General features: G+C 35.6%; 4 protein-coding genes across 10 annotated transcripts; 3 read left to right on the top strand and 1 right to left on the bottom strand.

The window, feature by feature from the left end:
• Positions 1 to 13,941: 13,941 nt before the first annotated feature.
• Positions 13,942 to 16,685, top strand: LOC132627153 (ATP synthase small subunit 6, mitochondrial). Its single transcript, XM_060342315.1, has 3 exons — positions 13,942 to 14,143; positions 14,235 to 14,281; positions 16,392 to 16,685. The coding sequence occupies exons 1-2, from the start codon at positions 14,023 to 14,025 to the stop codon at positions 14,279 to 14,281; spliced, it is 168 nt and encodes a 55-aa protein (XP_060198298.1). The 5' UTR covers positions 13,942 to 14,022; the 3' UTR covers positions 16,392 to 16,685.
• A 1,082-nt stretch (positions 16,686 to 17,767) lies between these two features.
• On the top strand, positions 17,768 to 66,564 carry LOC132627149 (protein translocase subunit SECA2, chloroplastic). Of its 6 annotated transcripts, XM_060342310.1 has the most exons (37): positions 17,768 to 19,888; positions 20,168 to 20,223; positions 21,220 to 21,494; positions 21,576 to 21,810; positions 21,989 to 22,108; positions 22,311 to 22,439; positions 24,590 to 24,724; positions 24,825 to 24,894; positions 25,001 to 25,065; positions 25,319 to 25,439; positions 25,780 to 25,871; positions 26,062 to 26,127; positions 26,348 to 26,412; positions 26,503 to 26,590; positions 27,118 to 27,183; positions 27,271 to 27,386; positions 27,492 to 27,582; positions 28,494 to 28,577; positions 28,680 to 28,772; positions 28,868 to 28,963; positions 29,071 to 29,156; positions 30,344 to 30,422; positions 30,552 to 30,665; positions 30,757 to 30,852; positions 30,926 to 30,989; positions 31,179 to 31,468; positions 33,616 to 33,671; positions 37,180 to 37,297; positions 37,501 to 37,581; positions 37,775 to 37,854; positions 40,274 to 40,328; positions 40,435 to 40,504; positions 40,584 to 40,773; positions 40,860 to 40,983; positions 41,564 to 41,638; positions 41,726 to 41,931; positions 42,114 to 43,095. In XM_060342310.1, the coding sequence occupies exons 1-36, from the start codon at positions 18,106 to 18,108 to the stop codon at positions 41,885 to 41,887; spliced, it is 5,586 nt and encodes a 1,861-aa protein (XP_060198293.1). In that variant the 5' UTR covers positions 17,768 to 18,105; the 3' UTR covers positions 41,888 to 41,931; positions 42,114 to 43,095. The 6 variants fall into 6 exon arrangements, 3 of the variants coding, with proteins under 3 accessions (XP_060198293.1, XP_060198292.1, XP_060198291.1); XR_009577794.1 differs by lacking the exons at positions 17,768 to 19,888; positions 20,168 to 20,223; positions 21,220 to 21,494; ... (1 more) ...; positions 21,989 to 22,108; positions 22,311 to 22,439 and adding an exon at positions 23,985 to 24,238 and having other exon boundaries at positions 42,114 to 42,240; positions 42,321 to 42,445; positions 42,513 to 43,095; XR_009577793.1 differs by lacking the exons at positions 17,768 to 19,888; positions 20,168 to 20,223; positions 21,220 to 21,494; ... (1 more) ...; positions 21,989 to 22,108; positions 22,311 to 22,439 and adding an exon at positions 23,985 to 24,238 and having other exon boundaries at positions 42,114 to 42,240; positions 42,321 to 43,095.
• On the top strand, positions 51,355 to 55,291 carry LOC132627148 (uncharacterized). Of its 2 annotated transcripts, none has more exons than XM_060342307.1 (5): positions 51,355 to 51,473; positions 52,398 to 52,555; positions 53,175 to 53,226; positions 53,604 to 53,670; positions 54,976 to 55,291. In XM_060342307.1, exons 2-5 carry the CDS (start codon positions 52,400 to 52,402, stop codon positions 55,064 to 55,066), a joined length of 366 nt encoding a protein of 121 aa, XP_060198290.1. In that variant the 5' UTR covers positions 51,355 to 51,473; positions 52,398 to 52,399; the 3' UTR covers positions 55,067 to 55,291. The 2 variants fall into 2 exon arrangements, with proteins under 2 accessions (XP_060198290.1, XP_060198289.1); XM_060342306.1 differs by having other exon boundaries at positions 51,417 to 51,576.
• LOC132627151 (probable receptor-like protein kinase At1g11050) lies at positions 61,199 to 65,730 on the bottom strand. Its single transcript, XM_060342311.1, has 2 exons — positions 65,596 to 65,730; positions 61,199 to 64,494 (listed from the first exon to the last, which is right to left on the bottom strand). The coding sequence occupies exon 2, from the start codon at positions 63,555 to 63,557 to the stop codon at positions 61,713 to 61,715; it is 1,845 nt and encodes a 614-aa protein (XP_060198294.1). The 5' UTR covers positions 63,558 to 64,494; positions 65,596 to 65,730; the 3' UTR covers positions 61,199 to 61,712.
• Positions 66,565 to 72,089: the final 5,525 nt, after the last annotated feature.

Genomic DNA, 72,089 nt, shown 5'->3' with positions numbered 1-72,089 from the left:
TCGATCGTCAATAAAATTAATCATTTATAATTCATGTTATATAAAAAGAAGCACCAACTATCTGTGCACACTCCTTTATTTTTGCTAAGTGTCAAAAGTTTGGATGAATTAATTATGTTGTTCATGCATTTAATTCTCATCCTATATCTCTCTATTGAACAACTATAAATAGAAGCCAAAACTTGTTAATTCCTCAACAAGAACAAAAAATCCCTCTATCTTCGACTCAGTTTCCTCAATCCCTTTTGTGCTCTCTTGGGTTTCTATCTCATTATCAGCGCAACCGCCGCTCACCATATTCTCTTCTCTTTGTTCCATTTTTGGACAAGATTTAAACCTCACCAAGCCTTATACAGACAATAGCTATGCTTTGTTCATCCTTCTGAAAGTATGCATATATACGGGCAGGATGGTTGCCTTGACTAGCGTGAAAGAAAAGATAAAACATGAGGGATGCCCTCTTATTCATGAGGATTGGTGTTTTGCAAGTCTATTCTGAATGAGTATGTTGTTAAAATGAACATAGAGAAACCTACTTATCATACAGTGCAATCTGTATGGGTTGCTTCCTGTTCTCAAGTTTAACATCGATCTTCATTTCTCGATTTCTCCCATCTAATGAATACCAGTGAAGACTGACGTAGACTTGAAAACTGGATGCAACCTCGCAGATTGAAGTGTCTGATAAGTTGGTTTTCTATGTCAATTTTAAGCAAACTCATTCAGGATAGACTGAAAAAACAGCACCGTATCCTCACGAATAAGAGGGCATTCCACATCTTTCATCTTTTCTTACGATCTAAAGAGGGGTGCACATGTTGAGAGCCCTGATTGACAATGTGATAAATATGATTATTACTTTATTACTCTTATAGGCGATTCTTGTGCATGAATTCCTCATGAATATTTGACATTCTCCTTATTCAGCTTCATTTTCAGAAATCCTTGACAGTCTGTTTTGATTTGTTTTATAGCTTCAACCATTTTGTTAGGTTGTTCAAGAACTTTGAGCAAGGGCGGACTGGTGGGACGGGGTTCAAATGAACCCCTTTGTCCGATTTTTTTTCGATTTCGTGTGTAATTGTTTTACAAAATAACAATGATATTAGAATTTATTTTGAATCCCCTTGATTTGAGAAGGATGCGTAGCTCAACGGTCAAGGGGGTTCAAAATTTGTAGAAGGGTGCGTGTTCTATTCATGGTGTTCCTCCGATCACTATTTCTTATATTTTATTTATCTCATCGTTCACCAGTCACCATGGTCCCACAGAACTCCATCTACTTTTGTTCTAGTACTTCAACTAGGAGATCGAAACATTAGTTATGACAATCAAGGGTTGCTCAGTTGATAAAGCACCTCCACCCACGATCGGTAGGTCTAGGGTTTAAGTCATGCAAGAGCGAAAGTGTCGAAACACTGTGGATTCTCCATAATGGGAAGTAAACAAAAAACATTAGTTGTATGCCATTTGGATGAATACGACAAGCTTAGTAAACATGTATCCTCTAACAAATATCCCCAACATAAACATGTACCCTCATACGAGAAGCTTAGTAAAGTTAAGTTTTTCTTTAGTGGTTTCCTAGTTATTTTGACTTCTTCAAACATAAAGATCGCAATATCTTCATTCATAGACAAGCTCCCCTTTAACCATATATTTTGAAAGTAGTTTTTTAAAATATTTTTCAAATCTGTTTGGCCATAAAATTTTGGGAGATTTTGAAAATCAAATCTTATCCCAGAATCTGCTCCAAATTTATTTTTGGCCCAAGATATAACCGTTGACTTCTTTTAAAATTTTAAAACTCACCCCGATCTTTTGTGTTTTATTAAAAAAAAAAAGGCTCATTTATAACCCCAACTAATCCATATCTAACCTTTTTTCTTGCATTGATGGGTCTTTGTAAATAATTGTAAATTTGATGAACTATAGTAGCTAGTAACTGTGTTATTAGTTGTTATTAAAATATCATGTTATGATTTTAGGATAATGTATTATCTAGTTTATTATAAAAATTTTGATTTTGTGTCAAACTTGTCTGTATATAGAATTATGTTTTGTGATAATGATAATGACATCATCAATAAAGGGTCTACATAATTTGAGATTAACAAGTATGTTTATTTGGTACGATTGGGTATAGTTAATAGTTTTTAGAACTTACGGGTATAAATCATGTTTCACGTTTTTCAAAGAAAAAGGGAAATATATTTTTGTGGCCAAACACATTTCCAAAAAATGAAAATTTTCACCCAAATTAGATTTTTTTTTTTTTGGAAATCTATGGCGAAAAGCTAGCTAAGAAACTTGATCATTGGACCATGATAAGTTATTTCGTGATAAGATTGTCAAGTCAAAACCAAAAAGAAAAATGAACAACGTTTGTAATATGTTTGAGCATGATTTCATATTTTGATTTCAAATCAGCGTTTGTGTATGTAATTTGCATAAAATTTCAACTTCAACTTTATATCATGATTTCAAATCTCAAATTCTCCATAAGTTTATATTTTGTAAAATAAGATTCATAAGTTGGTAGATATATTTACTAACCATGATTACTAACAATTTATATCAAATATTAAAAGATCTGCATGTTGGTAGTGTATTCATAACAAATTTACTTTTATCAACCATTTATCAACTGTCCATATCATGTGGGGGGATTATATTAAAGAACAGCTAAACTATAACTCATATTCGATTTTCTTTTTTATTGAACTAAAGTTCGATCAATTGATGTTGTATTTTTTAGAAAGGTCTTCTAGTAGCGTTGCTCATTTGGTAAGATTGTATAAGAATTGAGAAAGTTTTAATGGTTTTCACAACTTGTGGGATTTATATATGTATGAAAAAAAATACAACTTAAAAAATTCAAATTGCATGTCCAACTAAAACTTCAACTTCAAATCATCATGATTTCAAATCATGTCTAAGTGACTCCTACTTGTGTAAGCGTCTAGTCTTGATAGTACCATTTTGTATTTATATCTGTGGACTCAAACTGCTGCCTATGAAGTGATGTTGATGACTACAACATCTCAACAACACATTTGAAGAACTTGAATCTAACATTAAAGGCAATGCAACTTATATCTTTTTGAGATATTATTGAATAACTTTGATACCCTATAAATTAAATGATTAATTTATGAACTTATCACTCCCTTTGTTTACTATTACTTGTGCACAATTAACTTTAAATTTTTCTTAAGAAATAATAATGAAGTGCATATTTTACGATAATATCCATGATCGTTAGTATTTCAAAAAGTTTTTTAGGAAATGATATGGGGAATGAGTAGTTAAATCTGAAGGATAAAGCACGAAAAAAAATATTATTTTTCTCTTGATATGTTAAAGTGGACAAGTAGTAGTGGAAATTTAATTTTAGTATAGTCGACAAGTAAAAGTGAACGGAGGGAGTTGTCACGACCCAACCCGCCATGACCGACACCCACACTACTCCTAGTGGGCGAACTAATTCGTAAGCCATCTACTCATTCAAGTCCATTTTTATATTAACCATTTCACTCGGTTATTAACCATTCATGCACAAGATAGATCAAAATTAAGTCATGCCATAAAATAATGAAGTAAATGCGGAAGTCCTAACTATTACATCCCCAAAATCCGAAAGTTACCATACAAGGACTCTAATCCAAAACATGTCTAAGGAATGTAAGTTGTCTAAATAAATAACCAATAATGTCTGGAATAGAAATAGACATCAGAAAAAAAGATCTTCGGGCGGCCTGGCATGGATAGAAGCTCACCCTAAATCTGTCAGCAAACAGCATCAACGCTAGATATAAGTTCGGGTAGCAGTCTCTGGATCACAATCTGCACTCAAAAGAATGCAGCAAGGTAGTATCAGTACAAATACTATGTACCGGTAGATATCATAGGACGACTAAGATTAGTATCATGCATACATCATTAAAACAATAAAATAGACAAGCTAGCCAACAACACATAATCAATTAACCCAATCAACAAGACAACCAAGGATATTAACTGTCACGACCCAGCTAGGGGCCGCGACGGGTACCCGGGGCTAGCCACCGAGCACCACTCACTCTACCACTCATCTTACTCACTTAAGGCCATTTTTATCAACTTCATACACGAATTATAGGGAAAACATATTTTAGATAAAAATATAAATGCTTTATATACATTTGCCTCTCGGCCATCAAAATAATATACACATATAATAACATCTTGTGAGACCATCTAACCCATACTGCGTATCTACGAGCCTCTACTGACAGACTGTATATATATAGACGGAACAAGACTCCGTCGTGCCCAAAATATGCATATATACCCAAAAGAGGAATCATAAGCACCTCCGAACAATGGAGTGCTCTCAATTAGCTGGCAGCTACTAAGGATCTGGATCAAGCTTACCTCCCTGTCTACCTGTGGGCATGAACACAGCGTCCAAGAAAAACGGACGTCAGTACGAATATTGTACTTAGTATGAGAGGCATAAACAATAAAGAAAGGCAACAATAATATAATGAGAACATCAATATGGAACATCTGGATCTGAATGACAATCATAAGAGAAGTAATGCATGCTGTCTTACTCATACTCATCATCATATCATATATGCATAATATGCAAGCTTCCCGTCCATATCGGAACGGTGTGATAATCAATAACATTAGCCCGCGTCCAGGCCTCCCGCGTCCGGGGTACCATCTCATGCCGCCCACTAGTGGTGTCTGCCCATGCCAACTGGCCATGGTGTATCGTATAGCTGCCCGCTTTCGCGGTGACTGCCCGGCCAACTAGGCCCGGTGTGATGCAATCATGACATGCTCATCATAAAATACTTATAATAATATGCTTATCAAAATATACTTGTCATCGTACATGCATAAAGACTCTAGAACAACTGCATTCTATCGAGGTGACGTAAGGTCGTGAACCCTCGATTCCATTATGAATATATATAAACATTCTGCCTCACCTTGAAAGGATTAGTATATAAGGTGAGTGTATACAAGGAACAACATCATTTACTTCATAAGAACGTCATATCATATCTCTTGACTCATATAGTTGTTCATGATCTTAGGCTCTTGGCTTTCCGGGATATAGGAGAATCATGGAAAGGGAGAAGAATCATATTATGGGATTCATGCCATAGAAAGAAAAGGAATAGCCTCACATACCTTTGTCGCTTAGTTAAGCTATCGTTCACTTGATCCCCTTCAATATCACGTTGCTACCTTCACGAGAGAATGCACATTACGTTAGTTAACCGACTATAGGAACGCATCGTTATTTCTAGGAAAAATTGAGCAGCATTTCCTTTGTTTGTACTACTTTTCCCGTGTCCAATCTCAATTCCCAAACTCTCACAACAACACTCACAATATTGTAATCAACAATCGTCATTCATATACATTGAGCAAAATCCACCATTTTTCTCCAAATTTCCACATTCATGGGTTCTAGCTTATTATCATGTTTTCTCATACCACACACCCATTTCATGGTCTACACGTCATTTATAACATCTTTATACTCACAACACATCAACATTCATGATTCAATCCCACTATCATTCAATTATAACACTATTCACATTTTATGACACATTTATTACACCCTCTCATAATCCAAGTGTTTCATCATATAAATACTTTAGTCATCATGGAAAAGTCATCAAACTTACCTTAGAGGTTGGTGGAACAAGCCTGGAGTGAAGCCTCTCCTCTTTCACCAAAACCCTACTTCACCTCCTTTGGGATCTCTTGGTTTGGATGAACTTCACTTGAGTTTCATAGACTTTGATTCATGAATTTGATGTTGTTGATCTTAATTTCCCTTGGTCCTTCTTGTAGATGAAGTGTTTGGAGAATTCTCTAGAAAGCTCTTGAGTTGTGTAGATGAGAAAATGAAATAAAATAAGGCTTGGGTCCCTTTTAATAACTCAAAGTCTGATTTTTAATGATCAACAATCGGGGTGTACAGTGGTCGTGAACCACAGTTTACAGGCCGTATACTGGTTTACGGTCCGTCCTTCATGGCCGTATTTAAGCATATAAAAAACAGAAGGGTTGGCTGTCATCATGGTGATTTACGATCGAGGTTTACGGGCCGTATTTCGATTTACGGTCCGTATTCTGGGTCGTGTTTTACCATTTCAACATTTAACAGAAAGTTGAATTCCTTGGAGTGTTGGAGGACGATCGCACTTTACGGTCCGTAAATCACTTTACGGGTCGTATTGTGCTTTACGACCACTGGACTGAAATGAATTTCTGCAACTTTCTTATTTCCAAAAATTCATGAATCGTCATTCCCTACTTAGTGAAACACCGCACACTCATACCCTTCGTTGATCTATTCATTGTAGGCTCACGGAAAATTTCCGAGGTGTAACATTAACAATCAAGTCACCCAATGATATCAAGAGTCAAATCAACGGAAGCAAGCAACGGAAATAAGTCTACCAACAATAACCATATACACGCTGTACACACATGCTAACTGATGTCATTGCTCAGTAGTCATGACCTGCAGGGGACCCATGGTGTCCATGTACCACTCATTCCAGATTCACTCCTCGGACTCGAGCTCACAACTAGGCCACATCCTCACCCCCAGTCAAATGTGTCTGTTCATTTCTAGGGCTCGTCCTCACCCTCGGTCAAATGAGCCTTATATATATATATATATATATATATATATATATATATATATATATATATATATATATATATATATATCCGTATCTAGTGTCACATTATTTTCAATAATCAAATTATCATTTGTATCTCAATTCCACCAAGAAGATCATATTAACTTCTCATTACAACACCATCAACCTGTAAGTCCCAACACAATGAATAGTGGCACGAAGCCCACATAATCACTCAATCAACAACATATAGGAATCTCAACCACATATATCATGTTTGAAGACTAGACATGCTTTCTCCTACCAATTTCACAACACATACAATCAACTAATCGAAGTCTAACTCAAGTAGACTGTAACCTACCTCGAATGTAGAGTTGGAACAGTAGATTACTCCGCTACAACCTTTCCCTTCCGTAAAGCCTCGGAACGCTCAAAGTCTAGCAATTAGAATGCTCAATGAGTCATAATTACTCTAGTCACAAAATCAATTCAAGAACACCCTTCCCTTTAGCCACATTCCAATGGGTGAATGATTTCTAGATGTAAATCAACCTAACATTTGCCTAGCAACCACCAATTATCAATTTATAAGGCTATTTAATCAAAACATCTATCACAAGCAGTTTCCATGGTCAAGCTACCATTTTTATGAAACTCTAAGTCTCAATTCACTTAGTTCATGACTCTAATGGTTCAATTATTAATTAAAAGGTGATAACCCAAGACATTAGATGATAAACACATGATAACAATCATAACCCATCAACTATAGAAGGTCTATTAGGTTCTAGGGTTACTATTTCTAATTCACCATTGTAGACCCATAAAAGGGATGATAATCATGAAGATGATAACGTAATGATGGAAGGAATGGTTGGGACTTACCTCTTAAGGATATTCTTGCCCTAGCTTGGAATTTCTCCCTAGGTGCTTGTGGGGGACTGTTTTAGAGTTTTATGAAGAGAAAATACATCATTTAACCCCTGAACTTGACACGAAAACTCACTTTAGCAAATAAACTTAGGTTGTATTTATATACCCCCCTTAACAACTTTCATTTCAATTATTTTCCACCCCAAATGCTGACGTGGCAAAAATAAAAAAATAAAAAAATTAAGAGAGTAAACAACACAAAAGTGAACCCGCTGATATATATATATATACAATTAAAAAATAAAATAAAAATAATACACAATTAAAAAATAAAATTAAAAAAAAAAAGATGGGCCCCATAATTTCAACCTCCTTCTTCATCCTCTCCTTCTTCCCCATTCTTCACAACCCTTGCCCCTCCACCCTCGTTGCCACGCCCCACAGTCCCGTCGCCCCCTCCCCCGTTGCCACGCCCCACAGCCCCGCCCCACCACCTTATTCTTCACCCCACAACCCCGCTCCCACCACCTTCTTCTTCTTTTTCACCCCACAGCCCCGCCCCACAAATTCCTCTTTTTCTCTATATTCTCATCAATCTTTTCTTTTCATTTTCACCATTTTTTGGTTTCTTGATTTTGATTTTTGTTTTCTTTCAAAAATAAAGTTATGGAATAATGGTTATGGAAGAAATGAGTTTGTTAATAATAATCATAATGGCTAAGAATAACAACCAAGACAACCAATTTGGACGAATTTGAGTGTAAGTGGGACTAATTTGAGAAGGAGTTGGATGAAATTTGTTGGGGGAGATGATGGCGGTGGTTGTGGGTGTGGGTTAAAGATGGTGGTGGTGATTTTTTTTCTTTTAAGGGCAGTTCGTCCAAACTAATAATGGCCAACAATAACAACCAAAACAATCAATTTGGACGAATTTGAGTGTAAGTGGGACTAATTTGAGAAGGAATTGGATGAAATTTGGTGGGGAGATGATGGTGGTGGTGGTGGTGGTGGGTGTGTTAAAGATGATGGTGATGATTTTTTTTTTTTGAAGGGCAGTTTGTCCAATTTGGACTGATAATAATAATAATTGTTTTTTTTTGCGGTGGCGGCGGCAGCAGCGGCGTAGTGATTGCTAAAGTAGGGTGAGGATGAGGAGAAAGAAGAAGAAAGAGAAAAGAGAGAAGAAGAAGAAAGAGAAAGAGAAAGAGAAAAAATAGTAAAAGAAAAACAAAAAATGAAGTGTTGGTAATTTTTGACATGGCAATGGCGTGGCAACGATGTGGCAATGACGTGGCGCGAGTGTAATACACCTCACCTGGTGAGAGTGGTATTATTTTTTTAGGGTGGAAAATAATTGAAATGAAAGTTGTTAAGGGGGGTATATAAATACAACTTAAGTTTAGTTGCAAAAGTGAGTTTTCATGCCAAGTTCAGGGGTTAAATGATGTCTTTTCTCTTTTATGAATAAAGAATTCGGAACTAAGTATTTAAAAGCCGATATTTTGTTCCCGTCGACCGCTGCGGCTGTCAAATCGTCGCTGCAGCGGTCTTGCTATAGCAGGCAAGTGCCCGCTACAACGCACCTCCCTAGCTACTTCCCTTCGCCATGGCACGCCTGATTCATCTATAGCGGTCCGGTGCCCGCTATAGCAGACACAACACAAATCCGACTCACCGCAGCGGCGAGAGGCTTGCTACAACGGTCCCACCGCAGCGGCACTTCTTCCGCTGTAGAGGTGATGTTGAACCAGTATGCTCGCTCATTTTACAGTTTTTCAACTCTACCACCCAACATTTCATCCGAGGCCTCACAATCACAAATAAAACATGCACATAGATATAAAAATACCATACGGGCTCACCCGTGGCCTCGAAAATCCCAACCGAGTTCTAATTTCCTACGCCACCCCCCGATGGACTCAACACAATCAAACAATCATAAACAAGTCAAGTTTTTAGTTCTTAGACTTATACAATCGAGTTTCTATTAGCTTGTGCTACCCTTGGGAAGATTCTATTTGGTAGGGTGATTCTATGTTTTCCATAACGACTGGGAGGGTCGTTACAGGAGTACTTCCTAAAACTGTTTTCTTGTTAGTCTATTTTAAAAAGAATGTTACCCCTCTCTATTTGAAAACAATTTAATTTTGGACTTTCCATTTTACCCTTAATGATATGTTTTTATAGCTACAAAAGATCTTTGGTGTATTTAAAATCACAAATTTCAAAAGTTTTTTTTTTTAGTTTTTTTTCTTTCTAAAACTCCTTATTCAATTAAATCATACCACATAAATTAAAACGGAGAGAGTAATATGTATGAACATTTGTATTCCTATGTTTATATTGTTTAGAGATGTTTTCCCTAATATGGCTAGTTGTAAAAAGATGGAAAAATTACCTAATGTAACTGATCATGTACACATTGTACTTTATAGCGGTATTTTTAAGTAATTAAAAAAAATAACTATATTTTTATTTTATAACATATATACATTGATATAAGTATCCCTCAATTGTAGGTACAACTCTTGTATGCGCGCGCATATCGTGTATATGTTATCAGTGTATACATATTGATACCGTATGGTATTATTTTGAAAAAAAAATATAATATCGCTATGTTTTTTGTAAAAAAAAGATATTATTCTCGCTACTTATGAATTTTTTTCTAAAAATTTGCACGATTGCCCTTATTCGGGGGTGGTCTTTAATTTTTGCCCCTTAAATTGTTGGTCTTTAATTTTTTCCCTTAGCCTAAAATACCCTGAGGTTCTAGGTTCTAACCCCAGCTCAATCAAAAAAACAAATGGCAAGGCAGAGTTTCGTAGCAAAATTAGGCCTTAACTTTTATAGAATTCGAACAGTGCACAAAAAAAAAAAAAAAAAATTGCCTTACAAAATTTCGCAAGGAAAACTTTTGCCTTAAGGCAGAATTTTAAGGTAAACTCTGTCTTAAGGCAAATTCTGCCTTGTAAGGCAGAATTTTCGCGAAGCTTCGCCTCGCAAAACTTTTTTTTTTTTTTTACTGAGCGGGAGTTTAAACTCAGAACCTCGGGATATTTTCGGTCACTTTTTGAATCGAAAGGCAAAATTAAAGACCAGCAATTTGAGGGTCAAAAAATATAGACCATCCCCAATAAGGTCAATCCGTGCAAAAAAAATGAAAAGATTCCGGAAGTGTGTTCAAATGTTCAAGTGTCAAATGTACTAACGCATCCATCGTTAGGCCTGAACTGAGATTTCATCACTCAGATCCACACTTATCTTTGGCCCATCCTATAAATATACCTTTCCATCTTCTCATCTATAGCCTATGGCTGTCACATTTTCCCTTAACCAAGGAACGCAACACTCTCAAACACGGATAGTATCAGAAACCTAACTTAAAAATATCGTGTCTTGAAGTTATAAATGAAAAACTAAATTTTAGGCTACAAAACTAAACCAGGAAAGACTGCTGACAAAGGAGAGACTACTCAGATTGCATATACCAGTGGATGATGAAACATGCTGGTTGTGTGAGGAGGGAATACAAGAAACTCAGCAACACTTGTTTACTGAATGTTCAAAACTCAGCAACACTTGTTTGCTGAATGTTCATAGACAATGGAAGTTAGGAACAAGCTGGTAACATGGTTAGGTGTGTAAATGCAGCAAACTGGAGTTAAGCAGACAACAAAATGGATCAAGAGGAGACCATGGAAACAATTGCAGAAGAAGATGATCATTGGTATATGGGGAGCTATGGTCTATCATATATGGCAAGCTAGAAATAGGAAGCAGTTTAGAAATGAAAGTGTAAATACCAGTTTCATAGTAGCGCAGATACAAAAGGAGATTAGATATAGGATTTAGGGGATACTGAGTACAAAAAGAGCAATTAGGTGTTCTAGTTTACTTCAAAGATTATGTGATTAGTTGTGTTTATGTTTCTAAGGCCTAGGCAATCATAACACCCTTCTTGGAAGGTGGTTATGATACTAGGTGCTCTTTAGGTGTATGATTTTATTTGTCTATGGTAATAATTCACATTGATTACTAAAAAAAAAAAATCTTGAAGTTTTGAACTAAAAAATTGAACTTGCACTAGCAAACTAAACTTCGAGACATATTATCCTCAACTTTTGAATTGAAAAACTAAACTTCAGGAACGTCTCCCTAGAGTTTGAAGGGCAATTCTGCGAATTGCCCTTTCTTTTAGGGTGGTCTTTAAATTTTGCCCCTCATATTTGTAATCTTTAAATTTTGACCTTCGGCTAAAATCCGTGGGTTCCAGGTTCGAACCCCCACTCAGTCAAAAATTTAAAAAAAAATCGCAAGGCAGAGTTTAAATTTCGCTATGCCCCCACCGGTAGAATTTTAGTTATGTTTAACCAAAAGTCTGCCGATGAGGGCAAACTTTGCCTTGAGGCATATATATATATATATATATATATTTTCAAGGTAAACTTTTAGTTATGTCTTAATGTGCCCCATAAGACAAAACTAAAAGTATGCCCCATAAGGCGAGACTTTTCCTTAAGGAATAACTAAAGTTATGCCGGACCCGACATAACTATAAATTCCGCCTTATAAGGCAAAGTTTATGCCTTAAGGAAAAGTTCGGCCTTAGGGGCAGACTTTTAGTTATGCTTAACTAAAAGTCTGCCCCATAAGGCATAACTAAAAGTATGCCCCATAAGGCGGAACTTTTCCTCAAGGCATAACTAAAAGTTTGCCTTATAAGGCAAAGTCTATGCCTTAAGGAAAAGTTATGCTTTATGGGGCATACTTTTAGTTATGCCTTAATTAAAAGTTTGCCCCATAAGCCATAATTAGGAAAAGACTTTTAGTTAAGGCTTAACTAAAAGTCTGCCCATAAGTATGCTGGACCCGACATACAGTTGTTGAGGAATAACCAAAGTTATGTCGGCCCCGACATACTTATGCCAAGTTTGCCCATAAGGCATGAGTATGCCGGGTCCGGCATAAATTTGGTTATTCCTTAACAAGTGTATGCCGGGTCCGGCATACACGCGACCCAAACCTTGCCTTGGGATTTTTTTTTTTTAATTTATGCTTGAGCGGGGGTTCGAACCTAGAACCTCATGATTTCTGCGCGAAGGGCAAAAATTAAAGACCAGCAATATGAGGGGAAAAATTTAAAGACCACAAATATGAGGGGAAAAATTTAAAGACCACCCCAATAGAAGGGCAATCGGCGCAAAAAAATGGAGTTTGAAGAAGCGGAGAGAACAAGGGGCAATTCGCAAAATTGCCCTTCTTTTGGGGTGGTCTTTAAATTTTCCCCCTCATATTTGTAATCTTTAAATTTTTCCCTTTGGCTAAAACCCATGGGTTCCAGGTTCGAATCCCCACTCAGTTAAAAATTTTAAAAAAATTCGCAAGGCAGAGTTTAAATTTCGCTATGCCCCCACCGACAGAATTTTAGTTATGTTTAACCAAAAGTCTAGCGATAGGGGCAGACTTTGCCTTGAGGCATATATATATATATATATATATATATATTTACTTTTCAAGGTAAACTTTTAGTTATGCCTTAACTAAAACTGTGCCCCATAAGACATAACTAAAAGTATGTCCTATAAGGTGGAACTTTTCCTTAAGGAATAACTAAAGTTATGTCGGACCCGGCATAACTATAAGTTCCGCCTTATAAGGCAAAGTTTATGCCTTAAGAGGCAAAGTTCCGCCTTAGGGGCATATTTTTAGTTATGCCTTAACTAAAAGTCTGCTACATAAGGCATAACTAAAAGTTTGCCTTATAAGACAAAGTCTATGTCTTAAGGAAAAATTATGCCTTATGGGGTATACTTTTAGTTATGCCTTAACTAAAACTCTGCCCCATAAGGCATAACTAGAAAAAGACTTTTCGTTAAGGCTTAACTAAAAGTCTACCCATAAGGCATGAGTATGCCGGGTCCGGCATAACTTTGGTTATTCCTTAACAAGTGTATGCGGGGTCCGGCATACACGCGACCCAAACCTTGCCTTGCGATTTTTTTTTTTTTTAATTTATGCTTGAGCGGGAGTTCGAACCCAGAACCTCATGATTTCTGCGTGAAGCTCAGGGTTGCAACGCGAAGGGCAAAAATTAAAGACCAGCAATAGGGGGCAAAATTTAAAGATCACAAGTATGAGGGGCAAAATTTAAAGACCACCCAAAAGAAGGGCAATCCGCGCAAAAAAATGGAGAAGAAGAAGCAACTCCTAACCGCTCTTTAAGTTATGGTTAAGCATTACATTATTTGCAAGTGTTGGATAAAAATTTAAATAACGGTCCTAAAAGTGACTAAAATGGTGACATTTTCAGTTAAGTGTCAGCTCCACTAGCCCATCCATAATTGGGCCTGAGATTTACTTGGGTTTGGCCCATACTATAAAAACACTTTTCTACCTTCTCACCTATCCAGCTTGTCACATTTTGCATTAACCAAAGACCACAACAACACTCTCAAATCGGAAAACCTAAATCGGAAAAATGAGGCAATTCGATCCATGGCCAGTGTTCTTCCGCCGCGAATGGAGCCGTAACTGGCCGTTCCTCGTTGGTTTCGCCGTCACCGGCGCTATCATTACCAAGATGTCCCTCGGTTTCACTGGTGAGCACGTAGTTGTAATATAATATTAATTTATTTCCACATTATGTATTAATGATTACTATTTTGATTGATTTGGATCTGATTATTGTAGAGGAGGATGCGAAGAACTCCAAATTTGCGCAGAGGCACAAGAAGTAAGTAAGTTTACTCTCATAATTTGAAATTTGATTTTGTAGATCTAGTTGATATACTCCTGGATTGGGAATCGATGAATTGTATATTATGATTGACTTGTTTGCTGGGCTGACTTTTTTAATGAATGGTCAACGTACTTTGTTCTATGGGCTTCGTTAGGTATTGTAATAGCCCTAATATGCAGGACGGTAGTTTTGAGATCGATCCTTTGTTAGGGAACATTATAGTATACTGAGGATTTATGTGGGATGGGTGGGAGAAGAAAGGATGAAATGTTTTTGTTTTTGTTTGATGACATGGGAACCCGCAGCCGCTACCCTTTGGGTGCGCACAGGGTAAACCCAGCTCCTGTGCGATAGCTTGCAAACCACACAAGAGAGGTAACCCGCACCAGGCAAGCCCCGTGCGATGAGCTAGACTCAGAAGGCAAATCCCCTGCTGTTGTAGGCGGGGGGTTTCGAACCTGAGACCTCCATTTTGAAAGCGCCATGCTCAACCAACTGAGCCACCCTTGCGGGTAGAAAGGAGAAATGTTTCATTATCAAAAATAGGAAAAAAGGATGAAATGTTTAGTATCTTCGGTAATGAATGGTTACCGTACTTTGGTTTAGTATCTTTGAGATTATACTTTTTTCATGTCCTTCTAGTACATAGGGATTTATGTACAGTGGAGAAGGGACACGGATGAAATGTTTATCGAGCTAGAGTAGAGGAGTATTGCAATAGGTTATTTGTACATGGATATGGATAAATTTTTTAAGAAACTGTGCTTCTATAGGTTATTTATATGAAAAGACACGTGGCTTGTTAGGTTTTGCGACCTTCTGCAGTCGATATGACAAAGAAACAGAGAGAATACTAGAAAGTGGGAATACTAGAAAGTGACTTGAGTTTTAGCCTTTTAGGTGTAGGATTCTGGAGTGAATTCGGACCTAACGGTCATTAAGGATTTTCTTCCTTTCAGGATAGTAGAAAAGAATAAGTAGGATGCTGAGTAACCAGAAAATTTTCTGGTTAAAAAGAGGAGGAACCATGTATTCAACAATTTGACTGAAATTATTGCTGGGTCCAGTAATTTGCAGCAATAGACCTTTAGTGCAATGAGATGAAAAGTTAAGAATGAATGACTAACTCAATATATGAATATATTTAGCTGTTAATATCAATCATATAATGGCTTAAACCACTCTGAGAGGTGGGGTGGCTTGTGTATTTTCATGCTGCCTTTCTTTTCTTTAGTTTTTTTTTCGTTTGCATGTCATGCAAACTGTTACACTAACGTTTTTTGAACAAGAAGCTCTTAGCAATATCAGTTTAGGAATCTCAATATTATGCTCAATCATTAGCCTTGGGATAAAATAGGTAGTGGATGAACTCAGTACAACTGATCCAAATGCTCCACCAAAAAAAGTATCCACAGGCTCTATCAATATTGTAGTTGAACCTCATTAAAGATTTAATTTTTATTTTAACTTTGCTTTGGCCGTTTCGTTCGCCTTGAATTGTCTTGTTCAGAAAGAGAGGGAAATAAAGTGAATAATTTCAGACATCTTACTGTAATTGGAAATATGATTTTATGTTGTTGAATATCCCAAGTTATGGATATAATTGCTCTTCTTAAGGTTTGAACGAATTTGAATACATTAAAGAATGTTCTTCTTCTTTTTTTTCCCCCTTTTTTTTGGATGTGAAAACATTCTTCTGCTAACTGTAGCGGCGGATCAGGATTTCATAACTTGATGGGTTTAAGCTGGCATTGAAATATTGACATTTTGTTGTTTTTGCACACACACACACACAGAGATAGAGAGAGAGATGTTACATGCGTTCGGTTGAACCCGTAGCAGTAAGGCTACATCTGCCACTTGTTACAGATTGGCGGATAATTCCTACTGGATATTTTGTGGCATCACCAACTATTTTGTTCTCTTCCTAATTTGTTAATGAAATTAAGTTATGTACGAGATATGTCTCATTTGAGTTCTGTATAACTATAGTTGATAGGTGAGTCATTCTTATCTTGAGTCATTAGTTATTATTGAACTCTTTAGTCTACTCATCTTTGCATGTTAAGTCTATAAAAATCTAACTTGTGATTTCTTATTTCTTGCAGTTGAGTCTGTATATGCTCAGTCTTCTTGCTAAATGGAGGCTACTTAATCAGAGGCGGCCTTTCCTTTTTCTGTTTACTTCCTTTTCTAGACTGTCAAAGATTAATACATGTTGCATAAAATCCCTCATGTTGGGATAAATTTGGAAGCCGTCTATGAACAAAAAACATATTTGTTTGCTGGAACTGCTTATCTTGCGTTATTAGTTAGCTGGCCCCTCCTTTAAAATGTAAAATTTACCCTGAGTTTTGAAGCTTCCAGAATGTTTTGTCCTAATAAAGATTTTTTGCGTTCAATATTTCCCAGTATTATAACCACACATTAGGTTTTAGCAAACCCTTCGTGTTGGTCATTCATTTTACTATCAATCGAGTGCCTGGACAAGTTCGGTGGTTGACTTACCATCTGCTATTGCTACTGCTTTACATACCTTGTCAAGAATCAATACCATTAATTTTAACAATCTCAAAAGGCAACATTTCGTTACTGCTGACTCTTGTTATTAGGTTCATCTATGTTGTTACTGCTATATACTAACAAGAACAATATATTCCAGCTAAATCAACTTTTTCTCTTTTTGATAATGTGTGTCCCTGCTAACTCCGATTCCTAACGTGTTTTTGAAAAGATTGGAAAAAATATTTGATAAAAAGCTTGTTAGTTTAAAGTCTTCGGAAAATTATACGTCCACTTAAACTATAAGTTCGCACATGGATAAACATACAAAAGATTGTCTGTCCAGAATAAACAACATATGTAGATGAGTGCAAACAATTTCGACATACAGCGAAAGAATAGCATTTCATTCAATCACAATGTCAGGGTTTGGGGGTTCCTTCGATGCAATACTATGTCGGTTTTCGAAGTAGGAAACTAGCAATTCTTTCGTCAATTTAGTAAACTTATCATTTTATTGATTACTTATTAAGGGATATGTGAAGTTAAATATGAACAGAAGACTGTATGGCCTAAACAGATATTGCTTCATTCTTAAATCGGGTCCAATTTTTGACCAACTGAAAGGTAGCTCACATATGACATGGGTTTTTTCTTCAAATCGAAGAGAGACTGAGACCCATCTTCCACTCACCAAATTTTAAGGTTTAAGTTCTGTGATACAGAATATAACATTTTACTGAAAAAAACCCCCCTTTTTTACTAATCAATTTCATCTTTGTAAAGTCGCATTTGAGACCAACTTTTAACATCACGAATGGTAGCTATAAATAAAGAAAAATTAATTTGATAATCAACTACTCCAGTCTAATTTAATATTTACATATAAGAACAAAAAATTCGGCGAAAATGAAATTTCTTGCTCTTTTATAATTGTACTATTCACATTTTATGTGTAAAAGATGAAAATCACTGATCATAAAATTAATTTTTTTTAACGGATCAAAAAATCATTTCTCCTTTTCACAGAGATCATATATGGTGGCACTTTGCACTAACAAAGCAAGAAAAAGACGTCATCAGCAACTCTTGTAACGATTTTTTGTCCCCGCTTGAATCGGTTTTGGCTACTTCATCGTTATAATCAATTCGTTTGACAATCTTTCTTATTTTTAGTTTTATGTCGTATATTCTGATTCTTGTTTCTGTCTCCCTCTCAACTCCGTTACCACCCCCACGAAAATATTCATAGGATTACTGTTCAAATATATTACTAGCACCTTCCTCTGAAGGGCCAATAATAACCAGTTCTCCATTAAAATGGCGCAAGATGAAGCAGAGTCAACTCTAGAACTACCAGAGTGTCCCGTTTGTCTACAACAATACGGTGACGTTTCAACCATCCCACGAGTCCTTGCCTGTGGCCACTCCACCTGTGAAGACTGCTTGACACAGTTACAAAACCCCTTTCCTTGTACAATCCGCTGTCCAGCTTGTACTCAGCTTGTTAAACTTCCCAACCCCATTTCATCTCTCCCCAAGAACATTGATCTATTACGCTTCTCCAACACCTCAAAGAGTTCCAAGAACCATGTTTCAACTCAAAAATATGATAAAGATCATGTTTTTATCAAACCCCATACTCCCAAAAACCATGTTTCAACCCAAAAATATGATAAAGATCATGTTTTTATCAAACCCCTTTTGTGGTCTCATGAGTTTTACTCAATTTGGAAAACATGGGTCCTACCAGAGGATAGTTTAGTCATTGAATCAAATGGTTCCGTTTGTTATGGGAAGGTTTTGAAGGTTTCTAACAGTGTTTCTTCTATGGGGTGTGTTTTGAAAGAGAATGAAAAGGTTAGTCTTCTTGAAATTGGATATTTTGATGAGTTGAATAAGGGTTCGTGTTCTAAGTTTGAATATAGTTATGAAGTGAAAGTTATTAGTGTATTGTATGGATTGAGTGAAGGGGAGAGGAACGAGTTGGAGTCAATCATCAAAGCAAGTTTAGCACTTCATGTAATGTCTAAGGTTTATGGGTTTTGGTACAATATGGATAATCATTGTGTGTACATGGTCTCTGAGACATTTAGTGGGAGTTTGTTGGGGAAGATGGGTGTGTTAGGGAATGCGGTTTTTGAGAAAAATGCTGTGGAAAAGGTAAGTAATGCAGCTGAGATCGTGATAGTTAGTTTGGATATATGTCAAACGGTGAATGATTTACATTTGAGAGGATTGCTTCCGGGTTGCTTGGGACTTTCTTGTTTTGGTTTTGACAAGTTCGGTCGTGTTTATGTTGATATTAGTGAGGTTTTGGCAACAGGAAGGAGAGCTCGCAAGACGCTCACAGAGGTTTTTTTTGGGAAGAGCGGAACTGCTAGTGAAGATTTGTTGGTGAGATTAAGAAATAACATGGTGGAAGATTGTGTTTTTGTTAGTCCAGAGGTATTCTTTGAGTTGTCAAAACTGGATGGTATTGTGATAGAAGGCAGCTCAAGGCATCATGTTGGATATGGTTCTGATATTTGGTCATTAGCTTGTGCAATCATTTCACTTCTAGTTGGTAAACCGTTTATTGAAGAGATGCAGAATTATTTGAGTTATTTGGTTAATGCAGTAAGAGATGAAAAAGGTCTTGACTTTGTTAGATGGTACGTGGAGTGGAGGCAACAGATTATAACTCTAATTGAATGCAGATTGGGGTCAGACTTTATTGATATAAAGGAGATCCTCCTCAAATGCTTGGAATATAATCCAGCAAATCGGCCACTCATATCTGAACTGTGGAAAATATTAAGGGTCCTTGTGATCAAATCTGAACTTGATGAGGTAAAAGACTTAAAGCAGGAAACAAGAATGGAAAACATATGTAATTGCTTAATTCTTGGAGATTTTTGTCAGTCAATTAATAAGGTTAGTAAACAGTCACCAAGGTGCACTGATGATACTTCCGCTGTGGATAATGTAAACGGAGAGGAGGCTGATGGGGTTGGCAATTTCGGGGCTAATAAGGATGTTGTTGAGGGCCTCTCGTGCGGTCAAGTGAAATACACTGATCTAAAAGAACATCTTAATTGTATCACAGGGTTAGCAATTGGAGGTACAAGCACTGCTTGTTTCTCTTTGATACCTTAGTACTACATGATCTTTCTTAAGTTACTTGAATTACCAGATACTTGCAGTTTATTTGTTTTTGGTATTTGATGTGTGTATTGAAGATTATTTTCTATGTTTTTGCACTATTGCAATTATTCGCAACTTGACCATTTTAATGCTTATTTTATGTGCATTTTCTCTACATAAAGCTTAGAGAAAATATAGACAATTTCAATGCTTTTATAAATCTTGATTTTGGCTTTTGCTCTGCTGCTCGTTTCAGGTGGCTTTCTGTTCAGCTCGTCATTTGACAAAATGGTCAATGTATGGTCTTTGCAGGTAAACTTGTTAACGCTAGTATTTGTATGAATTGGTCCATCATTTTGGCTAATAGGAATTTGGACTATATCATTCCTGGATCCTCTTTGTGGAATTAGCCTATGACCTTAGGAATTGGAATTGAATAGATTGCAAAAGTTCTTTCAAAAATGGCACACTTAGATTAACACAAATGAATAAGAAAAGTTTTGGAGCTATTTTCGAGGAACTGTGTTAGGCTAGTTGACATATAAGTGCTAATCTGAGAATTTTCCTATTACTTTTACTTTCTTGATTCCACAACGCTGCTAACTTGGATGGCGGTTAGTTTTACTTTCTAGCTGCTTCTGGTTCTAGATCAACAGGTCTGTTTTACGTATTCCAGGAATGCATAAATTAAGATAAACTGCAAAAACATGGAAAATGATAGGAAGACTAAGAAACGATGTAATTATCTCTTTAGGTGCTCGCGATCTCCTTTCTTCAAAAAGTAGCATCATTTTGCCTTTCGGTTTTTTTTTATCCACCCCCCCCTCTCTCATACTTTGCAGTTTGTAGTTTGCCAACTATGGAGCTGTAGATAGTCCATGCAATTTTTGGCTCAAAATATTGACACTAGTATTTTGGTAAAACTTAAAATATGATTTACATGCCCCCAAGGTTTCTGTCTAGTGGTAAGAGCACATCACATAATGTGTGATTAAGGTTCACGTCATGGGTTCGAACACTGACACAAACCAAAGTCTGGTATTTAAATGGAGAAGAGTAGAGGGGTGGGACCATTATCTACAGAGTTCCGAACCGTGTGTCATGGCCTTGGGAATTTCTCGTTTATCAAAGAAAAGAAAAGATTTATCATGGTTTCTCTTTTTCTTTTATCTGAACTTAAATCCTATTACAGCACGGCTTTCACTAGAATAAGAGATATCATTCATATGGCATATACTTTTACTAGATAAACTTTTTTCCCTTTTGCTATCTCTTTGTGAGCTTCCTTGAGTTATCCAACTGTTACAGGACTATTCTCATGTACATTCATTCAAAGGTCATGAGCAAAGAGTTATGGCTGTAGCTTTTGTAGATTATGGAGGACCACTGTGCATTAGTGGTGATAATGGTGGTGCAATTTGCATTTGGCGAGCTAGCACTCCATTAAGTCCAGAACCACTGAAGAAACTACAGGAGCAACAGGACTGGCGCTATAGTGGTATACATGCCCTTGCTGTCTCTGGAAGCCAATATCTATATACTGGCAGTGGTGACAAGTCAATAAAAGCATGGTCATTGCAGGAAATTTTCTGTTGCTTTCTAGTTGTGATTTAGTTTATTCGAGGCAGAAACTGAAATACTGCTCCCTTCCTCACTCTCCAGGATTACAGTCTATCATGCACTATGAATGGCCATAAATCAGTTGTATCTTCATTAGCAATATGTGATGAGGTTCTTTACAGTGGTAGTTGGGATGGAACTGTAAGGTTATGGTGCCTTAGTGATCATACTCCATTGGCAGTTTTGGGGGAAGAAGCACCAGGAAGCATTTGCTCAGTTTTTTGTCTTGCTGCTGATGAGAATGCACTTATTGCAGCTCATGAGAACGGTTTGACAAAGGTACTGTTTTGAATCCAAAGCAGATAAAAGTTTGTTTTGATTAGATTAGGATATTGAACAACCTCAATATATGGGTATCTAGAAAGTATAGTGTTCAAGCTTGTAGTAGTTTTTTTTTTTAATAAAAAAAAATTCAGTTGTTTTATTAGATACACTCATCCTTTATTGATTCCATTAGATGTGGTTTGACGATATTCTGGTGAAATCTGCGAAAGAACATGATGGTGCCATATTCTCTGCATACAAGAAGGAGAAATGGATTTTTACAGGTGGCTGGGACAGGACAATAAAAGTAAAGGTATGTGCACAACATATGAAAATAGCAGTTTTTGTGCTGTAATCATGATAGCAGTTTTTGTGCTGTAATCATGTATCATCTAAAGGCTCTCAGATTGGAGTTGGTTGATGATTTAATTTGAGCTATGATTTAATTTGAGCTTTATACTGTAATTCATGGTGCTTGGTTGTACTGGCTGAAAACAATTGATTTTTGTTTATAGGAACTATCAAGAGATGGTGATCAGATAGATGCCGTCCCACTTGGATCTATTACATGTGATTCTGTGGTAACAGCTCTAATCTACTGGGAAGGAAAGCTTTTTGTTGGACAAGCTGACGGAGTTATCAAGGTATTGTCACACTAAGCTCCTTTTTGGACAAGCTATTTGTTAACACCATTGGATGCCTCTTTGACAAGCATGAAGTCCTGATGTAGCTTATCAAATGTTTTCAGGTGTACTATTCTGCAGTTAGATAAATCCCGAAGGCACTTTTTTTTCATCGTTTGATCAATTATTTCTTTCGAGAAGCATCTCGTCTCAGCGATTGCAATGGTTTCGAGTCACTAAGGAAGTAAAGAAGGAATCGGACAAGTATTGGCTCCTGGGCGATTTACATTATCAAGAATAAGACTTTGTCATTTCTGTTGTAAAAACATGATAGTCTACATAGTGATTGATGCAGCAATACTGTAAAAAGCACTCTGACTGAAGAAAGATGTATATGGTAAAGAGTATAGAGATTAGCATGAAATGTATAGTTTTCAACAGATGATCAATATGTATAGGTGATACTTGTCTCTGAATGAGTGAGATTCATGTTGAGATTGAACTGTCTTCTGACATCTAAAACTTTTGTAAGGCTGAAAGAATATGAAACTCCTTGAATTTGATTTTTTTGTTTTTCAAACTTCTTAATTACTGTATGCAATTATTTTGGCTAAAAATATTGAGTTCCAATCAATTCTTTTAAATTTTGCCTGAAAAAAAAGAAATATACAAGGACAAATAGTCATTGCATCTAAAGTATAATAATAATAATAAAAAAATACAGTTGGAACCCCATAATTTGGCTAAAACTTTTTTTGTTTGACTAAAAATAATGGAGCTTCAACCAAATTATTTTACATATTTAACCCGAAAAAAGAAAAGAAATACATAGTTGAAATAAAATGTCATTGCATCTAAGGAAAAATAAAAATAAATTTAGGATAAGATATGCAATATATATTAAGAAGAAGCAAGAAAAAAAATTACAAAATGGGAACAAGATATATATGATTACATTGTAATAAACGATAGGAAAATACTGCACTTAAAAGCTGTTTTTTTTCCAAAAGAGAGTCAATTCATATTCTTTATCACGTCGACGCTCGAGGGGCTAAGGCTATCAATCAGCCAAATCTAGTGGATAAATAAGTTAAAAATAATTTAGGTGTGCAAGGAATAAAACCTATCAAATTTGGAATAATGAGGTATTATGCAAAAAAAAAAAAAAAAACAGCCCTACCTTCAAAATCGAGTCTTCCTACTTTATAGCCAATATATTTAGCCGATTACTTTGTGTTCGACGTCAAATTCAGGATCAAATCTAAAATAAAATTAAAATATACTGATAAAACAATCAAAATAAGAGAAAATTACACTACATGTTAATTGAGGCAATAATATTACCAAAATTAGCCCTTTTTTTAATTCTTATAAAAAATGATTCAATTTTTTTTTTCTGTCTGTGCGTTCTTATATGTTTATATATGTTGATATAAGTGTTTGTATATGTTTGGACTATTTTTTATAATATAAGTTCTGGATTATTTTTTCGTAATATAAGTGACTAAATTGTATATTTCTGAAATTTTGTACAACAATAGTTACTACTACTAGAACTTGTGTAGTATCCGATTGTCCATTTAAGAGAAAAACGTTAGGTGCTAAGGCGAGGCAAAAACAGCAGTGCAGCAAGAATGGCTACAGCAGCAAGCACCAACACCGCACTATTGCCACCGCAATTTGGACAGCAACAACAACGCCGCCCTTTATTCACTCCTTTCTTGTTCAACAACAACAAGTCAGCTGCTACCTACCCTTTACTTGTTTTTCCTTCTCCTTCCAACACTCGCCGCCACGTCACTCTCTCTGCTTCTCTCTTGGTACTCTACAAACACTCTTACCTCCTGCTTATCCTGCTCTTTTATCTTTTAATTCTTTCCAACTTACCTTTTTTTAATATATTATCTTGTTGTAGTTAGCGTTTCTTCAGTATTTTGCCATGGCTTCTTGAGCGGAGGGTCTATTGGAAACAGCCTCTCTACCTCCCGAGGTAGGGGTAAGGTCTGCGCACACTTTACCCTCTCCAGACCCCACTGTGTGGGATTACATTGAGTATGTCGTTGTTGTTGTTGATGATTCGTGTTATTGTTTATGCACGCTTTTATTCATGTATCATTCAATTCGAATTCGGTTCGCTTCATTTTTTTTTTCTGTCTTGTTTGTTTTAAAAGGAAAGAGCTAATGAAGTAAGAAAATCCTGGAGTGGTATTAGCAGCTTGAACAATTGGGTTGTAAAAGATTATTACAGGCTTGTTAATTCTGTCAATTCCTTCGAGCCGCAAATTCACGATCTTTCTGATGAGCAGGTTGGTTTCTCTAAACAAAGAAAGTTTCTTTTTTTGTTAATCTTGTGTTAGTTTGTCTTCTTTTCTTTTGTTTAATCTTATTGGTATTTTGTTGCAATAGTTGAGTGCAAAAACAGTGGAGTTTCGTCGCCGTTTGAGAGAAGGAGAGACACTAGCTCATATTCAAGCTGGTCTGACAATATGCTTTATTTTTTGGCTAATGAAGATTGAATCTTTTAGTTGAAAGGAATTAAAGTTCCTGTTTTTGATCATGTTTGTTGCAATTTCTATCTCTAGAGGCGTTTGCGGTTGTCCGTGAAGCTGCAAAAAGGAAGCTGGGAATGCGCCATTTCGATGTTCAGGTATCTCCCGTGTAATTCTTGACCATGTTGATTATATAGCATATTCTTAAGGATGTTGATTTGTCCAATTCCACAGTTAATGCATATTGCAGTTTTCTTATTAGAGAGTGGTCACGCATAATCATATCATACATGGATTTTGGTATAATCAAGTAGATATAAAAATAAACTACTTCGTGAATAATTCAATAGTACATATGTGACGTTCTTACTTGTGCAAATTGATCAATTCTTCTGTAATTGGAATTCGTAGATTATTGGAGGAGCAGTGCTCCACGATGGGGCTATTGCAGAGATGAAGACTGGAGAAGGGAAGACCTTGGTGTCCACGTTGGCAGCATATCTTAATGCCTTAACCGGAGAGGGTGTTCATGGTATGTTTTGTTGAGTGTGTTTATGTGTATGTATATATCTACGAATCAATCAATCTATATATCTATATTACACACACATATACATGTAAATATTTCTCCATCCATTTCTACTCCCTTAGAAAGCACATTTGTCTGCTATAGCTTCAGGACTGTGAATGGTATTCGTGGATGCTTGTTGAGTAATCTTCAATATCAGCCATTCAGGACATGAGTCGTTTCTGCAGGGTTTTACCTCAAACATACATTAATTAATTAGAATTTGCAAATATTAGCATGGCTGTGAATATAGATAATAATTGTTGGTGTTTACTAATTTTTCTTTTGGCATCTCCTTTGACAGTGGTAACGGTGAATGATTACTTAGCTCAACGTGATGCTGAGTGGATGGGGCGTGTCCACCGTTTTCTAGGTCTTTCTGTTGGCCTTATCCAAGTAATTTTCTATAATCAATTGTTTGTAATTTTGATGTTATATATTTTGATCTAGCATATATGTTTTCTCAAATTTTAATTTGCAAGTAGTTTTTGCGAGAATTGTGTGTAATTCAAGGGTTTGGTCTTTTTATTTTTTATTTTAGAGACCAACTCTTAAAAATCAACATAGTAATTCTTTCTATGCACAGAGAGGGATGAAGAGCAAGGAGAGGAGATCTAATTACCGTTGTGATATTACGTACACAAATAATTCAGTAAGTTGTAGTGAGTTTCATGTATATTATTTCATATATCTTTTCTCGTTTAATTTTTTGAAACTGATATCTTTTCTGGTTTATACTTCATTTCTCTTAGTCGCTTAGCAAGTGAAGCTTTCTAACATCCTTTGATGGTCGATTTAGTTTCCTAACGACTACATCTCTCCTGTCTCCCTTGCTCTACCTTTTACCCCCCTTTTTTTTTCCAATGGTGCAGGAACTCGGTTTTGACTATCTTCGAGATAATCTTGCCACTAACCATGAGCAACTTGTGATGAGATGGTAAATTGATAGACCTTTCTCTCTCTCTCTCTCTCTCTCTCTCTCTCTCGATAATATGTGTGATGGTTCATATTTACCTTGTACAAACAGGCCAAAGCCCTTCCATTTTGCTATAGTTGATGAAGTTGATTCAGTCCTCATCGATGAAGGAAGAAATCCCTTGTTGATAAGTGGTGAGGTATGTCTCATTGTCTTCTTATACTGTCAAAGTACTGTTGATAGGATTATCCAAAATATATTACTCCCTCCGTCCATTTTTACTTGTCCCGTATACTGAAAATAGATGTTCACTTTTACTTGTCTAGTTTGGAAAACCAAGAGATAATTTACCATTTCATACCTATTTTACCCTTAATATTAATTATTGAGTTGGAAACTCCAATGAATTGTTAGTGGCTGCACAACTTTTAAGCATGTTTGCTTGATTTCAATCATTAGATGACTTAGCAATAATTAGGGGTGGTATAGTAAGATTGTCATTCTATTTATGACTCCTCAAGGGGTGTGTCAAGTCAATACATGACAAGTAAAAATGGACGGAGGGAGTAGTTTTTTCTTTATTTCATCGGAAAGTATTGATTGCATGAGTTTTTGGCTAGTTGGATATCATAATTTTCAGTGTACCTTGTTTATGTCTGCTTTCTTTATTTTTCGTTGTCTTTTACTTATTTATTTTTTAAAATTTCTTTTTGCCTTCTATCTCAGGATAATGAGGACGCTGCTCGTTACCCTGTTGCTTCTAGATTAGCTGAGTTGCTTATTAAGGGTCTTGTGAGTTTCAAGTTTCTGAGTTATCCCTTTAAAACTTGAGCTCTGTGGCAACATTACATATTAAATGATGTTTACTTGTAATATCAGCATTATAGCATAGAGCTTAAGGATAATTCGGTGGAGTTAACTGAGGAGGGAATTGCACTTGCTGAGTTGGCCCTAGAAACAAGTGACTTGTGGGATGAGAAAGATCCATGGGCTAGGTAAATATTTACCTTGTTGTTCTGTTTGCTTCCTTTGTTTTCCGTTTTATTTCTTTAGTCAGATTGCAGGTATTTTTGTTTTAACTGTTACATCGAACACTGCAGATTCGTCATGAATGCTTTAAAAGCCAAGGAGTTCTACAAGCGCGATGTCCAATACATTGTTAGAAATGGGAAGGCTCTTATAATTAATGAGGTACTTGCAGAAGAAGTCTCCCTCATTAAATATGATTGTGTTCTTGTTCTCTTTTATTGTCGATGATGATTTTAATTTCAATTTGTTTATTGACTTCCCCTCCTTACTCTATTCATTTTAACCCTTAAGGTAGAATTGTTAGGAGTTTTTCAACCATGAAGGGATAATGGTATGGTCAGTATTAAGATAATGTCATGATTATCTCTGTTTTTTTTCTTTTAAAGATTGTCATTCGACCTGTAGTTAATAATTTTATTACAACAACAACTACGTCTCATTCCAAGCAAGTTAGGGTTAAGAAACCTTCAACAACTGGGGTTTTTAGGGTTTCATTTTCTCATATATCTAATGACTTTAGGCAGACATTATTGAGTATTGGAATGAAATGAGTCCAAATGGAGAAAAATGGATAGTGATGATTTATATTCCTGACCCTGCCCAGAAGTTCTCCATATATTTTCTAGTGGGACGTACATACATATATATATATATATATATATATATATATGACGAGATTAAAAGACTCCTAGCAAATATTGGACCTAAAGTGAATGTACAAACATGACTAAAACTTAATCCCAAGCATATATTGATATTTTTCTTCCATTATGTCTTACTTTTTTGGTAGGTGTGCATGGATTCCAAGAGATCGTAGGTCTTTCTAGACAACTTCCGTCCATGCGATTTTAGATCTCGAAAACTACTCTAATAGTCTGACTAAATTCTAATCGTTGAGAATGGTTATCTAAGAATTATCTTCCGTCCATGCGATTTTAGATCTCGAAAACTACTCTAATAGTCTGACTAAATTCTAATCGTTGAGAATGGTTATCTAAAGAATTATCTAAAGAGCTCTGGTCATAGTTGTTGCATGACAGATGTTGATTTCCTTTCTTGGTATTAATTTACAGTTGACTGGAAGAGTGGAGGAGAAAAGGCGATGGTCCGAGGGAATCCATCAGGCCGTCGAGGCTAAAGAAGGCCTTAAAATCCAGGTACACTATCTCCCGCTGTTGACTGCTCCTTTCTAAAAATGGTTTCTTAAATATATGCTAATTCTTCCTTTATTAAAAGTCCACGATCTATTCATTTCGTAGGCTGATTCTGTTGTCGTGGCACAAATTACATATCAATCTCTATTTAAGCTTTATCCAAAGCTCTCAGGGATGACTGGGACTGCAAAAACTGAGGTGGGGCCACTCTAAAAGTCTCAAATATGGTTTATGCTTTAGTAATGAATTTCAATGTTTATGATACTTGTCATCTATGTACCTGTGCACTGCAGGAAAAAGAGTTCTTGAAGATGTTTCAAATTCCAGTAATTGAGGTGCCGACAAATTTGCCTAACATTCGTAATGATTTACCCATTCAAGCTTTTGCGGTAAGATGTTTATCATACTCAATAAGTTTAATGAGGTTTTGGGAAAAGGAATATGTAACAAGTCTCTGATTTCAATTTGCCTGCTTTCTATATTGTTATGCCTTCAGACTGCACGAGGAAAATGGGAGTATGCTCGTGAAGAAGTAGAGTTTATGTTTCGATTGGGTCGTCCAGTTTTAGTGGGGACAACAAGGTACTTCTGTGACGGATGTTTTTGGTTTGATTTACTGCTTTAAAGTTAAGAAACTGTTTAAGTATTGGCTTTTGCATATGCAACTATCATTGATTACAACACTGCTTTTGGATATATGTGAGTAGACAAATGTACACACATATATCTCTACGTACATATATATTATTTTGTGGAGTTAATCTGTGAAGCATTTGTAGGTCTGCAGGTCTTATATCTTTGACATCATAATTTTGTAAACACACCATCATGGTAAAATTTTCCCTATATGATGGATAGCGTAAATACTCATATATGAGCCTTTTGTCTCGCCCAGGTGACCAAACCTCGATCGTTTTATCCTATCTTACTCGTCTCTCTTTCCATATATTCCCCTTTCATTGTTATTAGATGAAAAAGACAGTCAGATGTCAATGTGAAAACTGGAATCAATAAAGTACTTGCTGGATGCTACTTGAGATATTGATTAGTTTGTCTTATTCCTGTGCACAAGCATAACAGAGGGAAAATAATCAGTGAGAATAATTAGACTATCAGCAAGAGCAAAAGCCAACAGAGAGGATATAATATGTAGTCGAGTGGCCAAAAAGAAAAAAAAAAAAAAGGGAAAGACCGACAAAGAAAAATGCAGATAGCAACTGTAGAAACTGAATTTCAATTTCTCTGTTTTCGTTTGTCCTGTCTTTTTTCCCCTTTCTCTATTTTATGATTTTTTTTAAGGAGGGGGACATAGAGATTTATATTAGTGAGAATTCTTCTGTTAAATTTTTCTACAAAGAAGCATACTTTCTTAGGTCTGCTTGTTTTTCTACCAGGTACTACTGATTTTACTTGACAAGTTCTGATTTAAACAATAATGGGGTTATTAACTTCACTCTGTTAGTTACTTTTGAGACATATGAGGTCATCCTTTCCACTACAGAGAAACTAATATCTGCTTAAATTTGACTTCATTATACGACTGTTTGATAAGAGTATTTGTTGCCATTTATTCCGTGTGGGTCTCTGTCTAGTAGCCTATAAAGTTTCTCTGAACTGCAATGCTGTTGGGCTGCTAGAAGTTTTGTTTTTGTTAGGTCTCAGTTAGTCATCTAATAGTTGAATTTTCTTTTTTGTTCATCACATTTGCACATTTGCTGGCAATTAATGTTACTATATGTATATTTTGACTAATGCTATTTCGAATGCAGTGTTGAAAATTCTGAATACTTGTCTGACTTGCTGAAGGAAAGAAAAATTCCACACAATGTCCTCAATGCTCGCCCCAAGGTTTTACAGAAATCTTGAGCTCTATTTTAACTCATAATTGCAGTTTGGTTTGGTATTTTCCTACTTGCACATCTATACATGTGATACTATTTTGTTGCCTTTTGAGTGATTTTATCTGGATTCTTGCAGTATGCTGCTAGGGAGGCTGACACTGTTGCACAAGCAGGGAGAAAATATGCAATCACCATATCTACTAACATGGCAGGAAGGGGCACTGACATAATCCTGGGAGGAAATCCAAAGGCAAGTTAACATCTATGTGCTTTGACATTTTACTATTTCATATTTAGGCCCTAGCACTTGGAGTGACATTCATAACTTTTCCATGATAAAGATGCTTGCGAAGGAAATTTTGGAGGAAAGTATACTTCCATTTCTGACACAACATGTTCCTGAAGTTGATGTTGATGGAGAACCAAATTCTCAAAAGGTTCTTTTGGCATTTCTTTCCTCGTCAAATAAAGAAGCAAGTACTCCTCCGCTGATAGTATTTTTGTATGTAGGTTCTGTCAAAGATAAAAGTTGGACCATCATCATTGGCTTTGCTTTCTAAGGCGGCTCTGATGGGTTAGTAGTTTTGATCAACTAGTACCTCAAAGTCTAAATCAGTTTAACTGATATGTTCGCTTGATCAATAGAAAGTTTAACTGATAGCTTCTGATAAATTATAGCTTAGCATCTTGATATTGATGTACTGACTTTTTTTATCTGATAACTTTCTCTTTGTGGTTTCTGTTTGTTATATTCATTATCTAGCTAAGCACGTTAGCAAAAATGAGAGCAAGAAATGGTCATATCAAGAGGCGAAGTCTATGATATCTGAATCCATTGAGCTGAGTCAGTCAGTGGAGATAAAAGAGTTACAGAAGCAGGCTGATGAGCAGTCAGAATTTTACCCTCTTGGTCCATCCATTGCTCTAACTTATGTATCAGTTCTTGAGGATTGCGTGTCTCACTGTTTGAATGAAGGGTTAGAAGTGAAAAGGCTGGGGGGGCTTCACGTCATTGGAACTTCTCTGCATGAGTCCAGGAGAATTGATAACCAGGTGAGTTTTACTTTGGTGTAGGACTTTCAAAGAGGAAAACTAACTTAATGCTTTTTGTCAAGAAAATAAAATATGTAAACCTTTGTCCTCTTGAAATGCTTGTTCATGTTGGAGAAAAATGAAAGAATGCTTTGAAAACTTTGTATTCGTATGAGTATAGCAGTTGTTTTTCTTGACTCGCCTAGTCTTATTGTTTTTATTAACTAGTTTATGTGTGGGCAATTTTAATAAATTTTGGACGAAGTTACATACTTTCCCCTCGATTGAGCGAGAAGAGAGAGAGAGAGAGAGAGAGAGAGAGAGAGAGAGTTACCCAGTATTTGTGCTGGTGAGAGGTAGCAGGTACCTTGTGGAATTAGTCGAAGTGCGTGCAAGCTTGCCCCGACACCATGGTTATCCAAAAAAATAAGAAGTGTGTGAGAGAGAGAGAGAGAAAGAGAGATATATGCATCTACAGATGGCTGAAAATGTTTCTCGACTCTTCTTTTCCTTCTAAGTATATGAGAGACACGATGTAGGTTTTATTACCTTTGTAGCATGGCATTTATCTCTTCACGAACCTTGCATGTGTGGAAGTTCTCTTATTACTGTATACCTCTATCCTTTTAGTTTACTTGAAAATCTTTTACTGCATAACATGCTCGACGGTCAAACAATTCCTAGGAAATACAAATTCTCTTCTAAAATAGGTTAAGCGCTTGTACAATAAATTGTTTTGGGTAAGCCTGTCATTTACCAAGGCCAGTGGTGCTTAATATTTGATGCTATGTCTGTAGTTGGCCTATAGGATGAAAGCTCCCTATTTTGTTCCTTGCTTCATTGAGTCTTCTTTGCCTCATTTACTGTTTGCAATTTGTTTTGGTGAGTTTTGAGCATGGATAGATGAGGGTAACTTTATAAATGATCCACCTTGCTGTTCTGTGATATTTTGAGAGCAGACTAAGATTCCTAAAAAGCAACAAGAAAGAATGTTAATTTAGCAGTTGTTAATCATGACAAATTGTGTTTATGGAGGTGAAATGCTCATTTGATCTTTGCCAAAAAGAAACTAGAACAGATCATTAGTTTACTGGAAGTTCATCTTAATGACAAGGATTTTTATTTGGCTTATAAAGTTTTTCATTTGCAGATCACTTTTCTTTGTGGATTAGCTTTGCTACTTATTTGTCAGTTAGTTGAAGTTTCATTTTGTAGTTTGACTTGATCTTTTAAGCTGTAAGATTTTTTCACCTTTGACCCATCAGATACCTGTTTTTTTGGCTTTACTAAAGTTGTTTTGAGACAATAACTACAGGAACAGTGATTTTAATCAATATCAGTAGATGGATTCATTGATGAGTGTCAGAGAAAAATGATGATTGCTTATTAACTTTAAGCCTTCTCTCTGTGCTAGCAAAATCATGAGCTTGCCCATATCCGAAACGTGGTTTTCTTCATATAAGCAACAGGCAAATACAGACACAAGATGACCGTCAATTTTTTTGACTAGGAGTTTAGGGTCAACAAATAGATGCTTACCATAGTGTTGATGTGGAGTCTCTACAGGACGGGTGTGGATATAACTTTGTACCTGATACCAATGTGAAATGAAGACACAAAACTGTTGAAAATAGAAGGATAATGCATGATTGCAAAGTGGACATATACTTTGTTCTAAGTATATAATCTTCTGTTTGGTCTAAATTGATAATTATGTGTTACCACTACACTATGATATGCACCTTAGAATTTTGTACTGGTGCTTCCTAGTTTAAAGTTGGCTTAATGAGCATGGATGCACTATCAAACAATTTGTATCTTGTCTGGCAAGGACTATTACATTTTATTTAGCTGTTGAATATTTTTTCTTTGTATGTGTGTGTGGTTGTTTCATCTCTCTTCTTTTTGTTAGTCTTGTATCATGGTGACTTCTGTTACAAGCTTGAACTTTCATAATGGCTAATTTTTACTGAAGAATGCCAGGAACCTAGCTCTGCCTTTTTCGATCATACCTGTTGACCTAGTGTAATGTCAGTTTAAATGGGTGATGCAACTCATAATGGCATGTTCTTCAAATTCTTTTTTATGATGTAACTTTTTGGTATTGCTTTTCCTGTGACGTGTTTATTTGTTAACCATGTATATTGATCTATAAGTTGTGCTTGTAGCTTCGTGGTAGATCAGGCAGGCAGGGTGATCCTGGATCAACACGGTTTATGGTGAGGTAAGAAGCCATATTTAACTATAATCCTTCCTCTTGAATACTTTGATCATGAGGTACATTAGAAGTACTTAACTGTATCTTTGTTTTAAGAAGATAATTACACACACACATACATACATGAGTCGGCTTAGACAAGAGGGGGTTGCTCAGATGGTAAGCACCCTCCACCTCTAACCCGATGGTTGTGGTTTCGAGTCACCAAGGGAGCAAAAAGGGGGAGTTCCTGGGGAGGGGTTTAAAAAAAAAAATTACGGCTTTACTTGGAGGCGAAGGAGAAAATTACAAGAGGCGACATTTTGCTAAAATGATATTAATCTTATTTTAATCAAGCGTATATTACGTAACTCGGCATACACGTGCAACACACGTCCCGAGAAACTATATATACACACACACTCTCCCTACATCCCAATTTATGTGGCACTATTTGACTAGGCACAGAGTTTGAGAAAGAATGAAGACTTTTGAAATTTGTCGTCCAAAACAAATCTTAGATATTCGTGTGGTTGTAAATCATCTCATTAAGGGTAAAAGGGGAGTTTTAAAGTTAAATTGTTTCTAGATATAGAAAGGTGACATTCTTTTTTGGGACAGATTAAAAGGAAAGTGTGCCACATAAATTGGGACAGAGGGAATATTATTTTCATCAAACGCATATTACATAACTTGGCATACACGTGCAACGCACGTGCCGAGAAACTAGTATATATATATATATATATATATATAAATACATGTGTGTGCGCGCGCGCTCGCTTAAGCACCCATTCTCTTACCTAAACACTTACAATCTATACTGGAAACTAGTAAAATATTGCAAATATAGAGTTACTAAGCACGCAATCCGCAGAAATAGCAATGGGTGCACGAGTCAAAGAAGTGGACAAAACAAAATATTACTCCTTTTCTTTACGTGATTATTAGTCTCACGCCCCGAACCATGGCCTAGACGTAACACGACACTCGGTGCCTTGCTGCATGTGACTGAGCGAACTACATGGCTTGCTGAGTCAACATGGGACATGAACTGATGCGGAATACACTTTAAAACATGAATAGTCTGAATAACACGAGTCATCATAATACTAATGAAAATACTGTTTAAACATGATGCGAAAATAGTCTGAAGATATAATAAGTACTGAGCCAATATTGGCTATACGACTCTGAACATTTGACATAACATAACTGAACTAGTCTATGAAACCTCTTACATGCGTTTGACTACTAAACTATTTACCGGGACAAGGCCCCCGGCATACTTTAACTGCATAACTGACATGAAGTAAATAAAGACAAAATCCCGAATGAGATGGGGCTCACCATTAGCTGATACGAGCAATAGTCCTAACGAGTAGATCCGTCATCCTGTAAATCAATCCTTGCGTTGTGAAATGCAGGCCCCCAGATAATAAAAAGGGGACGTCAGTACATTTGAATTGCACTGATACGTAGAGCAACTGAATGAAATAAACATGACACGTGAAATAATGGAACTGAAACTGTAAGCTAAACATGAACATGAGTATCATCTGACATGAATATATATATATATATATATATATATATATATATATATATATATATATATATATATATAACATGAGTAAAACATTTTAAGTGGGAGAGCCCTAGTATAACCGACATGTAACCACCACGTGAGCATGTGGCGTCTGATCTCTGCCCGATCAGCTAAGCCATCTCATACCTTGTCGGGGTACGAGACATGAACATGACATGAAGTAATCGTCCTAACTGGGCGGAACGATCCTTATCCTACGCTGACATACGTAGTTTAAGGCTGTCTGAGTCTTCTCAGTAATCTATGCAACTCCTAAAGCATGAACATGGATATAAATGGCTTATAAGCCCATGAATTACATAAACACGGTTGTAAACATGATTCGTGAGTGTATATAACATGAATATAGGTATATAGTATAACTTGTATGAAAACATGGAAGCATGTAGAATTTCATAAAAATAGACATAATAATTCATATCTTGCATTTAAGAACCCATGGAATTCAAGACATGGGTATTCATGGATTACAGACGGATTCTCAACAACCAAAATGGAATGTCAAGAATACAATAGCGAATTAGTAATACAAACATGGTATAGCATGATACTTGTACCTTAGGTTTATTATGAATTATAATAGAAACCCTAGGTTTATGGAACTTCGTGTTTTCATGGATGAACGTGGCGTGGGGAAGAACAATGATGTTCCCACATGTGCATAGAAACCCTACATGCCTTAATCGCTCCAAAAACTTGAGAAAAGTCTGAATCTTTGAAGAAGAATTCCAAAAGCTTGAATCTTGAAATGGGTTTTCTTGAAAACCCTAGGTTGTTAATGTACGATTTCGCTTAGAATTCATGTATAATCATTAAAATTCACTTGGGAATACATGGGAGGGACTTACCTTGATGTATGAGGATGAGGAGAAGAGAGAATGTTCATTCTAGGGCTTGGGGATATGAAGAATGAAGTGAAAAAGCTTTAAAACGAAGTTTTAAAGTTGCTGTCGGACCTGTTTTACATCCACTTTAGGCCCATTTTACGGCCCGTAAATCAGATTTATGGCCGTAAAGTCTACCGTAAATCAGTAAGTGTGTGATTTTTGGGCAAAAATTTACGGCCAGATTTATGGCCCGTAAATTCTGCCATAAGTTGGCAGAACACTGTTTTAGTAAAACGGTCATAACTTTTGAACATAAGTCCGTTTGACCTCCATAATATACCGTTGGAAAGGTATTTCAAAGATCAACAACTTTCATGAAGGAAGTTTTCCCAAATTCCTTATAGATTTTTCCGTATACTCACTTTAAGTGAGACCTGCTGCAAACTCACTTGAAAACTTCTCCGTAGGGTAGCTTCCGACTATACTTTACCCAAGGACTCTTCTTATGACTTGATTAGGTTTCAAACACCCTTTCTACACTACTCATATTGGGTTCATTATACCCCCTATCTTACGAGTCAAACCTTAGCCCGAATGCATGAGGTGTTACAATTAGCAATTGTACGATTAAAATTAGCTTAGCACCCATGATTTCTTTATCCTGGGTCCGGCTGTTCGCCACTCCATGTCTATATGTATGTTTCTGAAGTAAACAGTTGTTGGTTGTTCAACTACACGAGTAGTAAGCACTATTGCATAAAAAGAACAAACAAGACAACATAGTTCTCTATTCTTGTATTAAAAGACAAAGCTCCTTCACACTTGTTCTTGATTCCTAGTTCAGGTTAAAGTTTCTGCATATTCCACAAGGTGTATCTGCATTAGATTTTCTGCTGTTATTTAAGCTCTAAATTGTACTCTTTGGCTTCTACTTGCCTCCAGTCTGATGAAAATATTCTTGGTTTAGCTGAAATATCAAAATTCTTGCATAAATTCACATAATGTAGTTCTGCTTTTCATGAAAAGAATAGTGCATTTTGTGACTGACCCGTTACCCTTAAGTGCTATTACTGATTCTAGCTACTTCTATTTATTACAGCTTGCAGGATGAGATGTTTCAAAAATTTAACTTTGACACTGAGTGGGCAGTGAAGCTTATATCCAGGATTACAAATAATGAAGATATCCCAATAGAAGGTCATGGAATCGTTAAACAGGTGCTAAATAATCTCTGTTCGCTCTGTTTCTATCTCTGTTATTTAGTATGCTGTGGTTTTTCCCATTCTGTTTTTTCTGGATAACTATGGCTTGGCTACGTTTGGTTTCAGTGTTATTTCTGCTTTTCAAAGATACCCTTGTTTTTTTTTTCTTTCTGTGACATGCTTCTAACGATGATTTTGAAACTTTGGTTACCTGTCAGCTTTTAGGTTTACAAATCAATGCTGAGAAATATTTTTTTGGAATACGAAAGAGCCTAGTAGAATTCGATGAAGTTCTTGAGGTATCTACTTCATGTACTGATACAGTTTCTGCTGTTTTGATGTTTTTGTTTCTCATTTCAGGATATTATCTCCTATTTTTGACTCATGAATGTGTGCATTTTACTATTTAATCTACTGGTTGATTTTTATATAGATGATTCTGCATGAACATATTCTTGCTATATTATATGCTTTACTTTTTCTACTTCGCAGGTTCAAAGAAAGCATGTTTACGATCTTCGGCAATTAATTTTAACTGGAGATTTTGAAAGTTGTTCAGAGCACATTTTCAAGTGAGCCTCTTGATTCTTATAGCATGATTGGCCAAGCTTGTAAAATTAGCGTATTTTGAGAAGTGCTTTTCAAAAAAGTACTTTTGGTGAGAAGCAGTTTGTGTTTGGCTAATCAATTTGAAAAACACTTTTGAGCAGCAATTAATGTTTGGCCAAACTTTTAAAAAGTGCTTCTAAGTCTATTTCCTTAAAGGTACTTACTTTTGCAGAAAGGCTACTTTTTTTTTTTAGCTTATGAAAAAACAGCTTCTGCTACTCCCAAAAGCTTGGCCAAACAGTCTATTAGTCATTTGAATGCTGGAACCAGCGTCTCTAAACTGATCTATCTGCACTCGTGAATAGTATCTGAGTTTTCATATGAAGAATACCACCCTATTATTTGTCAGTTTCTTTTTAAATTGTGTTGATTCTTTTACTCCACATTATGTTGTATTTGGAAAATAATAAGACTCGGATAATATATTCCCTTCATCCAAATGAGGTTTTGTGTTATCTTTTTTTCTCCGCTCTAAAATGGTATCCTCTTTCCAAAAGAAATTATTTAACAAATTTTCATGTTACGCAGGAGTACTTTTCCACTCTACACTACAACTTTCATCTATTTCCTCCTAAAACTACGAAAGTCAACATATGGCCTCACATGTTTTTTCATTGTTGAGATTTTAAACTCTTGCTTTGATTTTCTTCTTGGATCCTGGGTCTATCAAATTAGAAGGGAGAGAGTAATACTTTTATCTATTTTATTACTTTGTCATTTTGTTACGAGATAACTTTGACCAAGTCAAGAAACTATGTCACATAGGGAGTATACTTCTGCAAAATGCTGATAAGCAAATAACACTATGAGATCTTTTTTATCAATGACAACCAGCATAAGTATAGCTGATATTGTGAAGATATCCCTTGTCTTATAAGTTAGATAGTATTTCCGGGAAATCAAGGATCAATACTTTATGCTAGATTTTGAAGTGAAATAAAATAATGACCTGTTTGGATGCTGATAAGAGACTTGTGTTGCATAATGACCTATGCCCCTTAACGAAGGTATGAAACGGGGTACAAGTAGTGACCTCTTTTTCTTTTATATATTTGTAGCCCGAATTTCTCAGCCGTATCTCTTGCGGACTTGGTGATTTGATGATCCTATAGCAACCTCATTTTTTTTTATGAAACGGGTACTGTTAATCCTGTAGCAACCTCTTTTGCTTTTATATATTTGTACCCCACCTTTCTCAGCCATCTCTCTTGCGGGCTTGGTGGATTGATGATCCTAAAGCTTAGTATGGGTTAGATTCGTGGACGCAATTCTATTCAGCACAAAATGTTGTTAAAAATTCTGTCTCAAGGAAAATTGAAGAGTTGAGCCAGACTTTGCATGAAGTTTGAGGAAATAGCCAACTTTTGTGTCATCGTATAATAATACTCTGTGATATTGCTCAGGGATTTTAATCAGTTGTGCTTTCAGAGTTGGCTATCCAAGACTAATTTAGTTATAGTTCTTTTACGAAGTGAAAAGCCACGCCATAAAACAAAATGATCCAAGTTCTCTTAATAATTCTTTACCCTTAATACCACGTTTAACTTGGTGCATGCAGTATACTATCCACATGTGCTATGCTATTTTGAGGTGTAATTGCCCAGTATCTTGAAACACTATTTATGTGAAAATTGATGCATCTTCTTTCATTGGTTCGAAACAACAACAACTACCTTTATGCCTGAGTCCCAAACAAGCTGGGTCAGTTATATGAAACCACACTGACCATGTTCTCCATTTAAATTCATCATAGGCCAACATTTTACAAGATAAAAAAATGAAAAGTACAGAGGTTCTCTATATTTCCTACTGGCATAAGAATCTCTAATACGGCTAAAAGACTTTTAGAAAGCATAGGACCTAAAGGAGATGTATTAACATTAATAGAATAAATTCCCAACTAATTGATGTTGTCATATATTGTTTTTCTTCCATCGTATCCTATCTTTCTACATCGAAACCAAGAGACTGTTGGTCTTTTGAGACAACTTCCACCTATGTGATTTTAGATATACCTCGACCCCTTTTGACACCTTCACTCACCATGGTTTCACACCTATAGACCAGACAACCAGTGCATCTGGAGGTCAAAAGGCCCCAGTAAAATCAGTCTTAGGTTTTCTGGCAGTTTGTCTTTATTCACTCTAGGTGTACTGTGGGGTTAGAGTCTTGTATTTCTTGAACAGTGTTTTCTGGGATCTGTACCTGGTGAAACAGTTGGAAGACATTATATATTCTAGCCTATTTCCCTCTGCTAGACCACTGTGATCAGGGTACTTGACTTTTAATGTGAGAGCACTGTTCATTGTGCAAACTCATTTCTTTGTATGTGCACATCGTATTGGATTAAGATTTTCTCACCACCATTACAATTCTATGTAGATACATGCAAGCAGTGGTGGATGATGTTATCTTTAAGAGCGTTAATCCGCAAAAGGTAGCTAAACTTCTTCTCTGAAGTAGACGAGTTTTTTATGATGCATTGCATTGTTCTGATCTTCTATTTTCTTTTCTCTCTGATGTTATTTTGCTAAATGTCATAGCACCCAAGTAATTGGTGCTTGGACAAAATCTTAAAGGAGTTCAAAGATCTTGCAGGCGAGATATTGGATGGTAAGAGTGGATTCTGCAATAACCAGTTATGAATTTTGCAAGTTTGCATCATAAAGTTTGACCAGGAAATTATGTGTAGATTCATTTGCCGGGATTACCGAGGAAGCATTACTGAATTCACTTGTACAACTTCGGAAGTTGCAATCCGTATCTATTGACAACTTTTCCCTTCCAAATTTGCCTCCAACTCCAAATATTTTTAGAGGCATACGTGGAAAGACCTCTTCTTTCAGACGCTGGCTAGCTATATGCTCTGATGATTCAACCAAGTATGACCAATCTACATTAGTGAGTTCAATGATTTAAATTTCTTTATTGCAATCTTCTGATAACATAAGTCTGATTTCTGTACTAGGCATGGGAAGTATAGAGAGATGGTTAATTTCCTCCGAAAGTACCTGGGGGATTTCCTCATTGCCAGCTATTTAGATGTCATACAAGAATCTGGATATGATGCTGTATACGTGAAAGAAATAGAGGTAACATTTTCTCTTCAGCTTGCTGATGCTAATATGCTCATTCCCCATGGTAAACTCATTGATATGCTATCATATCAAGTTTGCTGGCCAGATGTGTCATTATCCAACTGTATGTTACTCTTTTATTAAAAGAAAGAGGAAAAAGAATACTCTCAGGGTTTTGGTCTAGTTGTAAGAGCACAAAGTGTGATGTGTGGTTTACCCCACTAGTTTGAACCCTACTGCAAGCTTAGCCTGGTATTTAAGTGGGAAAAGTAGAGGGGTGAGCCCATTATACTTTTTCTTGGTCATCGCCATCGAGAATTAATAAAAAAAAAAAAAGGAATGTAAATTCTGGTGCTGGTGTAATTTTAAATCTTTTCAATGTTTAAAATACAAATAAGACCATGCCACTGACCAGAAATCCTTTTGCTTCCTGTTTGGTTATGATCTTATTTTATTTCTCTTTGATTGCATAATAATTGCCTCCCATATAGGGATTAGATTATCATAGAGGGTTTGGATGTGTAGTTTGTGCATATGCATTAGTTCAAGAAGAACCTTATTCTCTAAATTGATTTCTTATGTTCTGTGGATTTAGAGGGCAGTACTTCTGAAGACATTAGATTGCTTCTGGAGGGATCATCTTATAAACATGAACCGACTAAGTTCAGCGGTATGGTATTTGCACATTGGTTAGACAATCTATGCTTTCCTTGATTGGAATTTGTTTATTGATTCTCCCTCTGGGTTCTTGGAACAGGTGAATGTAAGGAGTTTTGGGCATAGAAATCCACTCGAGGAGTACAAGATCGATGGTTGCAAATTTTTCATCTCAATGCTCAGTGCAACTAGGAGGCTGACTGTGGAGTGTCTCCTTCGCTATTGGTCATCTCGGATGGAATCTCAAGAGTTATATATTTAATTAGTTGCTGTCTTTTCATATGTTCTGTTGCTGCGTGTGTTCAGGTATATCCATTCGTTGTAGGTTAACATGCTTGCTCTCCCTTTGCTCCTCGGCTTGGCTGGACACTCCTCATATTAATATTATTACTATTATTTTTTCTGTGATGATGGTCGGGGAAATGGGGACGAGAAGAATTGGTTTTGCTGAATTGCTTATTGTTGGTTGCTAAATGGTATGCGTGCAGGATCTTGGATTCTCACTACCACCTCCCAGTCCGAGGGATGAATTTCCCCGTCTTATTCCAGCTTACTGAAGATGTACAGATGGCATGATCTGGATGCATAGCCTGACTTCGTTAGCAACTTCTGCAAGTATCTAAAGTAGCATTTCTGTAGTACCCGAATGTCGTCCTTTTTCCCCTCTTTAATTTAGTTCTGTTTGAGATCCTTAGGTAGGAGCACTGGAGCTCAGGTGGCTGTCCTTTGAAGCAGGGATAAATTACCTCTGAACAGTATAGAGCATCTTGCACATACAAGGACTGTCAGAAAAAGACCAAGGAGATTCAGGAAGACAAAAGTAGGAAGGTTCCTTTTTTCGAACTGTGTTGGCTTGTTAAAACTGTATTGACATGTAGTTTTTGTAGTTTCAAGGAAAAAAATCCGAGATGTGGATAGGTGTTCAGTACCGCTTGGTCTAGCTCAAAAGGCGTTGAAGAGAGGCCTTTCAATTTGGTCGAAGGCAGTAGGGATGAGCCATTGCAGATGGTCTCCGCCAAATTGTTGGCAGGGCTTGCAGAAATCTGAATGGCATTAAGCTGAATATCTATCATACCATGCATCATTATCTATCATTCACAACCATATATCCTAGGACTTCAATTGCTCGAGCTTCTTATGTGAAGTGTAGAAATGCAGGATCTTGATCCTTGAGTTCAACCTCTTTGTTAAGTTATGTAAAAATAATTGGGAGACAAGTCTTCAAATTTGCCATATGCACCATTGGTGGGAGCAACCTTGGAGATCAAGCTTTGGTGGACAAAGTTACCTAGTATCTGTGTTGGTGAAATGTAGCAGGTAGCCCGGTTGTATAGTATGAGGTGTACTCGAGTTGGTCTTGACACCAATGTCATTAAAAAAATGTTTGTAACATTGGAAATAATGTATATGTATCGAGCTCCCTGCAAATACTTAGTGGAATAATGTATATGCGGAAGCATTTTTTTTGTATTGCGCCGAGTACTCTATGCACATGATTGTAAATTGTAATCATATGGCGATTAATCTATTGTTTAGATACAAGCGATGCATTTGCAATTAAAATACCGCTCAATTGAATATAAAAAATGGAAAAACTCCCATCTTAAGTTGGGTTTTGGTGCTGCTGTATTGTTTGTCAAATTCACCAATATGTAGAGTGAACTTATAAGATAAAAATGTAGATAATTTGGAACTAAAGTAAGAAGTTTCCAATTTTAGTTCAAAGAGAAGATAAAAGTAAATATGAACTAATTACAATCAATTATTTTCTCTATTAATTATAGTTTGGTAAATATGAGTTTGTGCTATGGGTAATCTTGTCCTAAAAAACACTTATTTTTTGGAAAAACTATATTTTGAAAACAATGGCTTACTTAAAAGCACTTAGTGTTATAAAATAGGCTTAAGTGACTAAAATGCCCTTGAACTTGGTACGTTTTGCAACTTTAGTCCCCAAACTATTGATGGATTTCAAGACACCCCTAAACTCGGCTAAATGGGTTTTATTACACCCCTGAGCTCATGACCCGGAGTGGTGAAGTCACTCGCGGGTCCAATTGTAAAATAAGGCTTATGTGGCCCTCCACGTGTAAAATATTAATGCCACATGGCATTTTCATCCTATGTGTCTTCCACATAAATAAATTGTTTTAAAAACAAATGTGAAAATGATTTTTTTTTATATAAAAAATCTGGAACAATGAAATATTTATTTTAAATTTGGAAAATTTGATAATAAAAAAAAAACTGAAAAACTACAGTTTTAATTAAAATATCTGTAAAAATGAATTTAAAAAAAAATGAAAACTTGATTTTTTTAAAAGTGTCCTAAAAATCCAAATTTTCATGAATCTTTTAAGATTCTTCTTTAAAAAAGAACTGGAAAAACTATTTTTTTTTAAAAATGTGGAAAACCCTTTTTTTAAAAAAAAAAATAATCCCGAAAAATTAGATTAGTTTTTAAATCTAGAAAATATTATCAGTTTTCCACTTTATTCTTAAAAAAATCAGTATCCCAAATTTTAAAAAAGTCCAGGTTTTTAATCAAAAATTCAATTTTTCAGATTCTTTTTTAGCAAAATGGGTTTATTTAGTTTTCCAAATTTTTAAAAACTCCAGGTTTTTTAATTAAAAAAAATCAATTTTCCAGATTTTTTTAAAAAAAATAATGGGTTTCTCAGTTTTCAAGATTTAAAAAGTTCCAGATTTTTTAATAAAAAATCCAGTCCAGATTTATTTTTAAAAAATGGGGTTTTCACATTTTTTAAGAAAATTAGTTTTTTTTTATTTTTAAAAAATATACTCACTTTTTAATGAATTTTCCAAAATTGTTTTTTTTTTTTAAAAAAAAGCTGACGTGGCACCTCTCACGCGCCTGTTGGCGTGTGACTACACTTGCTGTGCCATGTGGCAGCTCGGGGATGAACTAAGATCAATTTTGCCAAGTTTAGGGGTGTCTTGAAGTGCAACAATAGTTTGGGGACTAAAGTTGCAATTCGTGTAAAGTTTGGGGGCGTTTTAGTCACTTAAGCCTATAAAATAATAAAGCAAGCAAGAAGAATATTGTAGAAAAAGAGAGAATAGAGGAAATATCTTTATTTCTCTTGTTAGGGATTTATTTACAATGAAGGAGAACCTCTATATTTATTGGGAAAAACTGACTTGATCCCTAAGTCACTAACCCTAATATTTCTCCTAAAGATAGACATCCACAATATATATATATATAACTATTCATAACACTCCCCTTTGGATGTCTATTTGATATACCTCGTTAAAACCTTACTAGAAAAAATCCAGTGGGAAAAAAATTCTAGTGAAGGAAAAAGAGTACACAACTCTAATAATACGCCCTTTGGTTGCCTCATTAAAAACCTTTCCAGGAAAACCCAATTGGGACAAAACCTTGGCTAAGGGAAAAAGAGTACAACGCGTATTAACTCCCCTTGATGGGTACACCACTCCAAAACTTGAATCTTCGCATTCCAATCTTGTGCACCATCTTCTTGAAAGTTGTAGTTTGTAGAGACTTGGTGAATAAATCATTCATATTATCGCTCGAACAAATCTCTTGCACGTTGATATCACCATTCTTCTGGAGCTCGTTTGTGAAGAACAACTTTGGTGAAATATGCTTTGTCCTTTCATGAATCCATTCTTTAGTTGGGCTATGTATGCTGCTGCATCTTCAGTCTTTGAACATAGTTGTATTGTTGAAATCACTCCAAGTGCATTCCTGACTTGTTTTATAAACAATTGTTATCTTTATATGATTTGACTGTCATGTCGAATAACATCGATGGCAGTAATCCCTCATATTCATAGCAAAATATATAAATGCATGCATAAAGATATGACATTTCAGGACCAAAGAATTCTGCAAGTTTCTCATTTCAACTTCTTTCAACAAATAATATACTGCTTTTGAGAACTCTTCAAGAGTTTCAATTATATTCAAGTCATCAACTTGCACCAACAATATGACAAATTTTGATTTCCACACAGCTGTAAGGATAAATAGACCCTTAGTCATTAAATATTCATTAAGGTGATTAAATCGCATTCACCTTGCCTGATTTAATTCATATACGAATAATGAACAAACTTCTAGATCTTGTATATGCTTCAGGCATTTAAAATTCTTTAAGAATTTTCATATAAAATTTGTCAAGTGACAATATCTATTAATATCTCAATGAGAGAAATTTTATGTTGTCTGGACTGCAGGTCCAATAAGCTTGAAGCTTACCAAAATGCATCATTTTACTTGGTAATAACGTCTACGTTAGCATGCTTTATATACGCAGAATTCAGATTCTCACAATCTTTTATAATATTGCGCTATATTGTACCAAAGACATCATCGACGATATATCATTTGTATCGGTTCGCAATGTGACATAACTTATTAAGATCTCATCACTTTCATTATTTTAGGTACTTAAACCTCGCATGAGGTTTCATGAAGTGTTATGTCGTATGCTCTTCAGGAGCACATTGCCTCCTTACTATGACCATTTTGATCATTTGCTCCTCTCCCTTTTCAAGGATTATTGCGTTTGGAACCGATTAATCTACCATGCTTCATGCATGCTGTAGACTTTGTCCTTCAGGGACATGAATTTAATAGGAGCATTTTGCAGCTGAAATTAGAAATTAATTTTGGGTCAGCAAATGCTTCTAGCATTTGAGTTGAATTATCTTTTGAATGAGGATCACACTAATGATAATTCGTAACATATTCCTCAGTTGCTTATTCTCTCCCCCTTATATTAGAAAAACTAACATATATCCCATCTTCTTTGGGGGAATCCATCTTTGTGTATCATTGTAGATTAATTAATCATATACCACACATAAAAAACTATTAGATGGAAATATCTGGTTCCTAACCCTGAACCACTTATAAGGGGAAAATTTATCATAATTTATTGGTCTGGAGCATACAAGTGATGTTGTATACAATATATCATATCTCAAACCAGCATATGAAGCTTTGTTCTCATAAGCAACAATTTAGCTACTTATTGGAGGCATTCAATGCCAAACCATCTTTGATATAAACCAGCATTAACAAGATGAATTATCTTGATTAACAACGTGCAAGAGATTATGAATTAACAAGAGCACATTGCCTCCTTATTATGACCATTTTCTCCTCTCCTTTTTCAAGGATTATTGCAGAGAAAGAGAGAATAGAGGAAATATCTTTATTTCTCTTGTTAGGGATTTATTTACAATGAAGGAGAACCTCTATATTTATAGGGAAAAACTGACTTGATCCCAAAGTCACTAACCCTAATATTTCTCCTAAAGATAGACATCCACAATATATAGATAACTATTCATAACACTTAGGTCTTTATCAAAAACTTGGCTTTAATTAAATACTATATTTTTTAAATGAAAAACGCTTTGACTTTTCAAAAATTGGGCAACCTTTGACATAAATGGTACTCCCATCCGATGTAAAATAAATGTCTACTCACCTGTTTATTTTTGTTCAAAATAAGCGTTTACATAACATTTGCTCCTATTTACTGTCACACCCCAACCTTGGGGGTGTGGCCGGCACCCGGCACCCGAAGGGCCGAGCGAACCAACTGTGATATCTAAACAATGTAACGTGAATCATAGGCCGACGAGGCCGCTGAATAACAATTATAAGAAGTATATCATGACAACCTGCAAGCAGAAAAGTCCTAACAACACATATATGCATAACTAGGGCCGACAAGGCCAAAACCAAGAAAGACAACTAGTCAGAAGGCCGGCAAGGCCAAATACAATACATGTACACTGATTGTTAGTCTGTAAGCCTCTAAGAGCACTAATATGCATCAACGGGTCGGGACAGTGGCCCCGACGTACCCATAGCCATACTCTCTCTCTCTATATATATATATGCATGCATCCTATTTAATGACTCTGACTAGCAACTCCGGAGAATGGAGTGCGAACATCCCTGCTGAACTTTGGTATCCTATTGAGAAAGGTACAACAATCCGTCTACCGTACCTGTGGGCATGATCACAGCGCACAAAATGCGTCAGTACGAAAGATGTACCGAGTATGTAAGGCAGTAAGCATAGACATAACATAAGCATAAGAGATACAAATAACGTGGGAAAAGATGTAGAGACAACCTGAAACTCTGAACGAGGCCACTGAGGGCGACCATAATCATGACATAAATGTAAATGCATGTCCGTAAAATCATTCCTCACTGTGGAGGCATATATCATATCATATAACAATAATAAATCCCTCTGTGGGGTGAGCTCATCATCATAACATCATCTCTGCCCAATTGATCAGTGGCAATGCACAGCTACGTGCCTACCCGGCCGCCTACAACACGACTCGGTAAAGAAAGAAACATGTCTAGGTGCACATATAAGTGCCTACCCAGCCCACTGTAGCGCGGCTCGGTAATGAAAGTAAATATATATATATATATATATATATATATAAGTGCAATGCAAGACTGACCTCAGAAGAGACATCATAGAAAGAGTCGGAGTGACCTGTCGTCGTTACCCTCCGATTTTTCATTATTGTCGCTACATTCTTTAGCTTTCAATCAAGAAGACCACAAATGTAAAGAATATGAAATATACTTGATACGGATTACACGTGAGGTAAAGATCAACTCAAATGATTGGAAATACAACTGCCTCAACTTTGACGTGAAAAGTACCATAATGAACATCATTCTTCAATTGACAAACAATAGATACGAACTGCGAGAAAGTATTCCACTATAAGCTATTCATGAGAAGAGATGATCTTAACTATTTCGGAATGTGGTTGATACAAGTTACGGAAATAACGTTTCAGTGAAAGCTCATTTGAATTCTAGTCATGCTAAGAAGAGAAGAAAACGCCCTACATACCTCGTCGATTGGAGTTATACACATTTCCATAAGACTCGAACATTTTATAACGACTTCCTACAAGATACGAACAATTAGAGATCAACTTTGAGCATATAGCCAATAAAAATCTTCATTTAGGCATTTTATCGAGCAATTCGTAGGCATGAGTTTGTAAGCTCTTTTGTAGTGTAGCTTCTTGTAAAACACTACCAAAAACCTACTTTTATACTCCTCCTTACTACCATGATTCAATCCATACTATCATAACTCCAAATAATACAACAAACCCAACACAAATAGCTCAACAATTTAGCCATGTCCATGGAAGCTTCAAGTTTTAACCACAACTTATTCATATGGGATTTTCTCTCCATTTTCTTAGGTTTAAACACTTATAAAGCTTAAGAAGAGGAGAAAGGGATCAAAACATACCTCGAACAATGAAAATCACTCCAAACTATAAATTGCTTCTTGATGAAGTTTCCTTCCAAATATCGAATTAGCGAGAATTTACTGATTCGAAGATCACTACCTTATTCCTTGTGTTAGACTTGTATAATTCGCCCTTTGATTATCTTGTGTTTGATGGGGAAATATTTAAGGATGAATTCTAGGGTTTGGATGTCTTAGGAAGAGGAAAAATAAGAGACAAGTCGTGGAAGGGGTGAATATATATACAAAGACAACTTTGACCACTGACTATGTCCACTGTTCCCATGGCAGTTTACGTCCTTGGACAAAAATACAAATTTCTCTCTACTCCGATGTCATATTGATGAACGGTAAAATCCGCTGGAAACTAGACTCATAGACCTTCGATTTGATGGGTGGATCACCCCGTAACTCCAAGTATATTGAGAGAAAATCTCCGAGACATCTGACCCAAATTTCAGTGAAATTTACAAGCTTAACTTGCGACGTCCTTTGTTGACTTTCGTATTACAACTCGTTTGACTTCCAAACTTAACAAGAGACCATTATACAATTCAAGTACTTCATATCATTACTTGCTTATCATATGGAGCACTCCTAATCTCACCCAAAAGCACAAGTTATCGCATTCCCAACTTGTCAACTTTTGACGAAACTCATGCTTCTTTGATTCGTTCACCCTCCAAATCTTCCGGCACTTACTAATATTATTTATAGACTCTTGCAACCATTTTTATTAATAAACTCAATCCCTTTTATCCTCAACATAATTTCTTTTTGAACTTACGTCGACTAACTCATGATGCGACTTTAACGTGCGAAAATCCGAGGTGTAACATCCTTCCCCCCTTAGGAACATTCGTCCTCGAATGTTGAGGGATATTCTAACTCTTGGGATTTCTAAAAATTTCAGCAGAGTTTCCTCTGTAAATAGGACTATCCAAAACATGTCAAACAACCCAAACAAATGTCCAAAGCCACACAGGGCCACACAACAGCATAACAATATTAATTTGGCCCCTCACGATCATCTATTTGTACAAAAATTATAATAGGTTAGCCATAACTTACCTCAACCGTTCTTTGCTGAAGTCTGAAACATACTAGCCATATCTGTCTCAACAATAAAATCAAACAAGATATATAAAAATTCAATATATATAATTGGAAAGGAGGTATCTTATCACACGAGTGTCGGCATAAATCTGAGGTCTGAAACAAATGGGGGGTATCCAGCCTTCACATCTTTCCTTGTCTCCTTATGTCGGTTCCTCCACATTATCCTATTGGCAACACTTTTTTTTCTTTCTTTCAACTTTGCAGCTTGTAACTAATGATTTCGAGGATCATGAGTAGTGATGGGGTACTTATGATATTTAGATGTGCAGAGCACCGGATAAACTACTTTAAATTCCTTAAGCACATCAAACTTATCAACTACTTAGCCGGTCCCAATGCAAGATAAGTCTACCTTTCTCGACGAGTCTCAATAGGCCTTTCATTAGTGGTGATTCCAGTGAAATTCCAAAGTCGAGATGCCGGTTACCCGAATAGAATTCCCGTTAGCTTTGAGAAACTTGTCAATATCGCTAAGATGTTTAAAGGAGATAGGGATGTTTAGCCCTTCACTCTTTTTCATTCCTTATTACTATTTGTTGTACCAAATCATGACTCCATCTTCTTGTTTAGAGTTACATACTCGGATGGTGGCGATTACTACGGATGAACTGAAACCACCTATGTTACTTGTAAGTTTACTATGAGACCATTACAACTCTCGACGCCCAAATTTTAGTGAAATTTACAAACTTAACTTGCGACGTCCTTTGTCGACTTTCGTATTACAACTCGTTTGATTTCCAAACTTAACATGAGACCATTATACAATTCAAATACTTCATATCATTACTTGCTTATCATATGAAGCACTCCTAATCTCACCCAAAAGCACAAGTTATCGCATTCCCAACTTGCCGACTTTTGACGAAACTCATGCTTCTTTGATTCGTTCACTCTCCAAATCTTCCGCCACTTACTAATATTATTTATAGACTCTTGTAACCATTTTTATTAATAAACTCAATCCCTTTTATCCTCAACATAATTTCTGTTTGAACTTACGTTGACTAACTCATGATGCGACTTTAACGTGCGAAATCCGAGGTGTAACATCTAAAACAATAAGTAAACAAGAGTCTTATGAATTAAGAATAGTTTAATCAAAATAACTATTTTTTGTAGAAATTATTGTTTTCTTAAGGGATGTAAAAAAAAAAATTAAGTGAACACTTATTTTGAACACGAGGAGTACAAAATTTCAAAATTGAGAACCAATTCAGTAGGAAAAAAGATATGAATTGGTTGATTTATTTTCATTAAAAAAAATCCATTTGAAGTTTAGTTGGAAAAGAAGTAGAATATTACTTATTTAGAAATTGTAGTTTAACAAAAGTTGATGTAGTAATTAATTTATGTTGGGATTTATTGACATTAAAGCCACGTAACGACGCCGTTTAGTTCTTTTCCTATTATCACTCGGTAACTCGAATCTGGATCCAACTATCTTCGTCTCCAATTACATACTCAAATCCTTATAATTTCTTTTTACAGTTTTAGTATATTGTTGCAGTGTTCTACGCAGGTAACAAAGAAACTAATTTGATTTGCTTTTTAGATCTGTTAAATGAGGTTTTGCTGGAAATATACTACTAGTATTTCTTTATAATCCGGGTTAAACACCGAATTGGATAATCTGTGCGTTTAAAATGTCTTTTTTACTGTTAAATTTGTGGACAGTTAGAGAGTAAGTATCCATATCAACCATAGATGTTGTTGTAGAATAGTTGGTGGCGCATATGATAATAAATATGAACAAATTAGGGTTGTTCTGAAGCTATGTGCATCTTAGGCTGGCTACTTTGCCTCACACTTATTAGGTGGCTAAATCTGCAACGGCAACAAATAGTAGCACTTTTCAGTTATCAATGTTAGTAAATTTTTTCTACTTTGCTAATTAGAATTAAGTGGAGCTCTTAAGTATTTTTGCAATTAAAAGTATGCATCTTTTTGATTACTGATATTCAAGTATGTCACTTAGATTCAATTTCTTTGGTGTTTATATGCACTTCAACCTACATTGCTTGTGGGTGGTGAATATAACCCACATCTCCTGTGTTGAGTTTCCTTTGTAAACTAAGTCCGTAAAAGTTAGAATCTAAATAATGATTGTCATGTATTGTTGTCCGTTAAAAATCATGATATTCAACGCTTTTCTTGAAGGTTGCCTTTTATTTTGCATGATTCTGTCTTTCCTGATTATATCTTGATAGTTTAAAATGAATTGGAGCTTATTTATGTATTCCCGCTAGGCTGCTACCTTACCTCTTTCTTGTCTTTTGACGTGTTTCATTTAAGAAATTCCTCAGTCTGATTATCTTTCTTTTTTTGTGTGGGCACCTGAAGTCATGGCTGGAACTGGGAATTCGATGCTATACTCATTTCTTCTATTCATCGCGACACTCTCTCTGCAGGAAGTGTATAGAAGAAAGTTAGCATCTTCAGAATTGTATACCATCCTCGGAGGACTCACTAGTTCTCTCATTTTCATTTTTTTGTTAACGGTGAGATAAATTACATTTTGTGGTATTAAGTGCTGTGCTCTAAGATCTCAAAACTGCAGGCACTGCTAAGTTTTTATCAGTCTATTAAATGCAGTTAAAATTATAATGCCTGTATTCCTGTACAATAAAGCTGTACTAATTGAGACGTATGCTGTAGAAATTGTTCTATCATCTGCAAATATATGTGGAGCTTACCTTTTTTCTCCACCAGCAAGTTACCAGATACAGACTATGAATTTAAATAAATACGAACTTTTTTACAAAATTGTGAGCTCGATTCCGTACATTTTCAATGTGTTCTCTGTTTTCTGTTATCGGAGGACCTGACTTGAAGGAGGGAAATTGAGAAGTGACCTTTTTCTTCCGGACATCTTGTAGCAGAAATGTTTTTTCCTTTGAGATTAATTCATTTTCCTATTTTATCATTTTGTTGTCAGATCCACTGCTGTCTTCAGCATTCTTTACACAGTTTCGTAACTGTCATGCATTTTATGGCTGCATAAAGTGGAGTATCACATGTTGCTTTGCTAGCATACTTGATAAAAAGAATATTGCATTGTTAGCACAGTACATACCAAGCTATTATTGTATTGAGCTTGATTTGGTGTTGCTGTTGCAGTTCATCGGAAACTATCAAGAAACATGTGGTGTAAGGACTGGATGGGGTTCTGGTGAGTGCATTATGTTGTGACTTTTCCATTGTCGTAATCAATTCTTTGAAGATCTAAATAAATATGCAATCCCGTATATATACATTGGCGGAGCTAGCTTGTGGGAAGGGGGTTCAATTGAATCCCCTTCGCCGAAAAATTATAATGCATAAATAAGGTGATTTCTTTTTGATTATATATGAACTGTTGAATCTCCTTGAGTTAGGGGAAGATTCTAGTTTAGTGGCAAAGGGGGTTCAAATTGCTTTAGGTTAGGTTCAAATCTAGATATGATTAATGCTAAGTTGTGTATCACATATCTTGCATTAGTAAAGAGATACAGCAACTGTACGGGTCAATTAATTTTTAATCTGTTCTATTGATGTGTTGCGCTGCAGTTATACTTGCTGAGGTAGTTGCTCTTATTGCTGCTGGCACTGTTCATCGAGTTAGCATCACGACATGGTAATGAACTATACTATCTAGTTACTATAATTGTGGATAAAGAAATTTGTGTAATTGCATATGTTTCTTCTTGTGGGAAATCTCTTGGATGAGTTAAATGAGCTAAAAAGGAAAACAAAATTGCTTAGGATGTTAGCTTTCTCCCAAAAAGAATAATACACAAAATTACTTGGTCACATTTAATTTTTAGTTTAAACCAAAAGTTTGTAGAAGTGGAAATGTTTATGCTTTCATTCTTTCTTGGCTGAATACATGGACAGACACCTAAACTTGACAGGAGATTTCATTTAGACACCAAAAACTCAGATCATGACCTATTAAACACCCGACTCTGCTTAAACTGTGCCTATTCGACACACCTAAACTCAGCGCATGACATTAAGCACCTGACCAAAAAGCAAAAACTTTGTTCCCCATATTTATAATGGACCCCTTCTCCAGGTTGCCATTGGTTCCTTTGGGAATCTCTATAATCATTTGACTAGTGTTATCATGAGACTTCAGATTTCCTAATCCGAAACCACCAGGATTTTTACTCAACATGACTGTTTCCCAGTTGACCAAATGGTAGGACTTCTCCGTATTATCTTCCCAAGGGAATTTTCTTCGTAATGTGTCTATCGTGTTGATTGCTTTGGAAGGAATAAAGAAAACTCACATCATCTATGTAGGCAAGGAATCCAAAACACTATTAATTAGATAGCTTCTTTCATATTTTTATATAACCCCTTTCCATATCGAAGGAAGTCTTGCCAATAATCACTATTCCTCACCAACAGCTGCTGATTTCACAGCTTTGTGTTTTGCTTCTCATCTATCATCTCCACCCATGTTTCTCTTTACTCTCGTTTTTATGTGTTGGATTACTGTTCTCACCCACAGCTTATCCAAAAACATCATGCTTATATTATGGTTAATGAGCGAGTCAAGCTTGACGTCCTTTTTGAACAAATGTTCAACATATCAAGTGGCACTCCACCATAATATATGGGTGATTAGTGGGCTGTGAAGCTTACCATCCTCATCCAAACCCACATGCACAAGTATTTATTTAGCCGATTACCCATCTTGCCATCTCTAATTGCTGATGCAATCTAGTATCTTGCATTAATACTGGTGCCCCTTTTCTACCAAACCAGAGAAGCTCATATAAAATAAGGTGGAACGTTGGAGAATTTTGACCTTGATTCTTCCTCTAAAATTTTGGTAGCTCATATATACATGGTCATGCAAGAACATGTCTACAGTATAGATGGTGTGGTGGCATAATGTTTATAAATCTGATGGGTATTCTTGGAAATGCAGCTTCTTGTTCTCAGCCGCATTGCTCTATGAGGTCAACAAGCTCTCAGGAGTGATGGTTTCTAGAAGTGAATCTAGAGGCAAAAGGTACTAATGTACGTTTTGGCCTCCTAGACTAGGATGGTCAGAACCATTTGCTTACCTTTGTACTTTTCATAGTAATGTTATGGAGAGGTGAAGCAAATTTTACGAGAACTTGCAGAATGATATTTTAAACGAAATCATGAGCGATTTATATGACTGCATTCTTGGTCATTTGTAGGTTTACTTGACTTGAGTATTTTGATAGATTTATTGAGCAACTTAAAGTTACATGTTAGATTTGTGGTCGAAATTCCCTAAAGCATTCCTGCAGTGTCCAATTTAGAGTCTGACGTATCAAGGGTGCGGTAGACAAAAAGCAAGCTCCTTATTAGTGCTTGAAGTGTTTCATCTAGTTAAGAAAGAATCAAATACGAGGACCAAAACTCTCAAAGAGGAATTGTTGGTTTAGTTTCAATAATCGAACTGGCAGTTGATAATGCGAGGGAAACCATAAAATAGCATTAAACGTGTCAAATGGCATTAATATAACTCAAGAGTTGAACATTTAGACTAAAATTAAAGCCGCTATATAAAATTGGTATATCAAACTTCCTAAAAACAACCAACTCATTCAAGTCCTAAACTTGCTCAAACATATATTGAATAGTTGTTAAAAACCTTCTGATGACAATTTTACCAATTCACTACTACCCTCAGCACTTGCTCAAAACCAGCAATTATTCAGAAATTTTAATCTCTCCCGCCTATTTAAAATGCTATTACATGTTCATTTTTTATTCTTTTTATAAGACTCTTATAGGCCTCAATTCTTTTCAATGGTCTATCATCATTGAGCTTACTCTCCCTAGTATTGCTAATTAAAGGTCTCTAACCACACAACTCTATTCCCAAATGCTTGGACTTGGTGCTAAAACCTTCTTAAACTTGGGGTCATTCTTATGCTGTTTGCTCAAGGCTATTAGGCTCATTGTCATATAGATCCAACAATCAACTTCACCTTCGATTAAGCATGAGATAGGATCGTTTATTGTGGTTTGGTCTGTTTCTCCGGCTGGCAAGAAAGACTTTATTCCGTTATCCAGAATGTGATACCCCAGTGCAAGAAAGACTTGACTATAATTTGCAAAGGAAATTAATAAGCCTGTGAAAGTAAATTGTTTTTGTTCGCTGTAGTTTTTTGAAAATGAATTTTGTGGAAATTTGAAGAATTGTAAGTGGTTGAAAACTACATGTAGTACTCTTTCAGACTAGTATTTTGAACTTTGACAATTTCTTGTAAGTGGAAATTTTGTTCTCAATTTCACAAACGCCTATGAAATACCATTATTTAGCTCAAAAAATGCATGCTTAAACAAGAGTATTAACTACCTTGCTCGAACAAAATCTTTACAAGGAGAAAAAAAAAAAAGAGGAATGAGCGGAACAAAATCATATTTCAATTGAGCTTTCCTTTCGTCAATAGGGCCAAAAACAATCTTCCATAAAAGAAGAAAATGTTATAAAATAAAACTATGAAGTAAATACACAGAAGAAATATGTAGAGAGAATATGTAGAGAGATATCAAATTATATATTACTTCTTCTCTTTCAACATTGCATCTGTGCATCCTATTTATAGGAGCAACAGGACATGGGATATTTTGAGATATTTTGGGATATTTTGGGATATTTATAACTTAATGGATATCCACTATTTGGGATATTTATAACACTCCCCCTTGGATGTCCATTAATAGATGATGTACCTCGTTAAAACCTTATTAAAAAAAAAACCTGTGGGAAAAAGTCCTAATGAAGGAAAAAGAGTGCACATATCTAGAAATACGCTTTGAGAGCTGCCTCATTAAAAACCTTACCAAGAAAACCCAATGGGACAAAACTTGGTTAAGGAAAAAAGAGTACAACGCGTATTTCACTCCCCCTGACGAAGACCAAGATTCAGATGTCGGAGTCTTCACATTCCAATCTTGAATATCATCTTCTCAAGGGTTGAAGTTGGCAAAGATTTAGTGAACAAATCTGCAGGATTGTCACTTGAACGGATTTGTTGCACATCAATATCACCATTCTTCTGGAGATCATATGTGAAAAATAACTTTGGTGAAATGTGCTTTGTTCTATCTCCTTTTATGAAACCTCCTTTTAATTGAGCTATGCATGCAGCATTATCTTCATATAATACTGTGGGTATTTTTGTATCACACTTCAAGCCACATCTTTCTCTGATGAAATGTATCACTGATCTCAACCACACACATTCTCTACTTGCTTCATGAATAGCGATTATCTCAGCATGATTTGAAGAAGTAGCAACAATGGACTGCTTGGTCGATCGCCATGATATAGCAGTACCTCCGCATGTAAACAGATAGCCCGTTTGAGATCGAGCTTTATGTGGATCAGATAAATAACCTGCATCTGCATAACCAACAAGATCTGTACTACCTTTGTTAGTATAAAACAGACCCATATCGCTAGTTCCCTTCAGATATCGCAATATATGCTTAATCCCGTTCCAATGCCTCCGTGTAGGAGAAGAGCTATATCTTGCTAGCAAATTAACAGAAAATGCTATGTCAGGTCTTGTAGCATTAGCAAGATACATAAGTGCACCTATTGCACTAAGATATGGTACTTCAGGACCAAGTAGCTCTTCGTTTTCTTCCTGAGGTCGGAACGGATCTTTGCTCACTTCAAGTGAGCGAACAACCATAGGAGTACTTAAAGGATGCAAATTGTCCATGTAAAACCGATTTAAAACTTTCTCAGTATAGGCAGATTGATGGATAAAGATCCCTTTTGCGAAATGTTCAATTTGCAGACCAAGACAGAGTTTTGTCTTTCCGAGATCTTTCATCTCAAATTCTTTCTTCAAATATTCAATCGCCTTTTGGAGCTCTTCTGGAGTTCCAATGAGGTTTATGTCATCAACATAAACAGCAAGTATAATGAACCCTGATTTTGTTTTCTTAATAAAAACACATGGACAAATGGCATCATTTATATATCCTTCATTTATCAAGTACTTACTTAGGCGATTATACCACATACGCCCTGATTGTTTTAAACCATATAATGATCTTTGTAATCTGATTGAATACATTTCCCGAGACTTTAAACCAAATGCTTCAGGCATTTTATATCCTTCAGGAATTTTCATATAAATTTCATCAAGTAAGCCACATAGGCTGTGACAGCATCCATCAGTATAAATAATGTGACATTTTCTGATGTTTGGACTCTGGTCCAATAAACATTACGTTTACCAAGATGCATCATTTTACTTGGTAATTATTTCTACATCAACATGCTTTAAGAGACGTAGTACTTAGATCCTCACAATCTTATACAATATTGCGCGCCATATTGTATCAAAGATATCGTCGACAAGATATCATTTTGTATCGGTTCGCAATTCGACATAACTTACTGAGATCTCATCACTTCATCATTTTCAGGTACCTGAACCTCTCATAAGGTTTATGAAGTGTTATGTCGTAGCTCTTCAAGAGCACACTGCCTCCTTATTATGATCATTTGCTCCTTTCTTTTTCAAATATTATTATATTTGGAACCGATTCGTCTACCGTGCTTCATGCATCTGTAGAATTGTCCTTCCGGGACATTAGGAGCATTTTGCAGATGAAATATGAAATAGTTGGGTCAGCAAATGATTCCAGCATTTGACTTGAATTATCTGAGGATCATACTGATGATAATTCACAACATATTTCTTAGCTGCTTATTCTCTCCCCCTTATTTTAGTGACATATGTCCCCATTTTCTTTGGGAAAATCCGTCTGTGTGCATCATGGTATATCCATTAATCATGTACCGCACATCAAATGCTAAAAGATGGAAATATCTAGTTCCTGACCCTGAACCAAATATGAGGGGAGAATATATCAAAATTTATTGATCTGAAGCATACAAGTGATATTGTATGCAATATATCATATCTCAGACCAACATCTGAAACTTTGTTCTCATAAGCAATGGTTTAGCTGTATTATGGAGGCATCTAATGCCAAACCAACTTAGATATAAACCAGCATTATCAAGATGATTGTCTTGATTACATATTCTGAAAATTGTGCTTCCAACTCAATCATTTTGAGCGAGCAACTTCGTAAATGTCAAACTGCCAGTTGACAATAAACATACATGTGACTGTCTCATAGATGCATCTATTTAAGACATCACATTACAGGTGAAGGGGCCCACATTCACCTTATATATTTTTTTCAGAATTTTGGGGATTCAGTCCCAACATTAGCTGGTTTAATCAACTTATTATGAGAACAAGCAACACAAACAAATTCTTGAAGAATCTTCTAGTTCTTCAATATGTTTTTAATACTCAATTAGCACATCAGATTTAAATCAGGACGATCAAAATGGTCTTGTCAACTGATAAAATTATCTGTACCCGTAAACTTCAAGTTTACTATCACTAGTGCTATTTCTTTTAATAAACTTCTGGTTTACTATTGCATGAAATTATATATCAATAAACTTCTGATTTATCGTGGTATGTGATCTCATCATGCTCGGGTAAAATTTCACATGTGTATTTCTTACCCGTAGTAACTTGAAGATATTTACTATTCCGATCATTTGTAGTCTCAATATGATAACCATTTTTATTGTTAGTAAACTTCAGGTCTACTATATTGTTCCGATCGTACCAATTATGATCTACGATGAATGGTATTATCATATATAACATCTTCAAGAGACTTCAATTTATTTATCATGATCAGATATTATTTGGACACTGCTAGTGTCATGATACTTGGAAATAAATAATTAGCTCTTCTGGAACTTTTGATCATTAATTTCTATTACCAAATATTTCTCAAATACTTTTGGTACCATGAAAGTAAATTTCGACACTACTGGTGTCACGAAATAAATATTGAATTCTAAACTTCAATATTTTAAACATCTCCTTCAGGGAGATTCATCATTAACATCTGAACATTTTGTATCAAAGAGGCAACCACATAGTTATTAATTCCTTCAGGGGAAAATACATTAATTGTTATTTCCTTCGAGGAAATCAATAACAACTAACCATAATGTATTAATGTGGTTATAGCAGAACCATTCTACTCTGCTCCCTTTTCCTTAAAATGATACTTTAATATGTTTCAACGTACGACAGGTACGTGTAGCAATGTCTGAATTTCATACCACAAAAATATAACATCTACATTTCTTGTATTTTATCCCTCCAGGAGATAAGTTGTGGTATTTGTTCATTCACTTCGGGGAATGAAACCTGATTATTTAAATGTGCTTGAAATACGACGCTCATCAATAGCTCGTTATTTTGCTCAAACACGAGAAGACATTGCTTCAGAGTATTTCTCAGATATTTTGGTAATGCTTTCTGCTTAAGGAGTAAAGTTTCAGAGTTTTACTACTTCGGGAGTAAAGTTTCAAGTTTTACCACTTCGGGAGTAAAGTTTAAAGGTTGACTAATTCAGGAGTAAATTTCTGAATTCTACTACTTCGGGAGTAGATTCCAGAGTTGTACTATTTTAGGAGTAGAATTAAAAACCTTACTACTTCAGGAGTAAATACATAGGCTTACTACTTCTGGAGTAGAATTCAAAGTTTGCTACTCGTGGAGCAAAATTATGAGTTTAGTACTTCGGGAGAAAAACATATAATATTCAGAATATTTCTTCTCAATTATTCTACCTCTTCTGGAGATGGATCATAATATTTTCACAATCAAATGCACGTTTATATTTATAGGCTTTACTATATATTATCACATTCACTTCAGGGAATGGATCTATATTTGCAACATTTATCAAAAGTTTTCATTCTTCAGGAATAAAACATAATTATCTGAACGTGTCTTAAGCATATCAAATCGTGATAGCTTATAGCTTCTTTTAAGATATTGCTACTTCAGGAGCAAATCGAGGCATACATATAATGTGAAGAATTTTTCTCTAACACATCTTCAATCATAAACACAATAAGCCCGTAAAAATATTACCACTTCTGGTGTTCACTGATATAAACTCATTTAATCATTTCATATTTGCGGACTAACCTTCCAGTAGAATATTGGCATAAGGCCTTCAGCAACTTTGGTTTCAAGATATTTTGTCAAAAAGAGGCCGAAGTGCTATATTCCATAGTAATATTTAAAAAAAGAAAGGCCATGTTTCTTAGTTCTTACTACGCTGATGGTGAGCTTCTCCCAAAAATCAGTTTAAAATTTTCGTAGTTGTTAAAGTCAACAACAATCAACCATCAAAACAAAGATAGAAAAATACTTGGAACATGTTACCTGAACTGTTTAGACTAAATAAGTACTGCAAGTCCTTTACTTTATCTCCAGTGAGGCAACGACTTGTACTCAGTGTAATTCCAAGAATTGCACCTTCGAGACTTTCAAAGTATTTGCTCAAGATGGCTAAGGCTCGTGCTGATAACGTGTTATAAAATAAAACTATGAAGTAAATACACAGAAGAAATATGTAGAGAGAATATGTAGAGAGATATCAAATTATATATTACTTCTTCTCTTTCAACATTGCATCTGTGCATCCTATTTATAGGAGCAACAGGACATGGGATATTTTGAGATATTTTGGGATATTTTGGGATATTTATAACTTAATGGATATCCACTATTTGGGATATTTATAACAGAAAAAGGTTTAACTTCTCTATTTTGGTATATACCTTGACAAACTGTTACTGCTACTGCTAATTGAAATATCTCTGAATCTATCACTATGTAATGAGTATGATTCAACTGACTCAAAGCCAAGGGGAAGTGGCCTATCTGGTAATCTTGGAATATCAATATCACCTTCAAGCATTTTCAAAGCATCTTCAATTGTAGGTCTTAAAGCTACCATGACATGAGCACAAAGTATCCCAACATGAACGAATCTCTCCATTACTTTCTTTGGCCCTTCCTCCCTTATCGACACATCGAAAACGCCTTCCACATTTCTTGATTTCACCATTGTCCATGCCCAGTCAGTGATCAAAAGTGCAGAAGAATTTGTTGCATCAAGAACCCTCCTTCCACTCATGATCTCGAGGATTACGATGCCAAAATTATAAACATCGCTCTTCTCTGTTAACTGCCCATAAAGAGCATATTCGGGTGCTAGATATCCGTATGTGCCAGCCACCCTTGTTGTAAGATGAGTTTGTCCTTCTTTGCTTTGCTTAGCTAATCCGAAATCTGCAACTCTTGCCTTCATATCCATGTCCAAAAGTATATTCGTGGCCTTTATATCGCGGTGGTAAATTGAAGGTTTGATTCCATAATGCAAGTAAGCTAGCCCTTTAGCCACATCAAGAATTATGTTCTTTCTTTGAGGCCAAGATAATCGTTCCGTTGCAACGTTGAAGAGGTGATCATCTAGACTACCATTTGGCATAAAATCATAAACCAAATACCTCCCTTTTCCATTCAAATTATCACTTGTAACACAAAACCCTCTTAGAGGAAGAAGATTCCTATGCCTAATCTTGCTTATAATTTCAGCCTCATTAATAAACTCCTCATCACCCTTACTATCCATATCAAGAATTTTCTTCACAGCAATTAAAGTACCATCAGAAAGGGTCCCTTTATAGACACTTCCACTTCCTCCTTGACCTATCATATTCCTTTGGGAGAATCCTTTAGTGGCTTGTTCAAGCTCACCTATTTGAAACCACTTAGCCCCAGTGTTAGGCAAAATTTGGGACTTAACACTAGTCACATACCCTTGATGCAATGCATCTTGCTTTCTCTTTTTATCCCATTTCTTGTAAAGAATAATAAAACCTATAGCACCCAAAATCCCAAAGAAAGCACCCAAAAACCCGAAAACCAATTTTAACAGAGTTTCTGTGCTAAGATGGTGCGATCTTCTAGCCTTGTTAGCCAAGGGCAAGGCAAGAACACAACCAGCAGTTCTTGGATCCTCGGGTCCAAATTCACTAACTATAGCAGCAGCATAAAGGACGGTGAAATAAAAACATCTACTATTCGTCGAATTCGGATTCAAAGAAACCAAATAAGTATTTACCTTCATACCAGCATCAACACACAAGCTGCACCTAGTAAGCCCTCCAAGGTCACCAGTACAAGATGAGTCAAGTAGGCTATTGGGACCTACTTTTTCCATCCAATCTTTCATTGAGACTATCCCTCCACAACTCGAAGGCTTAGCGACAAAATCATTAGTCTCATTCATGCATTTGGAGATAAAAGATTGGGAAATTGACATGGAAGAGAGCTTGGCTTTGAAGGCTGAAGTACATGAAAGAGCAGCATCTTCATTTGGGAGATAAAACATGGATGTTTCTTTGAGGTGTTGTGCTAGTCCTATACCAAAGAGACTACGGAGTGTTTGGCAGCAACTCTTCTCCAAAGGCTCTTCTGTGCATAAAGAAGTGTCCCATTTGCAGGTTTTTATATAATCAAAGTTTATTGGACATGAAGAATTCAAAGCATAGGACAGAGGAAAAAGAAAATGGCAAAAACAGATGAAGAAGATAAGTTTCATGGCTTCTAGATGTTCGTTTAGATTGATTTGCCCAAAGAGTTTGTATTTCCAGTTTTAGTTTTGGTTATATAGTAGAGGAAGTTGAGAAGCACACCTCAAAAAATGGCTGGCTTTGGTCAATTTGCACGCTTTAGTTTTTAGTTTGAAAGAGCTTTATGATGTGGACTATGAAAAGTAGGTAGGTCATGGTCAAAAAAACCTCACAGCAGGCATTACTTTAATAAAGAAATGAATAGATCTGGAAGTGTCAATTATAATAGTCTATTTGATATTTTCATATCAACTCTGGTACCCTCTTTATATTAAAAAATGATACCTTAGTCCTAATCGTTACATTTATTTATTTTTGTTGCTTGTATTATTTGTAAGAACATGGTATTATTATAATGCCATGTTCTTGACCTCGGTCCTTATATAATAGAAACAAAGAAAAGCTGAAGAATGACACTGTAACTTATGCTGGAAGAAGATTATATAGAAGAAAAACAAGATCAATCCCAACTAATCAACTCCCTAATCACAAGAAAACATTCAGGCTGTGGAAGGACCATTAAATTAAATACAATAAGAAGATGCCTACGTAGAACTGGCCAAATATGTAGCACACAATATTTATCTTTTACTGCGGTGTTTTAGTTGCGGTACTTCTACTTAACATCCCAGATAGACAATCTTTATTTACTCATATTCCATCAGGGACTAAATAGTACTCCATTTCAGTAGAATTTGCAAAATCCAACATCTGTGTTGCACTCTGCTCCCAAATAGTATAGCTACAAAATAGAATGTTATATTATCCTGTATACAGACTTTTGAACTGTCCAGGCCAGCGTGAACTACTTGGCGTGAAAAGTGAAATTGGAAAACTATGGAGCAGACGAAAGAGCTGCAAAATAATCTAGTATTCATTTGTCAAACTCCCAAATGACTCCTCCATCTTCTGTAATCACAAGACCAAACAACTTAAAAGACAGAACCAGCAAAAATAGAATAAAAAGAAAAAGAAAAATATGTATCAATTGAAAACTAAAATCAAACAAATGCTATGCCACATTCAAGTGGATTGGGCTGTTTGGAAAGTTGAAAATGTTTTCCTTGAGTACTATACAAGGATAGTCACTTGAACATTCACGAACAAATTATTACCCTATGTAGGGGGTCGATCCCCATCTTTCAAAAATGTTCAAGCGATGATGGATTATAAACACGTGGCTAGAAAGGAGCGGAATGTTAGAAGATGCAAGGAAGAAAAAACGACCAAAGAATAAATAGCAAAGAATCAAATTCAGAACTTCAACAAACCCGGTAAGATGTGTAATTTAACTGTTAGATGTATATACCTACTTCTTGTATCCTCATTACCAAGTCATAACTTGTTTTTCTTGCCGGAAGAAAGAATTTGCAATTCAATAGCAAGGCAGAGATGCCTGAAGAATTTTTTGGAGAAAGGAATATGCTGTGAGGTTTTAACACTCCAAGAAAATAAAACCATGGCATAACATCCAACGGAAGAAAAAGTAGCTAAAATAATACCTCCCAAACAACTCTTCAGTATTTATTTAGTGTTTTAAATCGACTTGATATTCTATCTCCATACATTGATTTGTATCATTCTCAATTGCATGAAAAGAACAATATAGAAGCATATATCGTATGGAACAAGCATTTACTGAGTCCCAACAATTTAACAATCTAAAAACCAGATCTAAATCTTCAAAACTATCCTCAGGAATCTTTTTATCAACTAGGGAAGACTTAGAAGCATTACATAACACAGGTTCTTTTGAGTCCCCGCTGCCAAAATACCAAAACTAAGCCCTTAACCATTTCAGGCATTATAAGCTATCAAAACGCGAATGTTAAGGAACATTAGCTTATGAAAGAGAAAAAGCTAAGGGCTTCTTTACATGCTTTTGATATACTATTAAGGAACATTAGCTGAAATTTGGTACTTGTATGTGTTCTCAATCTTGAGCAGTGGAAACAAGTGACATATATTCGTTTCAATCTGTTCTGAATTAGAGCAGTATAAGCATACCTTTGACCTTCTTGTTGATCCATACTTCGAGCAGCATTCCTGCACCAACTCCGGCAGCAATACATGACCCATAAAAGGCTATGGAATATGGTAAGGATCTCCGTGGAAGGAAATAATAATCAGGAACTTGTCGAATCTTTTCCGGAAGCCTCTTCATCACAGCTGGTCCAAGACCTGCAGGCGCCCTGCTTTCTCCACCTAGGCTTTTCCAGTCCATCTCCTTTAATGGTTCTTTTGGTTGTTCAGCACCCATGACAGCATTCCAGTGTACAAGTCCTGTCTATAAGACAAAACTGTTCAAGAAAATTGTAGTCTGAATTTGAAATTGTAAGGAATTCTTTGCGTTATAACACCACATCTATAGTTGGAGGTAAAAAGTTTATTGATAAAACAGTACCAAGGAGGTACTGCAAATGTTACAAAATTCTGCACTCCATCAAACACTACGCAAAAACAGAATCTAGAGAGTCTTTTTAAAAAAAAAACAAAAAAAAACAAAAAAAAAACAAACAAACATTATGCCAACAAAACAAGTGCAAGGATCTAAATTTAACACAGACAATCAACTCCTTTTTCCTTCAAAGCATCTTTTGTTTCTTTCCTGCCATACTATCCAGATGATGCATAGGAGAATTATCTCCCAACCTTTTTTTTTCCTGCCATACTATCCAGATGATGCATAGGAGAATTATCTCCCAACCTTCATCTGGTTTCTTTCCATACTCTGACCTTGCCAACAATTTAGTAAATCTTTAAAGCTCTGCGGCTGAAGGGGAGCCTTGGCGTAACTGGTAAAGTTACTGCCATGTGACCAGGAGGTCACGGGTTCGAGCCATGGAAACAGCCTCTTGCAGAAATGCAAGGTAAGACTGCGTACAATAGACCCTTGTGGTCCAGCCCTTCCCCGGACCCCGTGCATAGCGGGAGCTTAGTGCACCGGGCTGCCCTTTTTTTTTTTTTTTTTAAAGCTCTGCGGCATCACCGATTAAGCACCAAAGATATTTAAATTAAGGACCAGATCACCATGTTTGTTCACAGTACAACAAGTGACTAACAGTTTGTTTGGGGCATTGACATAGAAAACTTCTGGTACATAAGCTAAGTCCCCTCTTCTGTAAATTATCTTGAGTCGAACAAGCTCCATAGGTAACAATCCACCCAAAGCACGCTACTTTGGTTGGGACCTTAGTTTTCCAAAGCATTTTCCGAGGCCAGAGAATCTCAGAACTATGATTCTGTTCTTGCAGCCATTCATAGCCTGATTTCACAGTAAAGTTCCATGAGTTATTTGCAAGCTATATATGTGTATTCTCCTTCTCTCCTTCAATCTTTATAATCTGCATTTTCTCCAAAAATAGAACTACTTCATCCAACTCCCAATCATTAAAATTCCTCTTGAAATGGAAGTTACAGCCTCCTTCAATAAAACAATCAGCCAGCAGACACTCTTGATCTAAAACCAAACTATAAATGGTAGGAAATTGATTCTTCAACAGCCCTCATCACACCATCTGTCAGACCACGGTCTGTTTTTTTTTTCCAGTTCCCGGCCTTTAATTTAATATTATTCTTCATTTACTATCTGCTTCCACATAGCCACACATATGGAGAGTTTACAGGTTTAGGATCCCAAAAACCCTCTCTACCATACTTGGAAGTCAATAACAGACTTCAAATAGCATCTCTATCATCGTTCTACCTCCATAACCACTTATACAGGAGACTTATTATGCATTTTGAGGTCCCTCACTCCAAGCCCTCCTCGGTTTTTACTCGTTATTTTTTGTCATTTCACCAAATGAAATTTCCTGCTATCAGATCCCAAATAAAATCCCTCCTTAGCTTATTAATATGTTCTCCATCTTTGCTGAGTTGGTATCCCATCCAAAGGATTATTAATCAATCTGAGTCTTCCACCAAAAGAGAGAGCTTCTTCCACGAAGTAATTTTTCTCACTCTTGTCCATAACACCTTGCCAAACTCCAATGTCATGCCTTTTTCACCCGATGCCAATCCCAAATAAGTAGTAGGAAATTTATCAGAGTTGAATCCCAAAATTTCAGCGGACGCTCAATGATATTATCCCTATTAACAGAAAAGATGCAACTCTTATTCCAGTTTAATTTAAGTCCAGAGACTGCTACAAAGGCTAACAGGATTGTTCTCAGGTGTAACATGTATTTTATGGCTGATAATTGTGCATACCTTGTCCTTTTCTCTGTTCACTTTATATTTTTCACCTCAATGATTCAGATTATTAAATCAGCTTTTGAGCAAAAATCTGGATCTTCTAAGTCGAAAGACAAATGAACAAAAACAAAGTATAACACCTTCATATTTCAGTGTCTAAGCATGCCGAGATCAATTCTAAACTAAACAGATATAAAGAGGTGGTTAAAATTCAGCAAAACGACCAAGAACCAGGACCATGCTATTGTATGTTTCAGTTATACGTGTTTGCTTCTTTCTAAACTTCACCGCAAAAAAGACTTGGAAAAACCCACATCTGGTGTATATTCTTTTCATATCTTTTCCATGAAAAGAGTTATGAATAGTTAAGTAATTGTTTCCAATTCACCTCATCTTTCCATTAATAGTTAAGTAATTGTTTCCAATTCACCCCATCTTTCCATTCTGAAAGAAACTAAATAAAAGTCTGAATATCTACTAACTAAAACTAACTTATAACTTAATTAGGTTCTCTATTATCATTTATTATGAGTTTTGCAAAGTGTTTCAACCGTTCTAGACTTCTAGGCAAGAAATTACAATTGGACAAGTGATATGAAATGGATTGATCACCAGTCACCCTGATATAGGCATAATTTATACCCAAGTTTGACCTGTTAATCAAACCAGAACTGAAAATTTTCATTTAATGAAATAATAATGTGGTTCTTATCTCATTAAGTTCTAATATTAAAAACAATGGTAAGAGTACAGAAAGGACCAACAACTAATTCAGCTAGTTGTTAGCTATCGCAACAAGTGACGGAGCGAGAACTTTCACTAAAGATGTCAAAATATAAACCTGTAAACCCACTAATAAGCGAAAGGGGGCTAATATATAGTATCTATATACATAAAAACTATGTTTTTAGTGTAATTTCATGACAATTGACACCCCTCGAATACACGTGCGCCATTGATTCGCAGCTACATCAACCCAGATTAAGTAAACTGCATATAAGGGGATCTTTTAAATCAATTAACTTTGAGATCTTCAAATTTTCAACAGCCAAAAATAAATATAAAAACTATTATTGCTCTGTCAAAAAAGAATAACTCTTTCTATATTTTGTAAGCTAACAATTCAAGTGAAACTTTCTTTTTTGGTCGGTAAAAAAGAATGACTCTTTCTATATTTTGTAAATTAAAAATTCAAATTTGGTCTGTCAAGAAATGACTCTTTCTATATCTAGTAAGTTAATAATTTAACCATTCTACGTGACAAGTTTATAATCATAAAATTCAAAGAATAATTTAGTACATTATACATATCTTTAATTTAAGACTGCATACATTCAAAATAACTTTTAATATAGCATGACAAAGGAGGAAATAGTAGTGATGGGGAGAGATAGAGATAACGACTTACAAATTGATCTCAACGGAGAAAAGAACAATTAGTTGAGTCCGAGGTCACTTAGCCGAGCTGCAGACATTTGAAATTGGCAGCCCAAAATCACAGGGAGTTTATGGGTCCGAATTTGGATTTTTTTTTTTTTTGGCCAAAGTATCTAAACTTGTATTGATTTTTCATTTAAACCCCTTAACTGAAATGTCGATTATCTGAATCCTCGAACATAAGATAAACTGTGTCATTTGAACACCTCATGCTAGTTGGGCACACGCGTGCAGTGCACTGCTTTAAACAGAGCGTGAGAGACCAATTTTTTCTTTTTTAAAAATTTTAATCATTAAAAATTAATTTTAACAAAAACTCTATTTTAAAATCTATTTAAATAATTAAAAAAAAAATGAAAAACCCAACCCATCCTCTCCGATAGCCCACTTTGCCGCCGCCGCTGCTCCACTTCAAAATCTATTTAAATAAATCTCCGACGAAAAACGGCACCATTTTTTAATTATTTAAATAGATTTTGAAGCGGCGGAGGGGGGGGGGGGGGGGGCGGAGGCAGTAGCGGCTGTGGCGGCGATGAAGTGGGCTATCGGAGAGGATTGGGTTTTTCAGTTTTTTTTAAAATTATTTAAATAGATTTTAAAATTAATTTTTCTTAAAATTAATTTTTTTTGTTGACATGGCTTATTTTTATTGGTCTATTTTCCATGTCATAGCAAGTGTATTGCACGCATGTGCCAAGCTGGCACGAGGTGTTCAAATGACACAATTTATCTTATGTTCGAGGGTTCAGATAGTCATTGTTTCAGTTGGGGGTCTAAATGGAAAATCAGAATAAGTTCAGGGGTCCATTTATGACTTTGGCCTTTTTTTTTTTAGCTGGATTCCTTAACTCATTAGATAGTAGGCGCTAGGGTTACTTGGCTTGAACCTCCAAATGTCCTTCTTATTAGCAAAAATTTCACGGGGCAGGTAAAGATGACCGAACTTCAAATATATATGTCTGAACTTTAACCATATGAAATTTCAGACAATATGTTTGATATTAGACGTTGTCAAGACTTCTTCAAACATCGTGAATCTAAAGTTGTCTTGAAGTGGTTACATGTGCAAAAAAATTTAAAAAGCGGACACAAGTTAGATGACAACATCAAGATAGGGTATCCATACACTTCGCCTTTTATTCATGGGGTGGCCTTTTGAATTTAATTTTTTTTTTAGGGAAAATGACCTAATAATACTACATAAGACCCTATATTATAAAATATAAGGATACTTTTCCTTATTTATAAAACATACCAATAAAATTACAAAGTATACCAGATTTGGGCTTAATGGGATACCTATGATTTTGGGCTTTTTTTAGGAAGAAAATCTGATTTTAAATGTGGGGTTAATTTTAGGATAGTTACCAATCAACTTCTCCTTTTCAAAAAGATCCCCCCCCCCCCCCCCCAACCCAATCTCTCTCCCCCTCTATGATAGACACTATTTTCAAACCTAAAACTCATCTTCTCTCCTTGTATGATACGATTTCAATTTCATCGACAAACAATACAATGCTCCACCAATTTTAATGTTTTTTGCATGATAGCAATTCTTTTGCATTCTTACCTCACGATTTTCAAACCATCTTTCACCGTTGTTACTGTTCATCATTATTTTTGTATATTAACACTGTTTTCCGGTCCTACATTATTAGACTTTAATTGTGCTTCGGCTTTTGTTTGTGGAAATAATGAATAGAAAATCTTATGAATTTAAGCAGCGGGGGTATTGGGAGTGATGATATGTTTAATGCAAAAAAGAATAAAAAATTCTTTCATGTGGCATGTAAAAAGTTGAAATGTGTATATGAGATGTGTGTTGTAATTGTGTGTATGAAATGTGTATAAATAATTTATACATTAATAATAGAAAGATTATGATTACTGGCCTGTGTATTAATTGTATATAAAAATTGGTTTGTATTGTTTTGAGATATATGTGATCATTGTGTGTTTGAAATCTGTATAAATTATATAAACTGTAGTTTTTTAAAATGTTGAAAACTAATATATTTATGAAATGTGTATGGAATCTGCTATAAATCATTTTTTAGATATATGCGGCACAGTGTGTATGAAATGTAAATAAATTCGATATGAATTAGTATTAAAAATGTTAAAAACTGATATGTGTATGAAATGTGTATGGAATCTGGTTTGTATCAATTTGAAAATTTATTATACATATATAATTTCTCATAATCTATACATACTTTGATCAGATTTTATACAATTTATATGCACTTTATCATAATCAAAATATATATACAACTTTATACATATTTATACATAAAAATTATAACGAATTTATACAGTTATAAATATTGCATACAAAAATTTATACATAACTTATTTTCTGGTGTATGAAATTTGTATGGAATCTGGTTTGTATCAATTACAGATTTATTATACATATTTTCTCAAAATTTATACATACTTTATTTTGATCAGATTTTATACAATTTATATGTACTTTATCTTAATCAAAATATACATTCAATTTTTATACATTTCAATTTTTATACATACTTCATATTTAAAAAATTATAATGAATCTATACAGTTATACATATTGCAAACAAAAATTATTCATATATATATGTTTTCTGGTGTGAATTTTGAATGAGAGAATTACCAATTATAATGGATTTTTTGAGTAAAAGTTGAAGAAAATTAGAGAACAATATGTCTTAAGTTTGAATGGGGAGAAAAAAGTGGATGAAATAAGGGAGCAAAAGTTGGAGAAAATCAGGGAATAATATCTTTTAATTTTGAATGGGGAGAGAAAAGTGGATAAAATAAGGAAAGCAGTTTCCTTACCTTATTTATTCTGTTTTATTTTATTGTGTTTTATTTGTTTCTTT

Source organism: Lycium barbarum, chromosome 2, assembly GCF_019175385.1.
Source record: "Lycium barbarum isolate Lr01 chromosome 2, ASM1917538v2, whole genome shotgun sequence".
Taxonomy (NCBI): domain Eukaryota; kingdom Viridiplantae; phylum Streptophyta; class Magnoliopsida; order Solanales; family Solanaceae; genus Lycium; species Lycium barbarum.
The sequence above is the reverse complement of the archived record's forward strand: the minus strand, read 5'-3'. Positions and strand labels throughout refer to the sequence as shown.

Coding starts and splice junctions, on each gene's coding strand:
- LOC132627153 (XM_060342315.1), top strand. CDS start 14,023: ATGAGGCAATTCGATCCATGGCCAGTGTTCTTCCGCCGCGAATGGAGC. Junction 14,144..14,234: donor GATGTCCCTCGGTTTCACTG/GTGAGCACGTAG, acceptor TGATTATTGTAG/AGGAGGATGCGAAGAACTCC.
- LOC132627149 (XM_060342310.1), top strand. CDS start 18,106: ATGGCGCAAGATGAAGCAGAGTCAACTCTAGAACTACCAGAGTGTCCC. Junction 33,672..37,179: donor TCAACACGGTTTATGGTGAG/GTAAGAAGCCAT, acceptor TATTTATTACAG/CTTGCAGGATGAGATGTTTC. Junction 37,582..37,774: donor AATTCGATGAAGTTCTTGAG/GTATCTACTTCA, acceptor TCTACTTCGCAG/GTTCAAAGAAAGCATGTTTA.
- LOC132627148 (XM_060342307.1), top strand. CDS start 52,400: ATGGCTGGAACTGGGAATTCGATGCTATACTCATTTCTTCTATTCATC. Junction 52,556..53,174: donor TTTTCATTTTTTTGTTAACG/GTGAGATAAATT, acceptor TTGCTGTTGCAG/TTCATCGGAAACTATCAAGA. Junction 53,227..53,603: donor AAGGACTGGATGGGGTTCTG/GTGAGTGCATTA, acceptor GTTGCGCTGCAG/TTATACTTGCTGAGGTAGTT.
- LOC132627151 (XM_060342311.1), bottom strand. CDS start 63,557: ATGAAACTTATCTTCTTCATCTGTTTTTGCCATTTTCTTTTTCCTCTG.